Below are 72,089 nucleotides of genomic sequence, written 5' to 3'. Positions count from 1 at the left end.
TGCTGAGTTCTCCTTCTGTTCTCCAATTTGCATTGTTTGTTATTTCAACTTTTTGTTCTCTCTCTTTTTTTCTTCATAGAAGGTACACCTGGTCTGGCGTTCTGTTAGCTGTGACTTCATCCAGGGAAGACAGATCATCCACTATTACCATCTAATGTGGAACAGATTACTGGATCAATGTGCGCTTTTGTGTTTTTTTGTCTCTCAGCTCTGTCTTCTCTAACCCCCAGTGGGTTAAAGCAGATGACCGTTCACACTGAGCCTGGTTCTGGTTCTGCTGGAGGTTCTCCTCCCTGTTAAAGGGGAGTTTTCCTCTCCACTGTCGCTTCATGCATGCTCAGTATGAGGGATTGCTGCAAAGCCATGGACAAAGCAGACGACTGCCCACTGTGGCTCTACGCTCTTTCAGGAGGAGTGAATGCTGCTTGGAGAGACTTGATGCAACCTGCTGGGTTTCCTTACAGAGAAAACGTTTTGATCTGCCTGTACGTTTGATTGAATTAACTTTGTAAAGTGCCTTGAGATGACATGTTGTGAACTGGCGCTGGAAATGAATGGAACGAGGCCCCATAGAGTTCAGATGGTTTTAAGCTGAATCAATTAGAAAGTGTCAAGTTGTCAGCTTTTTTCCCCACTGTTCCCAGCACCCTGCATGAGATTAAGGGTTCATTCACACATTCCATGTTTTGTCTGCTTTAAACAGACCAGAGTTCGTTTCCCCCCCCTTGATCCGGACCTTTTGTGCATGTGTGAATACACTTAAGAGAACCCTGGTCTAGACCAAACAAGCAGAGTGAGACCCACTTTTTTGAGGTGGTCTCGGTCCGCCTTCAAACGGACGCTGGTGCGGCTCTCTTCTGGTGTGAACAGGCATTGGCCTCGTTCCGACCCAACTACAGAAAACCTAAATCCCTTTAGACTTAAGAAGCCACCGTAGCAGTGAACGCTGTACTTTATTCACACCGGTTCCTTAGCAGTGCTACTGCCAGCATGCTGTGGGACTCCTTTGGCTTTCAGAACCCATTTTCTGATGCCATTCCAAAATTAGCAAATAAAATGTCTGGGAAACCTGTGTTGAATGAGCTGCTCACAATGATTTATCAGCTGTAATAACAGCACAAAATGCAAAACAGAGGTGCTGCAAGGAGGATTTCTAACAGTTTTCCTCCATTACTGACTCTATTATGTCCTGCCGTAGTCATTTCTGTCCAATGGGAACAATGATCGTCACACATGTGGCTTGGATGCAAATTATACCATAATTAAATTATGGTTTCCTTGCAAAAAGTACGTGAAAGCAAACCACACCAATAGGAAAAATAAAGTCCGCTTATGGACCAAACCTAACAAGCAGACCAAAGGACTTTCCTGGTGTGAATACACACTAAGTAATGTGAATCTTAGGTAATTACTGCTATTTTATTTTATTTTTTTTTTAGTTGGAGGTGAAGAAATCCTGTAGCAGTATAAAACAAATGCAACTACATTATTTTGTTACAAGATGCTGCTGTAAGCAACAATGTGCCAGGTGAGTATAACCAGAGCTTGTGATAAATATGCAAATACTGCAGAAAAGTAAAAGTAAACAAATCTGATATGCAAAAAGGGATTCAGTGTCATTTTTTGTTGTTGTTTTTACTTATTCCTGAAGCCAGACAGAAACTTAAATTACCATCTGACAGGTACAAAACTTTAAGGTAGACTGAATCAGCTGCTGACTGCAACAGGTTGATCTAGCTTTTTTTTTCCTGCATAAAAACAGTCCAGTGCATAAAATTGGTTTTGTGCTATGTATGGACCCCTCTTCCACATTCAGTCAGAGTTTTTTGGACAGAAAAATAAGCCTCCGGCTACATCACTGTGGATACTTTTTTGAGTGGATATTCTTTGCTCTCTTATGGCTGCATTTCATGCACAGAAAGCAATAGCAGACATGAGAAAAGTGGGATGTATGCCACGGTTTCTTAATGATTTCAGTTGCACCACCTATAGGTACTAGAAGTCTAGCTTTGATGAAGGAAATTCATTTTGACACATCCTGCTGGAGCTTACCTGGTCTGAATTGGAGAACCTGAAGACTTTGGACTCTGCTGGGGTTCTTGTCTCGTGTTCTGGACCAGTTTCCACCGTGTCAGTGTGCCTTGCTGGGACATGGAGGTCTGCAGCCATTGGCTTTTAAATATGACAGAAGAAAGCAAATCATTGCTTTTTAATTAGATTGTAAAATCCTTTTTTTTTTTTTATTAAATGCAGATGTAGACATGCCATAGTTAAACTTATTATTGTTCCTTAGATTCAAACAGGGGACATTTTTCCACCATAATAATCCAAGGCTTTACTTTGAGTTCATATAACTAGAAAACAAGTCGGGGAAAATGGAGAGCTACAAAATGTGAAGTCTGAAATCTTTACCTAAAAGAATAAGTTTTGCTTCAAGTTTGGTAGACAGGGGTGGGGATGGAATCATCTTTACAGCTGCTGGGTTTTAAATTATGAAAAGTCGCTGCTTTGCCACTAGAGGGCGCTGTTCAACTACTGAGTTGGGAAAATTCTGTCTTTAGGGTGATTTTAAGGGTGTATGAACCAAAATGTTAAATTACTATTTTTGCTATAGCTGGAAAGAGTCAACACTACAACAGGAGACTGGTTCTCGGTCATTATGGCTGTGGTATTATTATTAACTTGTCTGTCCTCATACCAGAAGTTTGGAATGTTTTTGCTGTGTTTCTTTGGAAGCACAGCCTCTGGAGAACCATGGCCTGTTCTTTTAGAAATGAGCCACAGTCTGTTCCCTTGTTCCCAGCGCCAGGCACTAATGTGGAACCACCAGTAAACGTTGGGATTCCTCTTATCCCTGATCCGCTTCTGTTCACAAGCCGCAAGATGAAGCAGCTGGATGATCCACGCCCGGATCAGCAATTCCCACGTCCCCCGCATGTGCTAATAAATTTCCCCCAATTCGCAATGGGAGGAAAAATAAAATAAAATAAAAAAAACACCACAAGAGTCTTAAGCATGAGTCACAGCCTGGGGGGCCCCTAGGAGGACGGCGAACTCTGGAGGTAGACACATTGCACTTCCGTTGATAAGGCCAATTCATTACCGAATGAGAAAAAAAAAAAAAAAAAAAACAGAAGGTGGGGCCGGGAGTGAAGCAAGGTCCAAGAGTGGAGGCAGGAGAAATGAGCATAATGAGTCAGAGAGTAAGAGAAAAAGGATGGGATGAAAGGAAGAGGCCATGAGTGGGCGTTAGAAACACTGGAGAGGAAGGCGCAGACAAATGAAACAAGATGGATGATAATGACACCCAGTCAGAGCCCAGGATCCAAGGACGCCTGGAACCCAAATAGAAAATATACGATAAATAACAGAAGATCTTTAAAAAAAAAAAAAAAAAAAAAAAAGAGGAGGATAAATGATTGAGCTCCGACAAAAGACTTAATGAAGAGCTCAAAGCCTCAGTTTGGCTAAAGCATCAATTAGCACACATAAATAGTTGTTTAGAGCCTCAACACACACAAAGCCAGCTCCTTTTAGGCCTGACAGTTTGCATCAGAAGCCATCATCACGTTTTACATCATCAAAGCGAGACCGCTGATAACGGCTGCAGAGAAGGAGGCATATCTAACGTGCTAAATGAAGACACTAATGTACCGAACGGACCAAAAAGATGATGTTTGGGTTATCGCCAAAGGGTCGTTAAGCAGCTGCTCGTCTCCCCCAAACATTTACGATATTGCAATCAGTTTAATCATTTAGGACGTATCAAGAAGCAGATCTTTGATGTAAACTTGTTACTGGTCAACTACAAACGCTGAGGGTGGTTTCCAACAGTGAAGCAACACCTCCCTCTGCTGTCAGTGCACTTTTACTCACGTCATGCACAGAAGGTGCATGGATAGCTGGGTCCCAAAGAGAACCGGGGCCCCTGGTTTTCACCCGGTGAAGACATGTGCTTTACTTTAAAACAACCATCAACCCAGACCCAACAGCAACAGAGCACAGAAACGCCAGCAACGAGAGAAAAGGACCGGAGCCAAAGCCTAACTCCAAATAAACAACATCCAAAACAAAAAAGACAAGGGGGAAGAAAAAACTTTTAAGAAATGATACGGAGCTAAATAGGATTACAAACATCAACTGGGGTTCAGAAAATGTGAGAGCAAGAAAAAAACTATTCCAGCAGCCCAAAGTGAGAAGGTACAAATATTTCCCTAATCAGAAATAGCATCAGTCTCACTGGATGACTTTGGTTGCACCTTCACGAAGAAAATATGAGTTTGAAAAATACATATACTTAAATTAGGCAAAACATTATGACCAGGGAGAAGTGAAGTTAATTCCTCTGATTATCTCTTCCTATTTGGCGCCTGGGTTGCCTGAGATTAAACGGTTAGGAAGCAAACGTTTGGTTCTTAAAGTCCACGTGTCAGAAGCAGGAAACCTGAGAAAGCCAATTAGCCACCCTACCAACGGAGAAAACATGGAACAGTGGGGAACCTCCCCAGGAGCGGTTAGCCTCCCAAAATTACTAAAACGTCTCATAGTTTCCACTGACCTCCTTTAAATTGCTTATATAACCTTCTTATATTTGGCTTTGTTGTTTACATTCTCTTTTTTTCTTCTTGCAGTCTTTTTAAACCAAGTCCAATGCATTTTTTTTTTAAATACGCCACCGTCAGAATTACATTAGTCCACCTTTCTCTAGTTTTGAAATCAATTCAAGATTTCATATTTTACTGTCTTCTACTTGGTGAAAATATATGGCTGTAAATCTACCAGATTTCTAATGTTGGATGGAAAAGAACAAAGTCTTTGTGTATCAACATTTATCTGAATCAGTGTCAATGTCAAGTGTTTAAAGTCCCAGGCTCTGACAATACCCTACAGCAATAAAAATCATGCACACGCTGGAATAAAGACACACGTTTAGCACTACAACTTATATTTGAGAAAATATCTAAAATATAGGTTACATATTGTGAGGACTAAAATCAATAATAGCAGTCGTTGAAAAAAGGGAAAACACAAGTGCTCTATTGCAATCTCAAAAAAACAAGTCCAGTAAACTTCAGTTGAGTACAAAATGTGCATTGAAGATCATAATTAGCTTGTTGTTGCTCATTTAAAAAAATAAGATTTTTATTCTTACTAGAAAATAACACCTTCACCACCTTTTGTTTTTTATTTACACAGTCAGAGCGCAATTCCAACCAACTCCATGTGGTGGCGCTCCAAATCTGGGATTTCATCTTCTGGTAACTCTACATTAGATGTCAACACCAAGGTAGGGAAAGACATAAAGAAAATCTATCAATTTAAATTATGTTTCCAAAGGTTAAGGTCATTTACTGATTAATCAAATGTGATCCATTCCATTACTGTAATTGTTGTATGAATAATTAGAAAGTTTGCCCCAATCCCTACTTTAAGTACTATGACACATCTTTGTGTGTTTTGAGGAAATGTATTAAAACATTTTGTAATAGTGAAGGTCTGACAACTATAACAAAAAGACAATACACATTCATAATCTTCGGATCCTATAGTGAGCAACAGAGATATGTCAGCAGTCTAAATTACTGTATTAAAATCCAGTTTAATTTAAAAGTTGTGAATTAATGCATCCATGCATACTAAAAACGTCACTAGATAAGTAAAAATACATAAAACTAAACAGCGGTGCAGTTTGCCAATGGAGATTGGAGCACTTTGGACCGTTGTTAAGCAATACAGCATGATTTAAATGGCAGCAGCCCTTACTGGCCCCACTGCAAATAACAGAAATCCTAAGAAATGGGACCCTGAATTGTTGGTCATTAAGCAACTGGAGGTTTTTTTTTTTTTTTTTTTTTTAATTAAATGGTATTGCTAAAAATGATGCAATGCAGCCAAATGTATCTGGCCATTTATCCTCTGTGAAGGGATTGCTGCATAAATGTTCATCCTTAGTTTGCTCCAATGTTAAATAAGAATTACTAATGAAATCACAATGATTTAAATTTTATTATTGTTAGTTACAACTTTCCTATTTCCTGAAATAGCTACATTTGATGGTTTTTTACAGAGTTTACATTTTAAGAAACTTTATTTGGATTATGAACCCCATCTCACTGCATGTTTGTCAGTCTCATGTTTTGAATATAGCCCTGGGATGACATCATGGTGGTTTTATTGGATACCCTCGGGGCTGGATTGGGGGGCAATTATGAATTCATCAGAGTCCATTCCCAGGCCTTACAGCTCCGCCGTTGGTCACTTTTTGGCAAATAAGCCTTTAGGCTGAGATTGTGTTAATGCAGCAAACATAAGGTATCTGAAGATTAGAGTTAATTGGTTTGTGAGGACAGTGTTCAGTAGAGAGCAGATTGGAGTTTAACCTTTAGGAAACAGAACCACTGTCGGGTTAATAATATTTAAGTAACAAATTATTTGTAGTTTGTAGAATTTTTTCATTATAACTTTAATCATGCTTAAAATAGCTTAAGTTCTAAACCATCCAGTTTATATTTTGAAAAAAATCAAAAAAACAATCATCAAGTTTTTAAATTACACCGCATTCTTTTATACTAAGAAGCTGAAAGTTGTGCTACACTAATCTAGCTAGTTGACGCCCTCTCAGTTCACGTTCTTTTCAGCGATAATTATGCACTCGATGTGTGTTGGACATTGGATCTCAAGTCAGGGAACAATTTCAGACCAGCGTTTTCAGCACGTTCTGGCTGAAATTTCATAAAAACCCGAGGGACCTGTCATGTGTCGTTCCACAAGCTGCTATTAGCAAGACAAGCTAGGTCATATTTTCCTCAATTTTATACATTCAAGCACTAATGCAACATGTTCACAAATAGATTTTGGTATAGCACTATGTCTGCCTCTGGTATAATGAGGTACAAGCTGTCAGAAATGCTAATAAATAAATTATAGTTGTCTATTTTATGCATGGAGGCCATACTGGATACTAAACTTGGGGCTCCATGGTGACCTCTGACCTTATCCATCACCACACTGACATCAGGGTGCACTCCTGTTTTATTTCCAACCGGAATAATGTACCATTAAATCTACCAGCTTCCCCTAATCTTTCATGCACCATCTTAGGGGAAAAAATTATAAGTCATCTTATGACACTGTAAGATGGGGTAGTAGGGTGCAAAGTCATTAGGTTCTTTTATTGTACTGACTTGTGATCGTTATCACTAAAACTAAACTTCAAAACTTTTGTTGTGAGGTTTAACTTGGACTGATCCAAATTTAAACTAACTATATATAGTAAATAACTGTATGACCAAAACTAATTCCTAGATGAAACCAAGAAAGTGGCTTTATTCACAGCCAAGACGATAAAGGTTCTGTACTGCTAACTGGTCACGTGTCAACTTCAAAGTCAATATTCACAAATATAGACTCAACCATTTTTAGCCCATGGACTTTAATTTGCAAATATAATACAGTCATATTGTATAAATTAGCATGAATTGGGATTAAGCTTGTTTGTCATTATTTTAAGTTGTTTGGAAAGTAACTTTCAAAATACATTTTATTAAGCTCACATTTCTACATTAAAATGTTTTGTATTGGTCTATTAAGAAGTTTTATTATTAAATGTCATGTTTTTGTGAGCTGAAAGTGGGAGATTTATCATAATTAACCAAAATAAAGGCTTGAAAACAACAGTCCCTGTGTAATTAATCTATGTAATGTGTTTCCCTTATTGGAAATAAATGAACTTTTCAGTAATATTCTAATTCATTGAACGAGTCTGTATACTCTCTGGGCTCTTCACTAGGACCACCACCTTAGACCTCCTTTTTGCCTTCAGAAATGCCTTAATTCTTCATTCACAGATTCAAAATGGTGTCAGAAATATTCCTCAGAGATTTTGGTCCATATTAACATGATAGCACGATGCAGCCACAGCAGATTTGTCGACTGCACAACCGTGACACCAGCAAACTGCCATGATTTTGGATAAATACCTGATGACTGGAGTTGGAGTGAGGCAAGGTCATCGGCATGTTCAAAAAACCAGTTTGAGATCATCTGAACTCTGTGACACCCTGCATGCTTCCGCTTGAAGCAGCAACTAGAGGATGGTTGCACTGGTCAGAAAGGGAAGAACATGTTCAACAACAATAATCAGGTAGCCTGTGGTGTTGAATCAATGCCCAATTAGTACCAGAGGCTCAAACGTGTTCTGTACGTTAAATCATTTTTAAAGTCAAAGACAACACTTTAAAATAAAATAAAAATAACAAAGTTTTTTATTTCCTTATGCAGAGACTAAAGGAAATATGCAAATTAGGATTTTTTTCATTTCAGTTCTTGTGCTAAACTAAGACAAGCTAAGCTAGTTTAGCCTCTTGGCTGAAACTATATTTAGTGGATTAAGAAAAACAGACTACCGTTGTTCCACTTCCAACTAGTCTCTGTAAAACGGGGAATAAAATGAGGCTCGCTCAATGGATGAGCGTGCGTTTATTTAAAGGGAAACTAGATGATGATTCAACTGCTTTTGACATTTTTTGCAGCACGCCGAACATGTTCAGCCGTAGAGATCTGGCTGCTGAACAGACAAAAAAAAAACAAAAGACGAGGAGCTGATGGAGACGTCACTGGAGAGGCTCTGAAGAAGTGGGTAGGAAGTCGGATGAATAGGATTTGGAGGGGTGACAAATCGAACAGGGGATTAGGTGTGTGTGTGTGTGTGTGTGTGTGTGTGTGTGTGTGTGTGTGTGTGTGTGTGTGTGTGTGTGTGTGTGTGTGTGTGTGTGTGTGTGTGTGTGTGTGTGGTACACCAGCTGGCAGAGTCCTCCATCCCATTAAACTGAGGGGGCCTGTATGTGTGAGGTGTGCACTTCATCTGTTTGCGATGATTATGAATCCTCTTCAGATGATCCCGCCGCGTTAGAAACCTATGTATATTTCTACAGTTAAGTTACACTTACCGACACCGCTGCTTGTTCAGAGGTATAAAACAATGCATTAGCCACGTTCATAAGTAGCAGTTTTACATTGGAAAACTTTTCTAACTTTGCAACTCAGATGTAATCTTCAGCAGTGCGCTACGATTAACTCAAATAGCTAATCTATAATTCAGGAGCCACATCCGCACGTCACCTCATTTCATTTACTGTAGATATTTGGTTTGAATCAGATAATCAGAAAAATGCCACAGCGTCCCTGAATCCATCTGTCAGCCTACAAAGCATGAAATTGATGTTTTTTGGTCAAATCAGCTTCCGAACCACTTATTCCATCCTACTTGTGTGGCTTGGTTAGACTTTTTAATGGAACTGAGCTGTAATTAATGTTATTAGTTCCCTGTCTGTGATTGCCATCCTCCTGACAATCTGTGTTTCACTTTCAAATTAAATGTCTTGTTTGTTTCGTCTCCTCCTAAATACAGTCTTTTCAAGCCAGGAGCTGACATATTTCCAACTTCGTTGCTTAGACAACTTGTTGTTTAAGAGAAACAAATATTTCAAAATGTACAATGCAAAAGCTTACAATATCCTTTTTTTAAGTAACAAAAAAGTGAAAGGTTTGATATTCTTTGATTTCCTAATACCACAATCAGACTATTGGAGAAGTATTTTTATATACTCATTAGGATGTAAAATACTTTATTAGGCTGGCTTCTTTGCTATAGTCCAATAAAACAAAGCCCAACAGGAAAGAGAACCTGTTAGACATAATGTGTTTGTAAGAGAGTGTTTGGGTGAAGCAATTTGCAAAATCAACAAATTAAGATCTAGAAGTACTGATGCTGAACTGCAAGATTCTTCAGGCAATGCATACTATAGGTATGAATAATTGCCTCCTTGACAGTAAGGTAGACATGTCCAAGGTTCCTATGATATAACTGTCCGGATCACTTCAATAAGCGGCAGAGTTTAGCCATTTTTCTCCTGCAGAAAAAAACCTGCTAATTAAAAGTATAAAACACAGAATAGGATGGTTTAATCATGTACTGAAGCCATTATTTTCCAGTGTGGAATTAATGTTAAAATATGACTTCAAATGCATCATTTTGGATTTTGGTAATTTCTCTGATCCATACGAGGACTAAAGTATACAAAGTAAAATAAATGTAAAGTCACCTAAAAGTGGTCATGGAGGTTATTGATTGTCTTAACGTCTCAAAGGAGTCATGATTGAAGGAGCTAGTTGTCTCCTTTTGCCAGCATTAAATGGGAATTTGTTTGACCACACTTATGAAAGTCACCAGAACAATAGCCAAGAGACTAAGGAACCCAGTTAAGATCCACGGAGAAGAACATGAGGGGATTTACACAGGTTGTTCTTTTTGAGGATTTCTAAACAGCAGCAGATTCCAAGATGATCAGTTCAAACAAAAAGGAAGGAAAGAAGGAAGTTATTCCGACCAGTCGTCACTTTACCGAGGCTTGGATGAAGACCCAAACAGCTATGAGGTTAAGTCCATTCTATAGACTTAATGGTACCTCGAAATATTAACTTCACAAACCAGTGTCGCTGTGTTTTTGCAATCACTGGCCCATTTTTGGTCCACATTTTCATTGCCAGATCCTCAAAGAAAAGGAAGGCGATTAAGATGTCCAGGAACAACTCAGGGATCACAGAGGCTTAATCCTGCCACGGACTGGAAGTTACTGGAACAGTAGTGTCAATGTCCACAATGAAGCCCATTTTGAAGCACCTTGGGCAGTGGGTGCAGACCAAGACCCTACTCGACAGCAATTCACGCCAAGCTCAACTAAAAGATCCGGCTACCTAAAAAAGGAGAAGCCAAATGCCTTCTGGAGAAAAGTGTGATGGTCAGAAGCGACAAAGCTTGAGGTATTTGGCCACAGGGACAAGAATGCACAAGTACTGCGAGAATTCAGCTTGCAGGCAAGGTTATGGTAAAATATCCATGGACAATTACGCCAAAAGCTTGATAAAGAAGAAATCTTTGTCATTGAAATAGTACATTCCACAAAATTTGTCTTCTACGTTAAACCCGTCCCTTTGGGAGCAGTGGGCAGCTATTAAAGCGCCCAGGGAGCAATCTGGGGCTAAGGGTCTTCCTCAGGGATCTATAGGGGCAATCTGCAGGGATTGAACCGGATACTTGCAACCTTCTCAGAGTGCAAGCGCACTGATTTAATGACTAGGCCACCACTCCCTACCCAAAGATGGCTACTACAACTATGGTTTAGGTGCAGATGCTAAGGAAGTTAATAAATCCTAGTGGGTTTCTGGCAATATATCTGAGTCTGTATGCATAACTCCCCCAATGAGGATTAGAACAGAAATGATAATAAATCCAAATTTGTTCCCCTGGTTCTTCTTTTTACAATCATCCAACGTATGCGTTGTAATTCAAGCTTTGCAAAAATCAACATTTCTACATGTGTTATGTTGCTTTTGGTTATTGACTTTGCTTTTTTTCCATTCTGCTGTAATACGACATTGTTCAGGTTGACATTTCACAATTATTGAGATTGCCATCAGCCCCGTTACTATTTTCAGAAAACAGTTAAATCAGTACCCATCTGCTTTAACTGCTCTCACAGCTCAAATACAGCAAATCTAGTGAATCATACACCTCTGGACAGCAGTGACTTTTACTGATGCCTTCCAATCAACAAGCCAATTACACCTCAATGACTGCTTGTAAAAACACTGCTTGCCACTGAGTGATGAGGGGGATTAATCCTAGCAGAAAAACGGCTTTTCAGAAACCCCTCGTTTGTTTCCTTGCATTGATTTCTTGGAACAATAGGGCAGTCAATAACACATTTAGGTTTCACCAGTCCTGCTTTAGAGCGGGACGTGAAGTGGAGAAGCGTCTGAATCCACAAAGGAAACCTATTGAATCTCCGAAGGTCAAGTTTTGCTACAGAATTATTCAGGAGAAAATCTTCACATAGGGGGACAGAGGCTGCAAGCAGACTTACCAACAGATTTTGGGAGCTTGCATTGAAACTACGACAAAACGGCATACGTGAGACAATAGATTTCCATGTAGGATGTTTCAAATGAATACTTGGAAAAATGAAGTTAAACATTAGTCAAAGTAGGCCAGGTCATATTTGTAAATGTTACCGATAGGATAAACATGGAGGAAAAGATGTTCTTGTATGTGTCACTGAATACATGGCATTTCCAAATGTAGGAAACTGGACTTCTTTTGTCTCTTGAAGATGTTTCATCTCTCGAGAACTTCTTCACTAATGACCTTCAGGGCCTACAGATGTCATCGTCCTTGGGTGTTTGAGTTTTTTGGGTTTCAAACCTTGACACACACGTCTCAAGGTTGTAGCATCAGGTGAGATCGCACCAAGCACTGAACCAAACCAAAGGTAGGGCAAGTGACCCATCTAATCTCACCAGACCCATTAATTGCCCCATTAGTTGAATTGTTTGGACCACAACTTAAAAGCCTGATACTTCCAGCCCATGACTGGGGATGATCTGAGGAGGACCCCTCCTAACATATGCATTACCAGACATCAGTAAACTCTTGATGGAGGGAGCACCATGCAGTGCTTTGGGTCCTAAACTGTGACTCAATGGTCTGGGTTGTGCTAGTCCTTGGCTTCCTTGATCCTATACTCAGGTGCTCCGTAGGGACTACCCCCCTTGGGTATGTGGAGATCTCCGTCGCTGTGTCCTTGGGCAAGACACTTCACCCGCATTGCCTGGTGGTCAAAGGGTGGCAGTAACCCTGGTGGCGCCGGTGTATAGCAGCCCCGCCTCCATCAGCCTGCTCCAGGGCAGCTGTAGCTACTAACATAGCTCACCACCGTCAGGGTGTGAATGTATGTGTGAATGAGTGAATAACTGTAGTGTAAAGTGCTTTGGAGGTCGTCAAGACTAGTTAAGGCGCTATACAAGTACAAATCATTTACCATTCCTGGTGACCAACTAGCTCACATATGCCCACTCAACACAAACATGCCTTTTTCTACGCACACACACACACTCACTCACACACAAACAAACCAGCACATAAATAACCCAAATAGTTTAAAGTTACTATTACCTCATTGTGGCCAGCATACTCTGATGTCGGATCCAGTCTTGATTTAATAAAGTCAGTTGCGGTCTTGAGATTTCCGTTTTGTAGAGCAAATCTGCCCTGGCACACGTAGGCCACCAGCTTCCTCCGTTTCTTTTTTTTTTTATTGTGATTTCAAAACATCCTGTAGTTCCCACCAGAAAAAAAAGAAGCTTGTCTGGATTTAAAACAAAAACCTAGGATCATAGTATTTATCCTACGGAAACAACTCAGTTGCATTTATACAGAGTCCAGACTACTGACCTGCTGAACCTTTAGTTCTCAGGTGAACGACGATGTGTTTGCACTCGGAATAGAAAGACTTCTACGTCTTTTATAGTCTTCGCTGCGTCATTACTGACTCCCTCCAGTTAATTGTCCATTTCTAGAGAAGAAAGGTGCTTCTTTTTTGCTTTTTCTGGTGGGAATCTACCTTTCTGGACAGTCAAAGACTCTCTTTGTGATGTAACACACTCGCATGCACTTTCACACGCGTACACGCACAGACACCCAAACAACCGCCCCCCTTTCTTTGGATTCCCCCCCGTGCTGTGGCTTTGAGAGGCTTTCTGTTGCAGGGGAGTGAAGAGGAGGGAGGCAGCGAGGCAGGTGCTGCTGTCGCGGAACAGTGGACCACTTGTGGTTCCTGCTGAGTGTCTCTCCACACTCATCGTTTGTATTGCTCCCTCCCACCTCAAAATTCATCCCAAATAAGCGTGTGTGTGATTCCACGTCTCTAGTCAATTTCCCCTGCTTCCTGTTGGGATAGATCGTGTTTTGTTTTTGTTTTGTTTTTTTAAAAAAAGACTGCTCATCTATTTTTTGTTCACATGCGCTAAAATGTCAAATAGCCAGGTACAAAACATGCAGCCCCACTCCACCTTTGCATAAACCAATTCAATCTATCCACCCAAATCCATTTTTGTGTCCATAAAATTTTAAATTATCACAATTTTCAGCCCTTGGCACAGAAACGTTTACTGTCAGAGGATTGAGTAAAACCCTGTCAGAAAGCATCGCTTTTATGGCTTTTTATTTTATCCATCGAACAAGAGCTTTTTATTTCCCATTAACGTGGACATCAGCTGTGTTGCCGATAAGCCTGTCAAAGCCATTTTCATGCCTGTGACAGAGTTCAGTAATGGGCTCTGGACGAGGCAGTCAGCTATTGGTCAACACACTCCCATTCAGTTCCTGCTTAGACAAGAACCGTTCAACTCTCAGATCGTCACATGATCTAAAATTCTGCTTTCTTTAAATTATTCTGAAGACATGGAAACAAAATGGCAACACTGTTAATTTGGCACAAAAGATTGTCCAGTAATGGCGAGATGAGCCCTTAAGGCAGGCATGTCCAAACGCTTCCTCCTGTGGGACAAAATGATCGAGTCAAAAGTAATCGAGGGGAAAAATCATTTACAAAAAAAGCTTAGATTACTGACACATATTGTGGACATCTGTACCTGCTCCACGAAATGTGAGCAGGCAGCATTTTAATTAAACTATTTAGTCAGATTTTCTGGGGGAAAGGGTTACGCAAGTCTGTAGATCCAAAACTTGAAAAAGGGTTTTGCACATGTGCCTCATTAAAATCTGGTTGTCATCCAGTTGGCAAATTCTTTAGGATTCAATTGAAAAATATTGAATAAAAAAAAAAAAAAAAAAAAAAAAAAAAAAAAAAAAAAAAAGGTCTATTCTGAGCAATAAAGGACAAAATTCAGGTCTCTCCGTCTTTGAAAACCTTTGCTATATTAAGTCAATTTTAATAAATTATTTGAAAGTAGATTTTGGCGCACCAAAGGCTGCATTTAAGTCAGTCATTTTATAGATATGGTCCCATTTACTATGAAATTGAAGAGAATGTTAAAAAGTTTGATTATTAAAATACAAATGCTTTGTTTTGTACCTGACATTTTCAACTTAAAAAAAAAAAAGTCTCCACCTGCATAAACCAGCAGTGCCGGTAGGTCAAATCATGCTTGAGGGGGGTGTAGGGGGCTGCATAAAATCTGTACAGGGCCACTGTGGATACCCCTGCCTTAGGGAATGGGTGGACAGGTGGATGGACTGATGGAAGGATGCAATCATCTTTTTTCCTTTGTTTTTATACTCAATATTGAGTCATATTTAATCAGTTCTTATTGGTTTAAACAAAGTTTACAGAAACGAGTTTGTGTTTGTTCTAAAATCTTTCCAAAGTAGTTTGGTCTCTCAAGCTCCACTAACCTTTGCTGTTATACAAACTCATAAAATCAGATTTAAAAAAAAAAAAAAAAAACTCAAGTCACGCCACAGATATGACAGATGTTTCCTCAGCCATAGAGGCGGCAAAATTAGAGCCCGCCCATTCTCATTAACCAAACACAAAAATAAAAACTGGCTTTCATTGTATTCTCATCGAGCCCAACGCTGGAAATGACTCACGCATAATGTGAAGGTCGCATTATGAGGAGAAGAAAATTACAATTACAGCTGAGGCGAATATAAAGAGCATGTTCATGAATAGTTTTCCTGACAAGCCTTGCCTTGAGCCGGCCACACACACACACACACACACACACCTAAATCGAAGACCCCCCCCCTCCTTCTCCTCATCTGAAGGGACCAGGCGCAATCTCTTTCTCATTCTCATCTCATTGTTGACACACTGTCATTGCAGGGTCTTGCTGCCTAGCAACAGAACCCGAGCAGCCCCCCCCTACACACACACACACCAATCTTCTGTCTGGGGAAAAGCTCCGCCCACCTCTGTCCCTGAAGAGATGATTGAAAGGTCACCTCACTCCCCGTCTTGTCTGACAGAGAAAAGATTGTTTTCTGAACACCATTAAAACTCTGCGTTTGTGGGTCTGAGGGGGACGCTTCTCCGCTTTGGTCTCTGCAGCCTTTAACCGAAGCAGTTAAAGGAGGAGGTGCTGCCCCTGATCAATAAACACCTCACTGGCCCCAATTCAGGCCGACTGTGGCGACGATTGCAGCGCTTCACTCATTGTCATCTTCTGATTGGCCAGGGGAGGGTTCTTAAAAGTGCCGTTACTATTCAGCGCCTCCTGTTTTGTCTCAAACTGGGTCATGGGATTGTGTTTTTGCCCATCTTCTATATCAGAAAACATATTACTCAACCACTTCAGGCGCACTACTCCTGAAATGCTCCACAGTGGAGCCCATATGGGAATCAACTCGAGGCCATACGAGCAAATATAGAACAAACAGAAAGCGAGGGTTTTTCTGCTCTGATCAGAAATTGCTGCTTTGTAGCCCTGCGCCTCTTTGTTGAGTGAGATGTTTCCTGCATTCGTTTTCAATTTGGTGGAAGCACTTTTCCCCCCCCCATCAGGTCTTGTTTTCCACTTCACCTTCAGTGCGAAGCTCTTTGACCAAGGACGATAATGTCGTTCTCGTGCCAATGGCGAGAGTTTCGCAACTCAAAATTAAATAAAGCAAATGACATCAACGTTTCTGGGAAAAATAAATAACTAGGCAATGCTGCAACAAGTTTTCACATTAAAACCCGTGGAAGAAAGAAACGCAACCAAAAACATAATTATTCACCAGTAAGATTGCATATGTTATAAAAGGTTTTCTGCAGTTTCCTTGTGAAAAGTAGCAACAGTGGAGCTCATAGTGTTTGATCAAGGATGCCTTATAGGCAGAACTTTGTTCACTTCTTAGTGCAGAAAGAAAATGTTCTACTGTATTAGATGATTTTGACTTAAAAAGGCTAGAATCAGGCGTGGTGGTGGTGCAGGGGTAGAGCACACGACCCATGTTCGGAGGCCTCAGTCCTCGATGCGGCGACATGGGTTCACAGACCTTTGCCGCATATCTTCCCCCTCTCTCTCTCTCTCAACACCCCATTCCCTGTAAGACTGTCAAATAAATATAAATATATAAAAACACTGGCTAAAATTACACATCACATTAAGTGGACCTGATTAAAACCTAGTTTCTCAGTGTTTGAAGGAGGTCTTAAACAGTCCTGTTTAAACCGTAGAAATTTAGTTTGGTGTTGCTGACTGTTAAAGTGAAAATCATGGTTTAATCCAAAGAGATGTCTGACGGCCTCAGAAAGAAGACTGCAGTGGTTTATGGGTCTGAATGTTAAAGACATCTCAAAAGAAGCTGAAATCAGCCATTCCACCGAAGACGGTCTACAAGCAGAGGGCGTTCAGTACTACTGGAACATGGCCAAGCAAGTTCACCCCGAAAGCAGGCTGCAAGATGCTAAAGCACCTTAAAAGGTGCCATGCCATCACTGTATAAACCATTTATTGTAGCTGATATTGCTGCATATGTAAATTCTCCATAGAATTTCATAAAAAAAAAAAAAAAGTCACCTTTTTGCAGGGGGTTGTTTTGGCAGTAAAAGGGTTGGCTGCAGTAATGATTTGCGCTCTATGTAGTTAACTTCACTTTGATTGGCTACAACCATATTTCAAAAACAGGTCAAACGTGCCCCCCTTTCCTTCCACACCTCTCTTCTCACTTGCAACACAGTCACAAAGTTGTGGTATTATTGCTAGTGGACGTATCTGTGTTGTAGGATTTTGGACAGACGAGGCCAAGCTGACCAAAGGCTTTAACCTGGAAGCGCTATTCATCATCCACACAGTGGGACCTCAGCAGAGATTGTAAAATAACCTTGTAGTATTTCTGCACAGAGAAGTAAATGAGGAACTAAACTAAACCGTCCCAGCTTGTTCACCTCGGTTTAAGCTCAATTTTATGTTGAGCTCAAGAATTGGTCGAAAACCCCAAAGAAGAAAACACTCTCCATCAATCAATTAAGTTTAAATTGCAGAACAAAGTATTAACATGGACGCAGATTGAATGAGAAACATCCAATAAAAGTCTCCATACTCAACCCAATCAATGCAAAGCACACAATCAGCCCCTTAAATATAACCAGAAGCAAAAAAATATATAATTTATTTACTCGAGCAAGGCGACTGATCTGCTTAAACTACAACATAAGGAGCCCTTTTCTCTGTTTGAGCCTACCTTGTATCTGCTGTCCTCATGCAGCCGCCCCACCTGCCTGGCTTGTGTTTATTATGTCGTTGCTTCCAGGTGTGTAAGTCCAGCTGGAAAAAGGCCCCGTCCCAATACTCACACTACACCCTCATGGGTGCACCTGGTGGAAGGGCATTAAGGGTTCAAGTGTACAGATTACAAGAGTGCAGAATTGGAGAATTGGGATACTGTGTGTTACGTCATCAACTTGCGCCTCTGTGTCATAATTGTGTCACCAAAACAAGACGGACCGACACTGGTTTTGCAACCTTTACTACTAAAAATTATTAAAAATTTCAAACAATAGTTTTGAAAGAAATACAGTGCAGGATTTGAGGGGATTGGGCATAGCAAAATGGCTTTTTACCACAAATGAAAAATGATTGGGAAAATAATATTGTTAAAACATATACCCAAAATAAATCTAAAATAACAAAATAAATATATATGCTGTGTGCCTTTCATTAACAACAGCAGCTTGCTGTGGCGTTCTTTTCTTGTGATACAGAAATTTTGTTAATAATAATAATAAAGAGATTTAATATTTTTTCAGAACTATTTCTTTATTGTATTCATCAACTGCTGCGACTGTTTCCTTCCATTTTTTTTGGAAACAGCCACTTTCAGATAAAACAAATTCAAAAAACAGTCATGCAACACATAACTTGCTACTTTCAGACATTTTAGAGTGCAATTTCAACAAGCACATTAAATAAAACAGATGCAATAGAACTAAACCGGCTGATTATTATTTAGGGAACACTTTTTACTTGGTAAGGTGGTCAACAAGTCTCCCATAGAAATCTAACATTGTATATATTTATCCCAGAGAATTTAGCAGCCAGACTCTGCTCTGGTCATCGTTCTTTTTTTGCCTCCTCTTCATGTTCCCTCACCCTTCCTTAAGGTCATCTTCAGGACTCTCGTCACTGTTTTTCTTCCTTTTCCCTCCAATTCCATATTTTTTTTTTATTATTTCATTGCCAGAGAGATATGTCTGTTCAATATATACATATAAAATGTATTATTTTATGCTTCCCTAAAATATGTTTAAATAGCCATAACTCACTCATAGCCTTGATGGAGGCTGTGCCCAGTGAACAGATGGTCATTTTCAGCTGTAATATTGGGGAAAGTTAAGTAATTTCATCTGTGCCAGTAAAATAGAAAAGTTAAAAAGGTATGAGTAAAAAGAATTGCCATATTTGTTTTAAGGAACAAAAAATTGGTCATTCATCTAATTATGGGGGCAGGATGATTTTAAATGCAGAGTACAGATCTTTTTACTCTCAAAACTAAAATATATTGTTTTATGACTTGTATAATTGGCATATTTTCCCCTTTTTGCTCCAAACTCCACGTGTAGCAATGAATTGTGGGTAATACACTTTGGCAAACCAGTCTGGAGAATCGTGACACACTGCGCACTCACACCCTCAGTGGGAATGCGCATTTGAGGGCCACAAGGGTGGAAGTGCGAGTATTGGGAAAGGGTCAATGTCTCCATACATTTTACAGAATCTTCTCCAGCTGGTTCTATACCTCCAGCACCAAAAGACAAGAGCACTGATCTACACCTTACACACTATTTAAAGGTTGCATCAAAGAAAACTCTTCTAAGGTGCATCATTTGATGTCCCATCCAGAATTTAGTGCAAAGATGAAAAAAAAAAAAAAAAAAAACACGGCTCTGGCCTTTAATTGGTTTCTTACCCGTGTGAAAGTAGAAAGTAATATGCTGTTTTTAGGACCAAAAAAAAGATTTTTCAGACTAAACTAATGAGTATTTTAATTCTCGTTTTTTAACTGAGAAGGGTAAAAAAGAGAGAAAGTGATGGAAATTGAAATAAAATGAGATGCAATGTCAACTCTGCCGTGTTGGTTTAGACTGAGAGATGCTGTCAGCGGCACCGTGAGGTCCATAATAAAATAAGAATGAGGATAACAGGGGGAGAATCACATGTTTGTTTATGTAGCTGATGGAGCTGAATAAATTTACACATGTCATGGCCCTCTGAGAGAAGATGTGACGTGACTAAATTTCCAAAGAGTGGTGGCCGGTTTCCTGCTGTCAGAGAAGCCACTTGTCTCTCCAGAACAAATGAGCATCTACTGTCTATTTCCTGAAGTTAATGTTTGTTGATGTTTATTTTTGATGAAAGTCTTTGCCATCGCGAGCAAGCTCATGATGTTTATTGGGCCCGGATGGGAGATAATGCAAAATAACAAGGGCAAAAGTACATTTGCATGATTGTAATGAGGAAAAACTAAATTCAGTTCAATTAAATGTTTTCATATAGTGCCAATTCACAACATGTGCCACCCCAAGGCACAAAATCAACTCCATTGAATCAAAAAGATAGATTGGTTAAAAAGCTTTTATTTAAGGATACCCAACAGATTGCATCAACTCCTTGACTCCTGGATGAGTGTGCAGCAACAGTGGACATTCGCCAACATTACCAATGGCTTTGCAGCAATCCCTCATACCGAGCATGCATGTAGCGACAGTGGAGAGGAAAACTCCCCTTTAACAGGGAGGAAAACTTTCAGCAGAATTAGGCTCAGTCTGAATGACCATCTGACTGGGGGCTTGAGAAGACAGAGCAGAGACACAAAAAGAGCAGAGAATCATTGATCCAGGAATACTTTCTATTTGAGAGAAAATTAGTATCAGCACTAGCTCAGATGAACCTCGCAGCCTCCATAGGGGCAGGTGCTGCTAATCATAGGCACTGGATTAAAAGACCCTCTGAGGGACTGGCAGCCTCTCCAGGGTATACCCCGCCTCTCATCCAATGACTGCTAGAGATAGGCACCAGCACCACCCCCACGACTCTGCACAAACAAGCGGGAATAGACAATGGCCAAACAGATCATCACTAGTGTGAAAGACTCTATAAAAGCAGGGGTTTATGATGGTTGGCTGCCATGTTTTGTTAACGCAAAGAACAGAAGACAGCAGCAATTGAATTGATCTAGAGAAGCAACTCCTTCAACCCATCTGTCTGGGAAGGGTCAAAAGGCATTATCCAAATAATTTGAAGTCCAAGTATTCTACTATGAGAAAGATCAGTCTTTAAGGTAGTAGCCAATCTTCCCAGAGGTGGACGTCCCAGCAAATGAACCCAAGGGTTGGGCTGAAATGTTCAGTTAGCATTGTAAATGTTAAAATTAGTTAAAACAGTATAATAAGAAAAAAGGCTAAATAATCATGGTTTGTTTGGGTTTCCAATGAAAACCATCTTCTTTCTAAAAAGAATAGCAGCGATAAATACGGCAAAAGTAGAGCACATCACAACATAGACCTCCTACCAAATGTCAAACACAGTGGTGGTAGGGTGGTGGTTTGGGATTGTTTTGCAGCCAAGGGATTTGGCCATTTTGCAGACAGAGGATGAACTCCTGTGTTTAGCTGGGTATTCTACAGCCAAATGTGAGTCCATCTGTTCAACAGGTGAAAACCTCCAAGCCGCGACAAATAAAAGCACTATTAATAAGAAAAGTTGTCCGAAAGGATGTGAGAGACTGAAAATGTCCCAACTTTCTTCTTGTTATTGCCACTAAAAGGCTGGTTTAATATTTGGTGAATATTATGGCAGTACTTAGTTTTGCCCGATATTTGACTGACATCCATGGAAACTGTCCAAAGGAACTTCCTCAAATGCAGGACAAAAAAGAAAAGCACGAGTAACACTGATTCTTGGATTGAATCACGTGCAATACTGGCGCAGGAGTTAGGAAGTTTGTCCTGCAGTTGGCAGGTTGCTGGTTTGATCCCCTCCTCAAACTGTCTCAGTCGTTGTGTTCTTGGGCACCTGCATTGCCTGCTGGCAGTGGTCCGAGGGTCCGGTGGCGCCGATGTATGGCAGCCTAGCCTCTGTCAGTCTGCCCCAGGGCAGGTGTGGCTATTAACACTCACCACCATCTGCTTTTGCATTTAAAGTAAGATTTTCATTGCATGACCTATGCATGTATTGGGATATTTTTAGAGTGTTACAGCCAATCTTGTATTCTAAGGACTTCTTCTGCAGCTCTGCAGTCCAGCTATCTTAGTTTAAGAACCTTAATGGTAAAATGAGTCTATCAAGCATCCGTTAAACTCTCTTTGATGATGGTCTTGGCTCAGCCAGCAAGCCCTCACTCCACCCCACCATATTCAAGGGTGAATATCATTATGCAGATACCAAGTTTGTCCTTTTTATTATTGATAGAAGGTTATTTGATGATACTTTAATCTCTTTTATCCAGCCTCCCACCCCCTCCTATGGTCCTCCCCCTGTGAAGAACAAGACAGACACAGCTACAGGCAGACTTTAAAGCCAACACGTCCGGATGAATAATAGAGGAGAACTAACAAGTTCGCACCTCATTAGCATTCCCCAACAGTTACATTTGCTCGGCTGCGAGTGGCAGCAGTCAGCGGGGAGATGGATTTCCTCTGTTCCCATGTCAGAATATTTTTTTTTGGATGTGTAATCCAAGTGGCAGCTCATTTCTGGCTCAGAGAAACACTAAACCCGAGCAAACACAGGAACCAGAAGTCTGTCTGAGGGAAATTAGCATATACTACCTCTGTGGGTTGATACATAAACCCATTCAGGCTGCCTGGCTGGCACAGTGACGATGCAGCTACTGGCATTAAACAGAGACGACATCACAGCCTGTGTGTGTTTGAGTGGAGCAAAGAGCTGGGTTAGCTTAATTCATGCTAGCTTATCAGGCTTATATTCTTGGAAATAGATGAGAAACGAGCGTTTGTACATTATGACATGTTTGTGGAAAATTTCAGCACATCAGCAAAACCACTTCTGTACTCCACAAGAGAAAGGAAGGAACTGAAAGAAGGTTTTGGAGTGGCCTAGTCAAAGTCTGGATTAAAACCCGACCTTAAACACGCTGTTCATGCTTTAAGACCCTCCTATGTTACCGAATTGAAACAATTCTGTAAAGAAGAGTGGGCCAAAATTATTCTTTAGCGATGTAGAAGAGTCGTTGCCAGCTTTTTCAAATGCTTGATGTCAGTTGTTACTGCCAAAGGTGTATTTTGAATTGAGAAAGCTTCCTGGATGGGAAGCAAAACATCTTCAGCTTCAGAAAAGAAGTGCAGTTGTTTTATTTTTTTTTAACCTTTTTTTGTAGGTGGAAAAAAACAAAAATGTCCCTACTTTATTGACATTGCTTGTCTGCTTCAATTGGCTGTTTTCATACTTTATAATCTTGCAGGCAAATTGCAAATTTTCAGTTGGTGCGGTTTGCTTTGGCACTGCACTTTGTCAATGACCAACTTGTTCAACCCTTCACCTGTGGCAGCGCTGCACCAAGACACAAAGAAGAAAAGAAGTTGGTCAGCAACACAGCACAGCTTCCATGGAAATGTTAACAAGATGAAATGGCAACAGATTTTACATGTTATTGCATTTCTGTCTTTTAGTAAGCGTGCCAGACAAGCACAATTCAGCAGGACGAGGCAGAGGACCACGGAGATTATTTTATGTTACACAAGGTGGGTGAGATGGCTCCATGTGAGGCGGCAGCGTCCAAGTAGGGGCGCATACAGCTTGATTGAACTGATGTCACGCTTACACAGATGGTATTTACACAAAGTATTTACAATATATGAGTTACTTTATTGCTCAATTACAACTGTATTTACCCAGATTGCCCAGCGCTGTAGTCCTCTTCCTGCTTTTGGAGTGGCCTCTGGTCCGCTTGGCGTTCACATATGCATTTGAACCACTCCAGAGTTCAATTTAACCGAGAAACACCACACGGCCAGCTCCCTCCTCCCGCAAACAGAAATAAGATGGAAATAAACACCAATTATTAAACATGGGCGGGACAGAGAAAATGACTGACATTTACCAATACATCAGGCATTCCTATTTCTAATTTCTGCAAGACCTAAAAACAAAGGCAGCATTTTTATCAGTTCATGTCAAACCCCTAAAACAAAAGTACCAACAATGTAGGACTTGACGATGGTAAACGTTGATCAGAGGAAACATTTGCCTTAGTCAGGTTTGTTAAAAGGAGCATTTCTCTTCATGCAGGTTTTTTTTTTTGCCAAAGTTCTCTTATCTTCGTTTGACAAAAAACCCACAGTCTCAAATAAGTTTTATTTTTATCTACAATGTTTCTGCTGTATCCCGGTTTTGTGATTCCCACTGAACTTGAAAATAATTAGGCAGAATATGGTCTATATCCTAAAATATAACATAAACCGGAACTCAAAACAGAATGGCCAAGGATAATAAATTAGGATGATGCAACTGTCTCATGTCAAAAGCCACATCTGTTGTCAGAACTAGAAATACAGCGTCATCGCTCTGGGTAAAAGCCTCGACATGCACCTTTTTGTAAAGCCGCTGTAAGAATGACTGCACTTGCTCACTGGTTCTCCTCCTCGTCCAGACGGGGTGAGTCACTTCCTCCGTGAAGGTCTGAGGCCTTCAGACACAGAGAAAGGAGAGGCCACAACAACGTCAAAGCTCTGGCAGCAGTATTTTCTACCGCCACAAAACACAGGAAATGCATTCTGTGGATTTGACTCAAGTGGCTTTCTTAGCAGACAATTCACTTTCTTGGCCATAGAGAAAATAGACAAATGAAGGAGTTAGTTTGAATGGATGTTCAAGGTTTCCTCTGCTTTTGCTTTATTTATTTATTTTTGGTCACAATTCAATTAATCTGTGTATCAAAGATAACCTGAGTAAACACAAAATGAAGTTCAAATTAGGGTTTCATTCATTACCAAACCAATTTGAAGGTGAAAATGTCCTGTTTATCTATCCAAACAAGAAGCTTACCGAAATCGACATAAACCAGCATAAAAGGCCGGTTTACAATTTGCTAATACAGTCAGGGACAACAAGTTTAAGTTTTGGAGTCGTGTCCTGTGGACTGCTGAAAATAAATCCTTATAAGCCGAAAAGCATCATTCCCACTGTGGAGTACCAGGTGATGTTATGCAGGAGGGACTGCTACACGTCAGCATAGTTAAAGCTGAGACAAAAACAGCTCTTCTGATTAGACAATGACCCAAAGCACATCACCAAATTGGCCACTAAACCGGCTTGAGCACATCTAAAGCCCTTTGCTTCTGCGATCTACATGTGTTCTTCAAACCTCACAAACAACTTTAAAGGTGACCTGTTGATAAAAATCCTTTTTGTCTCTACTGCTTCTAGACACAGTCCAAGTCCAAGAAAGAAGAAAAGAAAAAAAAAAAAGAAAAAAAAACACCTAGCTGTTTTTTCGCTATGAACGGAATACAGAGAACCCAGAATTATGCCAGGCAAGCAGAGGTTCGGTATAAGGTAATTTATAAAAGCGGTGATGAACAGGCAAAACAAAAATGGACATCAAGCAAAAAACAGGACGACAGCGTCCAACACCCAAAATTAGTCCAGAGCCGACAAATGGCAAATTTAAATAATCTAACGAGGAAACGCTAGTTTGAATACCAAAGTCAGGACCGGTCAGGCACCAGGCAGGCAGTCAGATCAGGCAGGAAAAACAGGTAATTCAGGGGTCAGTCTGGCAAATCGGGTCAGATCAACAGGCATGTACAGAACAGCGAAACGGTGGACTAGACTCACCAATAGGCTCGTAATAATCTGGCCCTGATCAGAGGGTGGAAGCAGGTATAAATAGAAAGCTAACCAGGTGACCGGAGTGAAACACTAATTGCAGGTAACAGGTGAGGCTGATCTGAGGAAGGGTGGTGACGAGAGGTAGAGCTGAACTGATTGGTGGTGACTGGTGACAGGGGAGTGAACTGAGCTGATTGAATACTGACTGATTAACTGGTTAAATAAAGAGAAATACAAAACGAAAACAAAATCCAAATTGTGACATTTTTGGCAATAAGTAAATGTTTTGTTTGTGTCTGGAAAACGAGCCGTTTAAAAAAACTCCCGATTATTACGATGGCCATTGGCTCCACCTAGCTACCCATGCAGTGCTGTCAACTTAGTGACTTAGTAGCTATATTTAGCGACTTTTCAGACCCCAGCGACTTTTCCTTTTCAAAAAAGCAACTAGCGACAACTCTAGCGTTGTTTTTTCTGTGTTATTGCCCACTTTGGGGACTTGGCATTAAAGCACCAGTCATGAAATCATGAAAGCTGGCATGAGTCCCTCCCTGCTTCCCCAATTGTTGCCACAGACACCCTGATGCTGACTCATCCTGAAAGCCCTGCTGGCTGTCAGAGCAAAGAGAGCAGAGAGGAGCTCCACTCCGTTTTCATATTGCAATTATAACGCGTGTGCAGAGCTGCGGTGAATCCACAAAGCGGAACATAAATACACACTGTGAACTGTAAAATATCTATTTTACGTTTTTATTCACAGAATCAAATAAAAGCTGTCCCTGGAATCCTTTCCAGGGACAGCTTTTGGAGGGAACCGGTGGTTTAAATCGGGGACTATCTAGACATCTGGTCACCCTACTTTCAGCGAAGGTCTGGAACTGTCTAAGGCAGCCCAGTGGGAATAGGCTGCTTCCTTACAATTCAGAAAATGTTGCTGTGTCTTTGTGCAGGAGGCTCCACTTCCTCGGCTTCTAGGTCTGACTCAGGGTCAAAGACGTACTATTGTACCATTTATAACCTGTTTGCAATCATTTTCATGTGTAAACATTGAGTCTGCGGGGGGAGTCTGCATAAAAGTGAAAGAGCCCTAAAAACAGCTCATTCAGAAAGGATAGGTGAAACTGGGGAGTTGATCTCATTATCTAAGAATGATTTTGTGCAAAAAAATGCAACGAACATGTTTTATACAGCCCACAGACCTGTGCTAAATGTTTCAAAGGAAGCATAACACGTCCCCTTCAGGGCCCGACAGGGAGTGAGAAGGCCAAAGTAACTCCATCAATACTATGGTGCACATCCCCCTCTGAAGTTGGTCACGACCCTGTAAGCACTGGGGGGGGGGGGGTGCAGGGCTGTAATGGTATGACACAAAGTGAAGACGGCTGCAGGAGCAGCGGGGGTCGGTGGTGGGAGCAGATAAACCATCTGCAGATAAGATGTTCCTTTGCTGGTATTTACAGCACTGAATGCAGCTGAAAGGCCTACAGGATGATCCCAGGGAAAGCAACACGTGCTAGGCATTGCTCAGGTGAGTGCTGCAAGTTGTAAGCCCCGCCCCCTTTTGGTCTCCACAGGTTGTCTCCACGGATTGATTGACTGATGCGAGGGAACAGAAGGATTTGTGCGCGAGGGTTTGCGGTTGCACGTGGAATCGATGTTTTTGAGCGGCCTTCTCCGGGTGCTCAGCTCGATCCCAAACACCTGGTGGGTGTAAGAGGAATGTCAAACCACAACTGACCTCCAAGACTTACTGAATAAGGAAACGGTGAATTTGAGAAACAGAGCTGTGATTATATAGATGGAGGTAATCGCACCCCGCGGTCCAGCTGCAGCCGTCTGCCGATATGCACTGCAAAAAGAGAACTAAAAATAGGTAAAATATTCTTGAAATGAATATATTTGCCCTTGATTTGAGGAGCTAAATAAGACTATTTGCCAATGGAAGGAGTATTTTTACCCCTAAAATAAGATAATTAGATATACTGCACTTGAAATAAGACGATGGAGATGAATTTTTCCTATTTTAAGTGCAAAAATCTTATTCCATTGGCAAATACCTACTCAAATCAAGGAAAGATACTTTAAATTCAAGAAAAAAAAGTTTTAATTTTAGGTCTATTTTTGCAGTGTGACAAAGTCAGTCACACCCCGCACAGCAAATACGCCAACATTGACCTTGGCAATCAGCGGACAGTGGAGCTGAAATGCAGCTCTCGTGTCTCCAGTGCTCCCATAATGTCTGAGTGGCGTCAGGTCATAGTGACTTTAGGATAATATTCCAACAAAAGTGGGTGGAGCAGAAAAGGTGCGAGTGTGAGAAAGGGGCTTAGAGACCGGACTCAGTCCAACATCGTTTGGTTTCAGCTGTGTCTAAGACTGGAGAAGGGAGCTGTGTTGTTATGAGTGGGGAACGTTTTAAAGGACAAAGTGAACTGGAGTTTTCAATGTCAGCGCTCAGGCTGAATTTCAAAAAGTAACTCATTAAAATGAATGTAAGATTGGGTCAAACATGTTCAGTTCCTCCATAGAGGTTCTGGTGCCAGGCTGAAGGGCCGACGAGGGGGAAAGCGAGCAGGGAAACCCGCTCTGTGATGAGGATGCCCGGGCCTGGGTTCACGTCCACCCTGCAGACTGCGAGGTGGGCCGGCTGTCTCTCCTCTGCAGCATACGGAACACGGGACAGAAACAAGCCGGGAGCGCTCCAGAGGTTGTTGATGCAATTACTGTGGAGAAAACGATGAGAGCCGAGCTTCAGCGGGGGAGCTTGGTCTGCTCCAAGCATCCTTAAAGACTCCCACAGAAAGAACTGGAAAGTCAGGCTTAAAAAGTGGACTTTTATCGAACACCGAAACCGCCGAGGGCAACATAAATACAGAAATGCGCTCTGATAAATAAATTATGTCCCAGATACTTTCATTGATTCTGTGTAACAGTGTTATAAGAGTAGAAGAACTCTGGGTATTTCACTTATGACGGTGTTGCTGTAGTTTTGCTGCTGTTTGGGGTACATTTTCTACCGTATAACCCAGCCTGCTCCACGTTTCAGCTGTTTGACATGAAGTTTGACCAGCGGATGAATTCCAGATAGACTTCAAGAAGCTCAGCTACTTAGACCCAAACCATCAACCCTCCTCCCAGGGTTCCTACAGCATAAGGCAAGTTAAATTCAAGACTTTTTAAGACTTTGTAATGCCACTTGAAATAAAAAGTTAAGACCAACTTCACGATAAACAAGATAAATCTGGTTGCGACAACTTCACCCAAATGTTTATTTTAACATAAACCATTACTTTCTGGCTCAGTAGACATGTTAAAGATTTTGAAAAACATTCCATATAGGAAGAAAGCTAAAAAACACACAAATTACAGATATATTTTTAACAACTACTGAACTGAATTCACAAACTTTGTTTTGTTCCCTACTAAAATAAACTATAAATCAGTGCCAACTCTTTTTCGCAGCTATGGTCCGGCCGCAACAGTTTATATTGGTTCCGCTATCAGGACGGAACCAATAATGGTTACATTGAGCCGTTCGGTAAATTAAAAAAATATATAATTGTATCAATTATTTTACTGTTTGGTAAGGATTGCAAAAATAAAATCCTATTTATGACCTGGTAACAATTTTAAGACCTAAGAAAGACTGATTTAAGACATTTTAATGCCAATTAAGGCCTTGGTTTTTTTATTACAGAATTCAATGCCTTTTAAGACTTTTTAAGGATCCGCAGGAACCCAGTCCTCCACCGTGCTCGACACTTGGTGGAGGATGAAGGTCTCGCCTCTTTAAGATATCTTTCCAGAAGTCTTTTTGTTCAACCAGTCTTATCCCCTCTGGCAAACTTTCCAAAGAACCCACACTCACTCAGTCTCTTTCTGTCTCATGGTAACGCCTGGAGTTTTAGTCTTGCAATTTCTCCAAATATTGACCCTAGGATGAATTTTGCTGGGACGTCCACACCCTGACTGGCTTGTGTCTTAAATATTTCCCACTAGAGAATCTTTTTTCTCAGCAATTGCATCAAACTGTCAAACTGCGATGGGATGAAGTCACAGCTGGCCACCATTCTCTTTCAGGAGATGCACTCGTCTGATTTCCTTTGCTTTAAATGCCGCAGCGCTCCACACCACAGCAGTGCAGGAATGAATGACACCCACCTGCTGGGATTTCTCAGTCTGTACAGTCATAGATTTGAAATAATTTGCATCTACTAACCATTTCCAGATTTAACTTTTTCTTTTTAGCTTTGTAGCCAAGCTGACTGTCCCGAACTCAAGAGGTGCATTCCTTTAAATCCAACTAAAATCCAAGAAATGGATTTATTCTCAGTAATCTTGTTATTCTTCTGCCATGGATAAATTTTAATATTTGGTTAAAAAAATACCCCCCCCCTCCCCCAAATTATTAGAGTTGTCAAATATAAAATCTCTATAAATGACTAATATTTCGACCAGTTTTTGAGGTTTTAAACTTGAATACCGTCAACAAAACCTTGAGAGCTGAAGGTATCAGTACATCTTTTTGATTCCTCATCATCTACAAGTCTGTTATGCAATTACAGGGACTTCAAATTATTCATACAATTGGCTTTTTAACTATTTCGTTATAGTCAACACTGTAGTTTAAAAAAAAAAAATATCTTATTTTACCGCCATGGACAAAATTGTTGGTATCCTGTTAATAAAAAAATCCCACAATGGTCACTGAAATAACTTGAAACTGACAAAAGCAATAATAGAAATTGCCTGGAAATGAACTGAATGAAAATCAGACGCTGCTTTTGAACTGTGGTCCAGTTGAATCATTCTGTGACCTTAAGCTAAAGCAAAACTGGTGTTATAAGGACAAAGAACCAGCACACAGAACTACTAATAAACTTCTAGAAAATTATATAAAACTGAATGTAACTAAAGTTTGTCTTTAATATTAATGGCTTATTTTTGCCATGTAAGGTTTAGTTAAAAGTTGACAGCAGGCTTGAGTCGGGCTAAAAGCCGTTTACATTATACAGTTAAAAAAAAAAAAGCGTGAGAATGTTTAAACATTACAGTTAGAAACCATTGTTATATTTCATCAATGAACCCATATGTTAGATATTTTAAAAGGGATTCTGGGTAACAGAAAATGTTAAGTTACATTTTTGTTGGGATGGGGGGGGGTCTGAACCACTGGTTCACAGGCTTTCCTTTACATACCATCTCAAAACTGCCTTTTGTATTTACTCAGGTTATCTTTGATATGTATAGTTTTTGATTTGAAACGAGTTGCTCTGGAACCTCTGGAGTTGAGTCAAAGGAGGATGGAGACCACCGTGAGCATCCTCTTCATCAGGCTTCTGATGCGCTGCTCTTCAGTCGGCTCCAGCAGATACTTCCTGCCAGCAGCATCCCCAGCCCTGAAGATCCCCGGTTAATCATTTAACTTCTGACAAATCATCTTCCACAAGCAGAGAAACAGGCACATAAAACAGGAGTCTGAGCAGGTTCACATTTAATGCCCTGGGCTTTATTTTCTTATTTTAGTGAGAGTTCTGTCACATTTTTTTTTTTTTTTAAGTCTTTTCAGCCTCCAGGTGGGACAAGTAAACCTCAAAGATATATTTTGCCATTGGACTGGGCATTCAGGTTCTGACAAAGACCAGAAGCACTACTAAGTAATGCTGCCTTTGTGCCTCTTAACTCTTCACAGAAGAGACGACATACATTTTCCCCAAAAGGAAGGCACCAAATACTTGTGGTTTTTGGCTTCGCAGCCATCTGGAGATTCTTTTTACCAAGAAAAAAAACAAAAAAACAAAACAGAAAAAAAAAACAGAAAAAGAGGAAGTGAGAAAAGAAATTCTCACGACGCCCCTCATTGGGATATTTTTTTTCTTTCCGATATTAAAAACTGGAATGATGACACAGCGATCACTGCCCGTTCACCTCCCTTATCACCTATGCATGAGCAAGTCGACGAACAAAAGAATGAAGTCTTTAAAAAAAATGGCTTACAATCAATTCAACCACAAGGAGAAACACAAAATACAAAAATAGCTTTTTTTTGTTTGTTTTGTAAAAAAAAAAAAAAAAAAAAAAGAAAGAAAAGAAAATAGCCAGATAAAACGAGTAAAGGAGACTCCACTTGCATGAAAATGACAGATGACTCCTTTAAAAACCAAAAAAAGTACAAAAGCAGCATTGATATTTATAGAAAACAAAAAGTCACAAAACAATAGTGCTTGAATGTGAAGCAGCAGAGGCTTCTGGGAAGAGACTCCATCCCTGTTTTAATTGTGTTTGGGACATTATGTGAAGAGGAGGCGCTGCTCTCCATCTCCTGATCTGCATCCATATCACAGCTCATTTCAACGTGATCCACAGAGGAAAATAAATGATATGAGGAGAGGGGGGGGGAGGGGGGGTTAGGCCTGCTTTGTGTTCACAAAATACAAAAATACCCAGGAGTCCGTAGCTATCGAACGTATACTACAGCACAGGAACCAACAAAGGTACAGCGTACAAAGAAAAAAACAAAACCGAAAGCTACAAACAGAAGAAACAAAACAAACTGTAAACACGGCACAATAAATAGATAAAAACAGCAGGCTCCGCACCATGCACATGATAAAACTCTTCTCTGTACATCGCTCACACTCGCCACAACTTAACTTGGCTTATTCTTTTTTTTTTTTATTCTTTTTTTTTTTTCTTCCTTTAAAGTTTGACTCCCAAGTGCAAAACATCACAAATGGACAGTTCTGTATTCAAGTAATATATATACACAGGGGGGGGATATTACAAAGATGTAGTTGCTGTACAGATACTAATTTATGTCATATTTATAGTTTACATGAGTCAATATTTTCTTAACAGTAACAAAAAAAAGAAAAAGGGTGTAAAAAGAGATGAAAATCGCCGATCGGCCCGTTTGAGTCCTGCCGTCCCTTTTTTTTTTTGTTTGCGTCCCCCAAAGCTACGATGCACAGCACCTACAGAGCGGCCCCGCCGGCGCCGCTACTACGTCACCTCCATGGCGACCGTGTTGTCTGCTATACTGTTCAGCGCCGGCTTGTCCTCGTCGTGATTGTCCCTGCGAGACAGGAGGGAGAGAGGACGGTTAACGCGGCTCTGCTTTCAGACACCTTCCTATTCTGTCGCACCGTCAGCTCAAGTACGTCTGAGGGGAAATAATGCAGTCGGCTCGCTTGAAGGCTGCTCCATTCATTCAATGCTGTTTCGTTAAAGCAGAAACAGGAACAGAAATCTGGCTTATTTATAGCTTTTCTTTTTTTTTTTAAAGCAAAGTTATTCAATTCTTCCCATTTTGTTGGATTACAGCCACAAAGCTCAACGTGATTTATGAGGATTTTGTGATTTTAAATGGCAACACAGAATTCAATGCAATTAAATCTATATAGTGCCAATTCATGAAACATGTCATCTGAAGGCACTTTACAAAGTCAGATTCAATCAGATTATACAGGTTGGTCAGAAAGTTTCCTCTCTAAGGAAACCCAGCAGGTTGCATCAAGTCTCTCCAAGCAGCATTCACTCCTCCAGAAAGAGCGTAGAGCCTCAGTGGACAGTCGTCTGCATTGTTGATGGCTTTGCAGCAATCCCTCATACTGAGCAAGCATGAAGCGACAGTGGAGAGGAAAACACCCCTTTAACAGAAAGGAAAACCTCCAGCAGAACCAGAACCAGGCTCAGTGTGAACGCTTATCTGCCTCGACCCACTGGGGGTCAGAATCAGTTCTTCCTGCAAACCTCAACACATCTCATCAGGGTTTGTTATGATAGACGGAGGCGAGTCATGATAAAGGTGTGAAAAAGTGGCGTGTAGTTTGCATTTAGCCCAAGGAGTCGTCAAGCTTTAGGCTCCCTGTGGTGGAAAGCATCCCCCATCATGACGCTGGCCCCACTAGGTGAGTGGGGTTGTTCACGGTGGGGTGAAGTGGTAGTTCTCCACTGTGTTTTCCATGTTGGCTCTTCTGACCAGAGCGCCCTCATTCACGTGTCGTCTGGACTTCTTATGGCCTTTTTTCTTTTTGCCGTTGTTCCATAAAGGCCCGTTTTCTAAGAAAACAACAGATTTTTGCCCCACAAGCGTAACTGTGGAGGAACCACAGTTACGCTCATCCAGCTCTGTCAGTTTAGATGGACGGTCTTCCTCTGGCCTGTCTGCTGGGGTCTGTTTGTTCTCACGTTCTCTAACCAACCTCTAAGGCCACAAACACAACAGCTGCATTGACGCAGAGATTAAATCACACAGCTGGACTAATTTGCTGCTTTTGGAGGCAGCTGGTTGCTCTGGACTTTAGTATCAGAGTCAAGGAAGATGAATATGAATCAAACTCCAACCTTACGACGTGCATGGAAAACCAAACTAAACCCTGACAGCCGGTGGTGGCAGCATGATGCTGCGTTCCACCAGTAGGAACAATAAAGCTGCCCTGGAGCTTCATACAGGCCAACTACTGCTGCCTCCTGTTAGAGGGCTGCTAACAGCAGATCACAAACTTACTGACCTAGGGGATTTTCTACACCAATAAACTGCATCCTGCTCCTTCCGGTTCACAGCTATGACTAACGGTGTGTTGGTCTATCAAAGGGCTGGTCCAGATCCAGTCCTGGAGAACCCGCCTTGCTCCAGCAGAGCTAATTAGCCCCTCAGTAGAGGGTGATGCTGGCACGTTAAACCAGGGGATCGTCTACAACATGAAGGAAAGAGCGGCTCTGTAGTGTGACCCTCCTGGCCCATTGCTTAAATTGAACTAAAACATTCAAGCTTGGGTCTGAATTCTGCATCTTCAGCTCAGTATGAGAGCCGAGTGTGGGCTGCGGTTCCCTGGCTCCGTGGGGGAGGGGACACATTTGTGCTGATCAGACTGATCTCACTTGTTCATTAAATAGGACTTCTGTAAGACCTGACCAGAAAATACCCTACTTTCTCTTTTTGTTTCTAAAGTAAAGTTTGTAAAAAAAAAAAAAAGCCTTCAGGTTAATAAAGACAGAACAAAGAGACGGCGCCTGGTGTTTTGGAACATGTCAGGAAAACAAAGGTGTGAACTTGCCAGCTGCTGGAGGACAGATGCTCAGCCTCACCTGGAGCTTATGTCCATGGACGACGCTCCGGAGACTTTGGGCATCTGCAGATTGGTGGAGGTGGACAGCTTTAAGGCAGAGGCTGGCACGTTGCCGAGGGTCCGAGGGATGTGGCGTCCCGCGAGGCTGGCGGCCGACTGCACGCTCAGACAGATGTTGTTCCCGATGAGGACCTGAGTGGTTGTGGGGGCGGCCCCGGCGGCGCCGCATCCCAGCAGCCCCAGCGCCGCCGCGGTGGCGGCCGTGTGGGTGCCGGGGGTGGCGTTGATGGTGGCGGGGACGACGCTGGCGGGCGTATGGAGGGTGGCGTTGATAGAGGGCTGCAGGAAGGTCGCGGCGGCGGCGACCGTGGTAGTGTGTGTCGACTGGTTGGTCGTGTGTAGCGTGGAGGCGGTGCTGGTGAGGTGCAGGTTTTTGTAAACGCCTAATGAACGAAAACAGAAGGGTTTAATGCAACAAGATGAGCACAGATTTCTTTCTGCTTCCTCCAATCAGGACGGAGCGATCAACAATTGCACTAAGAGGCATCCCTAAATAATCTGATGCAGTCCACTCAGCGTTTATCAGGCTCTTTATCCAGTCTGCTTGAAAGCATAAATACTGATGCTATGAATGACGACAGACTAGCAGCACTTCCTGCTTCTTTAGGCTACAGGGTGAAAGTTAGATTTCTGTGGATTTCACCTTAGTTCTTACCAGCTCTGTCTCCCTAAACATTTCTCACGCCTACATTTATGCTACCGGCTAAACATGTTTTAGTTTATATCGTGGGAAAAATCCGTGCTTCTATTCCCAGAGGTCTCCGTTCTTTAAGCCAACTTTTAAAACGTAAAGCTCATTTGGATGCAGCGCTCAGACGAATGATGAAAGGATGACAGATAAATGGATGTAGTTATGGGTGTGGCTGGGTCATTGGTTAAATGGACGGATTGGTGGATGTATAGGTGGATGGGCCATTAGCTGGATGGTTGCTCAATTAGGTCGATGGTTGGACATTAATGCGACTCGTGGTCCACATGTTGCATGATTAGTTGTGGCTAGCATGCTAATGCTGCGCTAGCCGCATTTAGCTTGCTGCTCTATTAATGTTAGTAGCCAGTAGCCGCAGCAAGCATTCTTCAGCTGGCATCCTTCAGCTGGCATCCTACAGCTGGCATCCTTCAGCTGGCATCCTACAGCTGGCACCCTACAGCTGGCACCCTTCAGCTGGCACCCTACAGCTGGCACCCTACAGCTGGCACCCTACAGCTGGCACCCTTCAGCTGGCATCCTTCAGCTGGCACCCTTCAGCTGGCATCCTTCAGCTGGCATCCTACAGCTGGCATCCTACAGCTGGCATCCTACAGCTGGCACCCTACAGCTGGCACCCTACAGCTGGCACCCTACAGCTGGCACCCTACAGCTGGCACCCTACAGCTGGCACCCTACAGCTGGCATCCTTCAGCTGGCATCCTACAGCTAGCATCCTACAGCTAGCATCCCACAGCTAGCATCCTTTAGCTAGCATCCTACAGCTAGCATCCTTTAGCTAGCATCCTACAGCTAGCATCCTACAGCTAGCATCCTACAGCTAGCATCCTACAGCTAGCATCCTACAGCTAGCATCCTACAGCTAGCATCCTACAGCTAGCATCCTTCAGCTAGCATCCTTCAGCTAGCTGTGTAAATGGATGGATTAGATAAAGAGAATGACTTTGACAAACCAGAACAAAACCTGGAAATACTGATATTTTTTCCAGTCTGTTTCACGTCGTTCCGTCTGAAGTTACCCTGAAAGGCATATTAACCAACAGGAAACTCACCAGCCGCCCCTGTCAGGACCCCGTTGACTCCAGTGGCGAGCACCAACTCCTCTTTGGATTTGAAGCCGAGCAGTTGATCTGTGGTGATGAGGGCCGAGGCAGCAAACTGGGCGCTTGCCTGGTCCAGCGTTTTGGAAACAAGCGTCTGAGTAGAAAGCAGCGACATGCAGAGAGGAAACATGAGGATGATCTGTTGGACTGGATTAAACAGCTAAGCCCAGCTCCTCTGCTACCAAACAGGAAGAGAGGCTGGGGGAACAGGGAAGCTTTGCCACGCTGAGCCCACAGCTACACGTACCGACCCCTGTATGAGTCCGGGTGTGTCGAACAGCCTCATACTGACCTGTGTGTTTGTGGTGGTGGTTGTAGGATTGTTGACCTGCTGCTGCTGCTGTTGTTTCTGCTGCTGGCTCTGCTCCAGCTGCTGTTTCTGCATCAGAGCCAGCTGCTCCCGGTGCTTCTGGTACTGCTCGGCTGTGAACGCTGCAGACACACAGAGACGGTGGTTAGGACCAGAGGTTGTGGGGACCCTTATCCTGAACACAGGGACACCACAGGGGTGTGTGCTTGGCCCCATGCTCTACCCAATATGCACTCCACCAACACCATATAGTCAGGTGTGCTGATTTAATAACCTGGACCTCGTCTCAAAGACCAAAGTAGTAATTATGGACTTCAGGAGATCTAAGCGCACCACACACACACTCCCCTCTAGATACACAGTGAGGAGGCTGAGAGTGCTGATAAGTTCCTAGGTGTCCACGTCTCTTAGTTAGTTTTAGTGTTAGTAGAACCAGCCAGTGTTAGTAGAATAAAAAAAAAGGCAAAAGCCTAATTTGGAAATGGTTTTCAGAAGAGGTAAGGGACGAAGGGAAACCCAAGAGTTTAACAAGCCTGTGTGCAAACAGTGCTTTAAAGTGGTGGAAACAAAGTCGAGCAGCACAACAAACTCGGTTGAACATCTCAAGGACCGACACTCTGGCCTTCATGAGGATTTCAGGTTAGTAACTTAAAGTTTCTGTTTGTAATTTAACTTAATATATTAAATGTATTACTGATGTTACTGTTAATGTGTGATTAGCTGTGGCTAGCATGCTAATGCTGTGCTAGCTGCGTTTATCTTGCTGCTCCATTAATGTTTGTTTTGTTATTTGCCATTAGCCGCGGCTAGCATGCTTTAGCTGGCTGACATTAGTCAGGCGTGTTTTCCCTCACAGTTCCAGAGGGAAGCAGAGAAAACTTGTCCTTCTGCTGCAACTATTTATTAAGAAGAAGCATGCCACTTGTTTGATGAGCAGAGAAAATATGAATCCAAGTCACCAGAAGCTGTGAAGCTAAACGGGGCTGTGGCAGAAGACATCTGTGAGGGTCAGCTTCCCATTTACATGGTGGAAAAACCTGAGTTCTCATGTAGTTAAATCCACAGCATGTTCTTCCTTCACAAACCCCTTCATGTAGGCTGAAATCCCGGGGTTGTACAATACCACAAAACAAACACTAATGCAGCAGCTTGTACAAGTGACCTATGGAGGCGCAGAGCTGCATCCTCTGCAGCTTAGAAATGAATCCTGGGACATGCAGAGCTGCTGTTTGAGCTGCGTTCAAGAAGTCCAGCTTCTTTTGCACTACCTCGGACAAACGTGTGCTGCTGTTAATTTTAGATTTCTGGATTATTCGAAAAATATATCAAAAATATAAAACTTCAAACAACCTTAAAATATTTTCAAATCATGTTACATTTGGGTTTTACTTATTTGCACACTTATTTAACTAGCATCTGTGAATCTGTTGAGAAAGCATGTTCAATGTTGAGATTGAAAAGGTGATTTTTTTTTTTTTTTAAACAAACTTTTTATGCCTTTAACTACTTGTATGCTGGTGAAGGTTCTCAGTCATCCAGGTCATGGTCATTCCGCAAAAGTAAAAAAAATAAAAAATTTTAATATAAAGCTTGGAGCTTCACATTACTCCAGACATTTTGAATTGAGAAAGCTTTCTGGATGGGAAGCGAAGCGTCTTCAAACTTCGGGAAAATCTCCAGTTGTTTTGTTTTTTAACTTTTTTGGAATTTAACTATCATTTTTATCCTGGTGGTATGGAAAATGTATTGAATATTTTCCAGGGTATCGATAGTGTTTGAAATTTTAGTGACGACCCTAGGTGAGTGCATATCAAGCTCCTGGTGTATTGCTGGTTCTCCAGCTGCTCTCAGGGGAACAGGAGGAACCTGCAGCAGGTGGTGAGGTCAGGGGAACATATTAGTGGATCATAGCTGCCCTCTGACGGACATTTAAGCTGGCAGACTACAAGAAAGCCAGCAGCAATGCTCCTCACCCCGCACATGTTCCTTCTTCTCTACTTCAATCTAGAAAAGGGATCTGGACTTTAATCCCAAAACGGTCAAATCAATCACCTGAAAACACCAATATAACCTTTGTTTTGTTTATTACTTTGAGTATTATTTTTATCTATACATATGCGCTGGAACCCCACTGCCACACCAAAGATACTAAACTGTTTACTGTGTGAAACAATGACAATAAATTAGGGCTGGGGGATATGGCTCAAAAATAAAACCTCTGATATTATAACAAATCCAATGAATCAATGTTTTTTCCCTCCTTTTCGTTTCACAAAAAGAACTTAAAGAAATGAGTTAAAAAACTTGCTTTTATGTCAAGCATTTCGTCTGGGAGTAACCTGAATTCAAATGTAACTAAATCCAATGTGTGAAACATGTTTGTAAAACAAGATGGCGGCCCTGCCGTTGTAAACAGTGAGGATATAAGTGTTTGTTGCTAGTGGTTTTACACAATGAGCTAAGAACAGGCTTCACTGCACTTGCATAACTAAAAAAAAAATATTGAAAAATTGTAAATTCGAATTAATCAATTAAACTGATTTATCACCAGCCGTATAACATGTTTTGTCTTTTTCTTCAAACTGCTGGGATTTAACTTTCACAGGCTGCCACTCAAAGCTGTGTGAAAATGTGGAGCTTTTTAAAATGAACTGCGCTGATTTTTCCTCAATCTGTCGCTGCTCTGTCCAGACGGTGAACGATTAACAGTCCTGGGGGATTGTGATCCCTTTCATCTCTACTTCAGAACATAAACGCTGAAAAATATGCTAACTTTACAGGTTCAAGTCTCCTAAAAAGTCAGAAGAACGCTACTGTTGCCGCATCAGTGGTGAAGCTTAAGTGGACGTCCAAGCTTCCTTTGATTAAACATTTACTCCAAAGATTTGTGGATTTGAATCAATGCATTTGAATACTAACGCCATTACACAGCGGCATTCACCAAAGGTTGCTGGGTGTAGATGTGTTTGGAAACTAAATGAAAGAATCACTGAAGAAAGTTTAGCATCCTTCCACCACAAAACTCCTTTAGTTCAGGGTTCATCCCAAACAACAAAAAAACTCTACCTTCCTACCAGGAGTCCATTTCTACCCACTTTGTGTGGAAATGTAGCTTTAGAGAATATGAAACACGTTTGGCTGTTAGAGAGTCTGTTGTTCTGTGGTTGCCACTGATTTCCAAACAAAATCCAACGATTCTGTGTTTGTCAGCAGTTTCGTTGAATAAAAGAGGAAGTTTAGGCAATTACTGCCATTATTCAACAAGAAAAAGCAACTTCCAAACTGGCTGATTTGACCTAAGCCCCCCCCCCCCCAAACTCAAAATGACCCCAGATAGAAAGCCCCAGCCTTCTCCAGTCGTACACGAAAGCAAAACCTCGGATCTGAAGCCACAACAAACAGCAACGGTAACATATTTTGTGTTTTTGTATAAAGTAGTATAGGTATTTGACTCTTTTTAGTTAAAGTGGAAAATAAACGATAAAACCACCTTCCAAGCAAGAATCAATTAAATTTAAAGGTAGATTAAACAACTTTAACACAGATGTTAAACTCTATAGTCAAAGCTAACTCAACTGGACAGAGCTTGACTAAAGAAACGTACAGAGAAGCAACTTTTAGACAACAAGGAAAGGAAACTAATGAGTATTTGTATATATTGCATTTTACAATACCAAGTTAGAATGACCAGTCATCAACAAGTACTTAACCTTGCAAACATTTCCATGTAAAGAGCACAATACGTGTTGAGCATGTGTTGCTGTGCAGGTTTGGTGTAGGTAACAAGCTATTCAGCCATTTTATCATGTTTAAGCTACATCTGAAGAAAGACATCTGTCCGAAACCTGAACTGCTTTGAAGGCGGCCATTTCTCTACAGACGGTGGCGAGACGCCGCCGGTCTGTGTCACAGAGCAGAATCAGAGTGAGCTTTGTTGCTAAGTACTGTTTTACGTGTACGAGGAATTTGCTTTGGCAATACAGCAGGTAAACGTAGAAGTAGTGTGGAGAAAACAAAACAAATAAAAGCTGTATAAGAATAAGAATAATAGAATAGACAAGAACAACTCCCTGTTAAAGGGGAGTTTTCCTCTCCACTATCACTTCATGCATGCTCAGTATGAGAGATTGCTGCAAAGCTATCAACAATGCAGACGACTGTCAACTGTGGCTCTACGCTCTTTCAGGAGGAGTGAATGCTGCTTGGAGAGACTTGATGCAACCTGCTGGGTTTCCTTAGAGAGGAAACTTTTTGACTAACCTGGAGGATTTGATTGAATTTGATTTTGGAAAGTGCCTTGAGATGACATGTTTCATGAATTGGCGTTATATAAATATAATTGAATTCAACCATTTAATGGTGAAAAGGAGATTATTTGGTAAAAAAAATTTAGCAGGTTTCACAAAAAAAAAAAAAAAAAAAAAACTGCAGACATAGAGCGATATATTTAGAGGAAAGTTTGGTTCTGTTCTGTGGATGTCTTTACAGTTTTGTTCATTTGTGCAACAAAATACATTTGACTAAATTACATTATTCTGCAAATTAACTTGTTTTTTCTTAGTCCTTTGTCAATCTCCCCACTGTGGGACAGTAAAGGTATTTCTATTCCATTAAAACTTGGTCAGAATAATATGAAAAAAGGCAGTATTTATCATGCCTGAATTAAACCTGTATGTTTACCTTATTTGATGAATGTGTCATTATTTTTACTGCCCATTTGTGGACCAAAAACAAAAGTTTAACTTAGCCCTGCAATACACTAGAATTTTTTTTTATATAAATAGAATAAAATCAAAAAATCAAATTTAATATAAAAAGAAACATCCAGAATGTGATATACAAGTGAAATTTTTTTGCGACCATTTTCACTACAGAGGCAGCTGATGTGTGTTGATGTTAAAACCAGAAAGGGCTGAACTTTAAACATTTTGATCCTAGAACTTTTTTTGCACATTTATCCTTGTTATTCAAAAAAAGATGCGATTTATTTATAAAATTATCTTTATGTGAAGAATCTGCAGAATGTGTCAATTTTTATCGATTACTCGATTGTCAGAATAATCAATAGAAGAAAATAAGTTTATGAGAGGCCCAGTTAGGACAGGACTTGTGTTACAGGCAACGTCCGCGGTCGTCAATGAGTCGTAAACCTTTTAAAAGGCTAAAAAGTTAACCGTCTCCACAGCTAAGTTTAGCCTTGTTTATGCTTGTTTTTATTTTGGCTCATACGCCCCTCTGTGGGGCTACGCGCTACTTCTGCCTGAGGTTCGTAAATTTAGACATAAAGATCACCGTGATCAACAAGTTGTTCATTTCTGGAGATAAATCTCCGTCACGCTTGGAAGAAAGGAAGAGGCTTTAAGATGTTGGAAACAACTGTTTTCTACTACGTGTAGTGGAGATTCGTACGCCTGGTGTAGGAGCACAACGCCGCCCTCTAGAGTCTGGGAGAATATCACTACTTTGGAGGAAAAGCCACACGGAGCATAAATGCTGCAGACGCCGTGCCTGCACATCTCACTTTCATGCAGAACGTAGGTGCGCCAAGCATAAGTCGCCCTTTAGGTTTTTGTATTTTCACATCACTAGTGTTTTTGCAGCTTAATTTAAACACTACCTGTAAAAACTAGGGAAGCTCCATGCATTAACTGCATTTCCATTTGGCCGAGATCAAACAGGTAATTGTTATGTCAGTTTCCTCTACTCCAAACCTTATTACCTTATAAAGAGTGCAGCTCTGTAATTCAGACATGAGCAAACATGGTCCGCTTCAGTATACTGAGAAACACAACACTGCAGTTACAATCCACAGATAAGTATGAGGTTTTGACTGATACAACTGTTTTAGGCAGCCATTATATTAGTCGTCGTTTAGAACAGACACTGGGAAAACAAACTTTAAAGTCCCGCTAGTGATTTAGAAAAGGTAAAAGTCGGCAAAGTCCTATTAATTGATGGCATCAGATGACAACAGATAGATAAAATAATCCTTCTGAAGACACGCGATGAAACAAGCACACCTGCTGCTGCATTACACCTGCAGTTCAAAGCTGTGCACTCCTTTGAAAATACTTTGTCTGTAAGGGCTGAATGCAGTCACCCAGAAATTCAAATCAATTAAACTGACTTTGACTTGGAAAGTCAAAAGAGGCTGTTGCTCTAAGGCGAGACAAGTTTATTTATATTTACTTTTCATGAACAAGACGATTCAAAGGCAGGTCAAACACATTCAGGCAATCCCCAAATTCAGCTCGACTTGTTGGCATCAGTCAGAGATATCGCTGTGTTGTTATAACGCAGATACAAAAAACACAAGATCTAAACCTTTTACCAGCATAACGACCACAAGCAGCTAATGTTCTAGACGAAGGTGAAAGAAAACCTAAAAACTTGGACAAAAACGGTTGTGACTCTGAAATGCCATAAATCAGTCATTTTAACGGTTCTGCTTTCTTCCAAAACGGATCATGTACAAGGGCCGTTTGTGTTGAATATCACATGGAAAGAGAAATAAACAAAATAAGACGGCATAATCAGGATGAGTGAAATTAAAAGGAAATCTTTAGAGAAACATGAAAGTACAGGAACTTTGTAACGCGTTCTGACCCGGAGGTGGAAGTAGAGCAACCTGGTAAACAGGAAGCCCATCAATGCAGGAAATGCTAATTATCAATTTATTTCCAACAATGCTACAATTTCTGACCGGTTAGCCATTTATTTCAATTATTAAGATAAAAGAATAAACAAGATGACAGTAATTCTGCACCAGATATTAGCAGCTTGGGACTTCAGTGTTTTTTAGGGATCTTGACTCACATCTAGTTCAACATCTAAAAAAAGACTGAGCAAATCTAAAATAACGCTACACAGAAAGCAATAGAGAAAACCTGTTTATGATCTGAGAACCTGGACTGAATTATTCTACAGATACCAGATAAACAGATCCTGGCCTTATAGAAACAACTTTGTTCAAATCTGTCGTATTCATGAGGAGCTGAATGCATCGTTTGACCCACCATGCATTTAAGTCACATTGGACTAATTGAGGATTTTGAATCCCAGCCAATAACGGCTAGCGCGTTAGCTTAGTTGACTGGGAGGAGTGGGAGCTTATTTTTGGATTTAAACCAAAATGACGCCACCCAGTTAATTTGTCTGAGCCGGTAGGTCGAAAGGATATGCTCGCGCTATTATGCCGTCATCATATTAGTTGAAAAAGGTCTCCAAATGACAATAATATGATTTATTGCATCAATTTTTAGATAAATTCCTGCAACACTTGCTACCGTGACAGGCGTGTTCACAACAATCACATTAGAGCTAAAGATGCTGAAGGAAAATCTTCATTGTATCATCAGTGTGGGCAACATGCGGTTCAACTAGTCGGGCCTGGGTATGTATAAACAAGTCAGACCTGAACAGGTTTGGCAAATATTGGTTAAATCAGGATTTATCAATGGTGGTTACAGACTTTCTCACATAGGGGTAGATTTACCTGGATGAGGTAAATCTTTATTAAATGAAATCATGTGAAAACTGCATCTTGTCTTTAATGTGAAAATGGTGTTAATAAGATAAAGGGCCCGGGCAGCGAGGCCTTCAAACTGAGGCACATTTAGTTTATTTCCTTCAGTGACAGACCGCTGCATCCTGAAGCCACAAAGCAGCTTCATCATAGATCCTTCCTCCCAGCTGCTGTTGGACTTCAGAACCACCTCTGATCCCGATCTGCACGGTAGTTTTCATTTCTTGTTACCAGTCTGTTGTTTTATGCATAGACAAACATTTTTTCACCCTACTCGTTAACCTGGGCACGCTACTTTTATGCCTGCAGTGTTTCTCCTAATGGTGTAAGTTTGCCCTCACTGTATTGTCTCATGCTTAGTTTCTATTTTCATATTTTCTCCCTTCTTGTTACCCTTCACCTTGGTGCTGGTATGCCTGAATTTCCCCATTTCTATTTTATTTGCTATATTTAAGTGGTGAAAGTTTTGATATAAAACAGTCTGGACAGATTACTTAATGTTGAACACTAGGCTTGTGTGTGTGACTCCAATCTTCAGTTTTCTGAAGCTGCGGCCATGTTTGCCAGGACACTCTTGGCATCATTGCTTATTTGTTCATGCATGTGTGACCAAGGCTTTAGAACAGCCTTTGCCAAGACAAAAAAGTTATTAAAAAAGGTGATTAAATGCGTTTGGAACTAAAACGACCTTTATAAAATGATTTATGAATTTTTATACACTGCCTGAATCCACACTACACAAAACAAACTGCACCAAAGAGTTATCAGAGGCGCACAAAGTGAACGAGGTGAATGAGTGATTGAAGCTGTGAGAATCAAATTCAGGGAATTAATTTAGTGCAACAGTTTCTGAGACAAAAAGCAGATTTCCTTGACAAAACAGCAGCAACCGTGGTGGGCCTGTGAGACAGTGCTGAGGGAAGAAGGAAGCCCCTTAGCAGCTCCTGCTGCTGCCTCTGACTCCAGAACGACTGGTGCTTTCAGTAAAGTCGCCATTAAAACAAAAAAGTCTTGAAACTTGTTGTTAGACGCTTTTTGAAAGGAAATTGCTATTGGGGTCTGAAAAGTCACCAAATATAGCAACAAAGATGCTAAACGGGCAACACTGGACTTTTCTCTCTAGTCTTCCCTCCGTCCTGAGAGCAGCTTTGTAGCCAGACAGGAAGGAGCAGGCAGTGTTAGTTCAAAATAAAGTCCATTTTAACATTTCATGATATTTAAATAAATCAATCAATCAATTAAATAAATCAATCAATCTCTCCCCCCCCTTCATTCTGAAGGTGTGGCAGCTTTTATTTTGCTGTGCGCCGCCATCACTGACATGTAGCAGAAACCCTGCATTAGATCAGGACCCCACTTGCCTCAGTTAAGGTCTTTGTTATTGATTTGACAAAAAACAGAGACTGGGCAAAGGGGTTTGTGGACAAGTTCCAGGACCAAAACCACAGCTGACCCTAAAGACGACCAAGTCCTGTCTCACATTTCCCCCAAAACTCAGAAAACACCATCGTACACGGTGGACTGTAAGCCTGCAGTCTGGGGCTGCTTGCAGTAATCGGCAGAATCGTTAAGTCGAGCCGTAACTTCGTGACCTTTAGTTCACGCAGCATGACAATCAGCCTAGAGGACACCTTAAATAAATTAAAACTAAGGGTTTTGTGTGGTCCTCCAGTGACGACGAACTAAGGCAAACTCTGCAAAGAAGTGCACATTTTTCTCTATGCAGCACAAATCCAGATTCTTAATTAAAAGTTTCTGACCAAATTCACGGTCAATGTGACACGGATGTTTGAGTAAAACTCTTGAACGAGCATCGACGCAGCTATAAGCTCAGGAACCACATTAGCTATGCTAGCTTTTATTAGCTTGATGAACAGCCCTACGCAACGCTCCGTCCACCGTTACGCTGAGAAGAAAAATGCTGGTGAGGACCCTGAGATGATCTACGCAATGAAGCACATGAACTGCAACATAAAAGAATTATAAACAGACTTAAAGAAGCAGGAGACCTGATTGTGTCGAGGTGCTTCCAGCAGCAGCAGCTCGTCTCAAAGGCCAGGAGACGGCCCGCAGTAACAGGACGTCTGTGAAGCTGAACACCACAACACTAACTCTCCTGTTTGGCTTATAGTCTTAATAAAAACTGTTAAAAGAAAAAAAAAAGGCTAGAAAATTATTAAACTGTATCTATGGCAGCAGATTCAGGATCCGGAGGAGCAGCGGTGGACGTCCAAATAAAGCTGCTTCCAAACGAACCGAGCGTAAACGATTCTTAATGATCCTCCGATTAAAGCCTGTCCTTCATTATGCCAGGAGGCAGAAAGCGTTGCCACGCAATCAGCCGCTTTTCAGGAACGACGCCGTTCACTAAACGAGATTAAACGAGCTCCTAGTGAGAACGCCGCAGACTGAAGAACAATGAAAGCAGCGCAGAGACAACAACCACTCACCGTTGACAGGAGCGCCGCCAGGTCCAGGGCGGTTCTGCGAGACCGAACCTCCAGACAGGGTCCGAGTTAATCCTGACACAGTTCGGCCAAAATCCCTAAATCCACTGCGGGAAATATCCGCCCCCCTGGCAGGGTGCTGGGAGAGCGTCCGAGGTCTGAAATGCCTCCAGCGGCACGCCTTAATGTTCAACAGAATCCGGCCGAGGTTGGGAGGCGGCGGCGCCGAGGGGGGCGACGACGACGGCGGCGGCCGGGGAAGGCTGGAGGAGCCGGCGGGGTCCGAGGTATTGGTTTCTGAGGTACTGGTGTTGGAGCTGCGAAGCGGAGAGCTTAGAAGTGGCGAGGCGAGCGGTTCTGGCTCTGGGTCGGAGTCCACGCTCTGGAAGAATCCCAGATCCGTGTGCGCTCGGTCCATCAGAACCCTGAAACACAACCAAGAACAAACGGGGGGTCAAATCCAAAACACTGCAACCTGGGCCATCGTTCAGTCGCCTGATTAAACACCGTCTGGAAAGTATTCACACCAGGGGTGGAAATTTATCACATTGGGAAAAATTTGTTATAAGAATTTGGCTTTATCTCAATGATTATTCAAAATCAGTGTCTTAAAAAAAAGTCTATCGTAATTTTTACTATTTTTTTGCACTTTTGGTTCCTTGAGAGCAGGATTAAAAAAAAACAATCAATTCAAAACCCAAATTAATTGTAGTTACTGTAAGGGGTTTAGTGATAAAATCACTACTTTATGTGATGACGCCTAGTTTGAATTTTGTTTTAATGTTATTAGATATTTTTAAGCCCAGCATTTGTGTCTATGGGGCTAGAATCAATGTGACAGTCACAGGCACACGGTGATTTAAAGCCTACAACCAGCTGTAAATAGTCCTCAGACTCAGGGGCACTGAGTACAAAAGCCTGAAGAACTGTTCAGATTTTAACCAGAGAGACGAAAAAAGTGCACAATTTTCCTTCTGCACATTTAGGCTTTCCTTTCTCTTTAGTCCCACATGAAATTCAAAGGAGAGACGTTAAAGTGTCAGACTGGACTGCACCACATTGGTCAACCCTGATCGAGGCACACAGAGCAATAAATGTACGTTTCTGGACGCTAATGTCAAACACGGCAGGCTGATTGGTTTGCAAATAAATCGTGAGCAAACACCTCGTTCTACCCGACGGAAGGTTTTCATGTAGAGACTGCGGGGTCGCTCGCTGTTCAACGGAAAGGGCGCCGTAAATAACGCCGACGCTCTCATTCCCGCCACCGTGTTTATGAGGTGGACGAGACAGGAGAGCTGTCAGACGGAGCTGCAGGACGAACGACGGGCCGGTCCCACGTCGGGGTCGTCACCTCCATCATCTAAAAAGGAGCCAGCTGGGTATTTATAGTCAAACGTGGCTGCCAACGAGCTGGCAGCCGGGCCCAGAACAGAACCGGGCCGCGTTTGTCAGGGTCCACGTTTGACCGGAATGCGTTCAGAGCCTTAAAGCTTCGACGCCGTCTGACCCTCTTCACGTCGTGCTGCTTTACAACCAACCCTGGGTGGGCTTTATGGGGTCTGTATGCGATGCAGCAACACATCATAAAGTGGGAGGAAATGTATCCCTTTGTGAAAAGAAAATCTGAAAAGTGCGGTGTGTGCCTGCGTTTGTCATGCCTATACCATCGTGGCCCATCGGCGGGCTGAAACTTAACTTAATTGGCACAGACTGCACAGATTTGGGGCATTTCACATGTCGATATGCTCTGGTTGGCTCTTATTCCAGCTACTCCACCTCTGATTGGCTGCCTCTGGGCATGCTGCGTTGCGGGTAATGCTAGTTTTAAACCCCATGGAGCGTTTTTGTCTCCTCTGTCCAGAACAACTTCTTCTCCGACCAGAACCTCCTAAGGTTCTGGTCATTTTACCCGTATTCAGTATTTACCAGACATCAGCGGACTAGAGCGCTAAAAATCAGCTAAACCAACAAACTCAAAGGTCTGAGAAAGGTAAGCCTGAACTCACCGGCCCCCTCTGCCCACGCGGCGCCGTGCCAGTCCGATGCAGCGCCATGGCGTGTTGAGCGAGGTCAGACAGTAGCGGTAGCGCGGGTCGCCGAGCCCGCCCTCTGACGGGCTCACCCAGGGCCAGTTGCCGGTCGCGTCTGGACGACACTGTAAGAGGAAGGGTCAAAGGTTAGTGCTGGGAGAGAGAGAGACAACGTTCAGGGACTCAACGAGAAGTCGGTGCCGGTAGGCGAGAGGTCGTTTGGAGGCCGAATGTCTGATGTTTTTGTCTGTTATGTTGAGGGGAAAAAAAAAACACTTAAAATGGCCAAAATAACATTTGTTTCACAGCAAAACTAGCATTTTTTTGGGAAAGCAGGAAAACTTTTAACTCCAAATGTAAAATTTTTGATACAAATATTTGAGACCTCTTCAACAAAGGCTGTTTTTTTTCTAAAAATTCAATTTACTAAACACAAATGAATATATTTTCCACATCCTACATAGATAGATATCTATATATCTATATCTAATAGAGATAGATATCTATATCTAATAGAGATAGATATCTATATCTAATAGAGATAGATATCTATATCTAATAGAGATAGATATCTATATCTAATAGAGATAGATATCTATATCTAATAGAGATAGATAGATAGATAGATAGATAGATAGATATGCAGAAAACACGAGGAAAACATGTATTTTTTTAAGCGACACAAAGAATTTTTAAAAGACTGACGTTTTATTATTTATCTAAAGCAACCAAAAAAAATTGCTTTTTTTTAACTATGAAGTCTCTTCACCATTACCTGTACGAGGCTTTAAAGGGTTAAAGAGATATGTGTGTGTGTAGCGGCCCGTTGTTGTCGTTGGTGCTATAAATAGAAGCGGCCCAGGAGTCAGAGCGGGGCACTTACAGCGTAATACTGACAGCCGGCCTTTCTCCTGAACGCGTAGCAGCCATCTGGGTCATTCTCCTCCTCTGCCTCCGAGGAACCTGAATGGATCTATAAAAAGACAGCGGCGGTGAGGTGAGGGCGGGGCCAGAGACCGAAAACGAGCGTGGCTGATATCTGCCGGCCATTAAAAGAAAGTGAAGCAAAGTACCTGGGAGAAGGGCTCTTCGTCAGAGCTGGGGAAATCATACTGGTTGAGGTCCTTAGGATTGAACACAGAGGGCCCTGAATGCTGCGGCGCCGACATGGGCGCAAGTTTGGGTTTCTTCTCGTATTTCCTTTTGGTTCGCACTGCCTCCGCCTTCTCGGGCTGTAAAAGCACGGAAAGCAACGGCGTTAAAACTCCGGCCTGCGGGAAAACTCATCGTTCAAATCCAAATCGATCCCATCTGAGAGCTGAGCAGCGTCTCTGCGCAGCCTATTAATAGTCAGAGGGAAGAGCAGCGAGCCAAGCAGCCATTGATATGCAGAGGGAGGCACGTGGCAGATGCCTCCGCCGCCGGGCCAGATGGCAGCCCTTCGCCCCCGTGCCACCTTTCACCCAGACGTCCCCGTCTGAACAGACTACCAGGATTAGCCCGATTCCCCCCACAAAGCAAAGCGAGGGAGAAAAAGAACCGACGGAGGAGAAACAAAAAGGTTTGTAGAGCTGGAAATGAGACGGCGGCAAGAAGCAACGAGCTCATCAGTTCACGTAAAAACATCTAGAACGTCAGCGTAAATTAGATTCAGGGACTTTACTGGCTGCCGTTCAGAAATCAGCTGAAGAAACACCTGCTTGTTGAAAGTTATGCGATCAACTTTAATTGATTAAAACCTGAGCGCCACGACCACAACACTCCAGCTCGACTCAGACGTACGTCTTGTTGTTGAGCCCGGTGCCAGAGGAAGTGCTGAAAGTCGGAAATTAATCTGCTCTCATTGGTTTAGCTGCTTCCAGGTAAGCAATAATAATTAACCAACAGCTAAACGTGTCCCAGAGATTTTTACTGGAAAGCTTTTAGAAAAGCCTCAAGAGTTCAAAGTTAGAACCAAATCAACGTCTTCAGGAAGAAAAAAACACAGAAAGGAGGTTGCTAACAACGTTTCCCATTAAATATTGCAGCTTTTCTCCAGCAGAACACGTGTCAAACAAGCCAAAGGCGTCAGGTTAAAAACACTTTTTCACCCTAAACTTCCCAGAAAGGAGTGAAAGCATAAAACGGGCTGAACACGTCGGCCCCAGCGACCCTAAAGCTGCCCGTTCCAACGCCTCCAAAGCATTTAGGTGTAGAGCCGCCTCCACCCAATCACAAATGTGTACACGGGTACGCGGATCTGTAGCACACTGGGGTTAAGCGCCTTGCCCAGGGGCACGGTAACATGTGGCAGGGGGGAGCTGGGATCAAACTCTCACCGGGAGGCCAGCAGCTGCTCGGTACCAGACAATAATCTGCTCCTCATTACTAAACACAGGCGGTCCTGCTGCTGCGTCGGAGAGATTTGGGCGAAAATACAAAAAAACTAAGATGTGAAATAAAGCGTTAAGTGATGCTGGTGCTTGGCTGCCATTTAGAGACGGCAAAGCGTGGGATGAGTCAGAGCAAACAACACCGACCGGCCGTGGCTGCTGCAGCGCCGCAAACAGGGAACTAAAATAAAACGGTCTTGACTTGAGCAGGTAAATAAGATCTAGATTATCTAGACCCGCCAATGAAATCAGCATTTGGACCCCTAACATAAGATAAATAGATATGCGCCACTTTAACTCTCCAACTAGACCATCTGACTGAGGGAGAACTGGACCGGAGCGCCTCTAGAGTCGGTCAGAATGGGGCTGGACGATAATTCAATAACACTAAATCGATCGCTAGACGTATATGGATGATAGAGAAAAAGAAAGGCTTGATAAAAAGATCTAACCCATAGAATAACAGTCTTCCTTTAGCATTCTAGCCTATAATGTGAGATAGATAGAGATAGATAGATAGATAGAGATAGATAGAGATATATATATATATACACATATATATATATATATATATATACACACACACATATATATATATATATATATATATATATATATATATATATATATATATATATATATATATATATATATATATATATATATATATATATATACATACATACACACACACATATTATAGGCTAGAATGCAACATATAATGTAAGTTATTAGTCATTACATCCTGCCAACCAATCACAAACTCAAACTCAGGGCGTCAAACTAAAGTTAGTTGAATAAAGGGTTGAGTTTAAATTCAGTATTTGTTCTGCATCTAAAAATTTGTCACTAAGCAACAGCATACAACAGCCAGGGCTGCACTTAAAATATATGTTTTGAATTTGTTAATAATTATCGATAAACATGATTTCTATTTTATCATCATGTTTTTTTCCTATATCATCCAGCCCTAGGTCAGAACGTCACATTTCTGTACTTTTTACTGCTCTTATGTAATGTTCTCTGAAATTAGCTATGAGGACTAGAGATATAGTTTTGCTTTTAGAATTCCATTATTGACATGAATGTATTCTGAGCTGAGGTTTCTAGACGAATCTTCAGCCCCGGAGTAGCTGGAGGCGCGGGGCCGTACCTTCTTGTAGTCCTTCATGTCCATGTGGTGGTCCTGGTGTCGGTACTGGTTGCTGTTGGACAGCGGCAGGATGGGGATGGCGTAGACGGGCTTCACCAGAGCCCGCTGCTGAGCTTCGGCCATCACCTCGCTGCCAAAATCAGGCATCACGTTCCTGGAGTGAAAACACCAACGCATAAAAATCAGACGACCTGCTTAAAGCCGAGACGCAAATAAGCAAATAAGCCAATAAAACGAGAAGAAAAGAACTTTGTCACCGTTTAACAGGAGCAGAGAGTCGGCCGTGACTTCTCTAAACTAAAGGCATAAATTACAACAGCAGAGACTTCAGGTCCCGATTTAAGTTCACAAGAACCGCTAACGAACCAATTAAAGGACATTATGGTAAAACCTGCATTCACCACCGTTCTTCCGTCTAGGACTAGGAATCTGAACGCCTGTCACATGTCTCTGACGTAAAATAGACGGTCAGGCACCAACTTCCTGCTTCACAGTCAGAGACGGCGTCCTCACACTTTTAAATCCCGTTCTAACATTTTCAGCCTTCAAACTTTGAGAATTTATGGCAGAAAAACCCTGCAGTCGTCGGGCTTTAAATATGGAAATGCTAAAACAAAGATGGTGGAGCAGACGGAGAGGCAGATGGAAGAACATGAAAAGGGAGGGTCAGACGGACAAACAGGGAAACCTTTCGATTAAAAAAGGTTGGATCCAAACAGATGGATGGAGAAATGGACTTGATGCATGAAGAGAGAAACAGACGAAGAGAAGAAAGAAAAGGATGGATGGATGGAGAACCAGGCAAAAAGACAGAAACAGACGGGATGAAAGGATGGATCTGTTAGAGCGGAGAGAATAAAGGTGGATATTACAAATGTTCACTCTTGGTTCTTTTTTCCACGTTCCTGCAGATCTGGACCCTTTTTCCAGAAGCCTGCAGGTCTAACCAGAACCACTGCTGCATAGCGGGGGATTTTAGAAGAACTGAGGCCCAAAACAAACCTGTTGGCCTTCAGGCAGCCCGTTAGAGCACGGCTTCCCCGTGTGTCTCAGGAAAAAGAGGCGTGTAATTTCACACACACACCCCCTGCAGCCCGCCTCCTCTCACCGTTTCTCCACCACCTCCAGCGTGAGGTGCAGCAGCTCCCTCTTGACCTTCTCCCTCTTCTTGATCATCTCCAAGATGGTGACGGCGCGGCTCAGGTCCCTGCGCAGCTTCAGCATCTTCTCGTACGACGCCTCGTCGTTCTTTCGGTTCTGAACAGAGGAAAGCGACGAGCGTTAGCCGAGCCAGCCAGCCGCCGCCCCGTTTGTGGCGCCCAGGTTGCACACCCCGGCGGCGGTCCTACCTTCCTGGTCTGCATCTTTTCCGTCCGCCGGCGGAAGGCCACGTAGGGGTCGCTGGTGCTGGAGCCGTCCCTCTTCTCCTGCTTGACGGTGGGGATGAGCGAGCCGCTCTTGCAGGTTTTCCTCTTGCGGCTCCAGTAGTCGAACACCTCCTTGATCAGGTCGTCGTCCTCCTTCAGCAGCAGCTTGGCCTCCTGCAGACTGACCAGCTGCAGGGGAGGGGGGGGGAGGGGGGGGAACAGGTGATGAGGCTCAGATTGGAGTCATTAAACAGCCTTCAGGCTTTCAGTCACAGCAGCCAATCAACGGCCTTAAACTACTTCTGTAAACTGTCCTGCATACAGACTTTATACATCTAAAAATATGTTTATTTATCAAGAAAACACTCTATATGCTTTTAGGATCGTTTTAATGTTATATTGCAGCCAAAATAGTACGATAAATGAGTGCAGGTAATGGTAGAAAAGGTGAAATAAGCTCATTATTTGAGACCCTGGGTGGACGAGGCCGTCCCTACATCACGTTTAATTGGCCGTTAGTGAGCGGCGACCAGCAGAGCCGCCTGGTTGTCAGCACAGCTGCAGAGCCAGATGTGCCGTGAACGCGGCTGCTCCTCCAGGAGACGGTTACCTGCTGTCCGCTGCCCTTCTCCAGTCGGTCTATCATTTCTTCAAACTGCAGCGGCGTGATTTCCATTTTCTTCTTCAGCTTATTCACAAAGGTCTCGTCCTCCGTGTCCAGGTCGTAGTCTGGCAGCTCCGTGTCCAGACTGAAAGCTGGAGGACGGAGAGAAACACAGGGCCCGACGTTACGAGGCGATAGAAATTATCAGATTTGAAATGAAAACAGACGAATTAATGCCCTGAAATAAAACTACATAATTGGTCAAATTCCCAACTTTTCTAGCCCTTCTGGTTTGTTTGTATTATTAAGCACAAAAACTAATTTAAGAAGATTTATAGTAGATATTTCTGGAGTTTCTTCAGGGTTCAAATATAGAATCTGAGAGAAAGATGGAAGCAGTTTGAGGGACAGACGGAGGAGTGAAAAGGACGGACAGAAAGGGAAAAGATGCACAAACAGAGAACAGGTACATAGATGGATGGATGGATGGAGAGGAAAACGGACGGTGGACGTGGAATATTTAAGCAGAAAGTAGAGATGAACTGATGAGGGACAGACTGATGGACAGAGGGCCAGGCAGGGGAGGGACACATGGGGGAAGGACCAGTGGACAACATCTGGACGGACGAGGAACAAATAGATGGACAGACGGATGAAGAACAGGATCCAGAATAAAGCCCCCCAATAATAACTCTATATAGCTCCTCATGCAGCAGGAGAAGCTATGAACAAACGAGCGGTGTGGACAGAGGGGTGTGGACAGAGGGAAGGGGACAGAGGGGCGGGGCCCGCCCGCTACTCACGCTGTATGTGAATAAGCTGCTTTGGCATTTTGAAGTCCCCGGGGTAGAGCAGCTCGTAGTGCGGGATGTTGCGCTCCGCCTCGGGGACCGGGATGACCATGCTGTCCCGCTTCTCCCCGTAGACCTGCTGCGCCGAGATGGCTCGCTGGAGGTGGTGCTCCTGGAAGAGACGGAGGAGGAGGAGGAGGCGTTAGAAACATGGAGGTTTTACAGACCAGCACAGCGACCAGCGTTTGGTTTTACTTCCATGTGTGGATCATCTAAGCATCTGATTAAAGTCAGAAGCACACGCAGCCTATAGTGAGCTCCGTGCAGCAAACGGCCGACGCTTTAAGCCCGTCCTGCACCGACGCGTCATCGCACGGAGCTCCTACTCCCTTTACCCGCCGTTCACAGCTCTGGTTCTTAAATGTAGCTCGGCAGTAAGCTAAGGTACCACTTTAAAGCCGCAGCGGTTTCCCATCGCCTGCGAAGCGGCTCCAACGGTTGGTTTGGGCGTCATCAAGAAAATCAGGTTTAAGGAGAATCAGTAAATACTGAGAGTTTTGATCTGAGATAATAATTTACGGCCCGTTTCATGACGACGGTTCACGTCAGCTTCTGGAGTAAAATAAGGGAAACATGCTAACCATGTGTGGCTCTGAGTTAGAAAACTGACATTATTGCTGAAGGTTTTAATAAAGATATCAGTTAAGATGAATTTTCTGGCATCAACACACCCTCGCTGACCCCTCTAAGGTCACAGAGAAATCAGCCAATCACACGGCAGGACCTTCATGCACCTGGTTGAGGTGGAGACGGTTTCCTGAAGAGCGTCAGGACGGGGCTTTAAACATGGCGTGAGGCATTTTACGGCAGTTTTCAGAGAAAACGGTCTGAAAACCCATCGACTGAGCAGCGGCTGGTTCATGACGGAGGGGAACGGACAGACGGGTTTACTGTCACGCATCAGGCAGCAGCGGCGTTGACAACAGCGATTCCAGGAGCGTAGGGGCCAGGAAGAGGAAACTCTGACCTTACAGACTGGAGTAATGCTGCCTGGTCTGATGAGCCTGGATGGTTTTCACACCACACTCTGTCCAGCGAGCTTTTTATCAGCACAGGTGATTCATTTTACTGCTTACTGGACTAAAATAACCATCGTGACTAGGCTCTGGATCAGTAAAATCACTAGAAACAAACATCTGGCAGGCTCACGCAGGCGAAGCAGTGACATATTCTCCCAGCGGTTTGAGAAACATGCCGACGTGTGTTTACCAAACAGGGTCAGAAAACCTGAAGGACAACAGACTTTCTAAACGATGTTTCCGCTGACCTCACAGTTCAACGTGGACCTGAACGCTGCGGGTTGAGGCTTGAACGGCTCATTTAAAGAGAAACCGGCCCGTTGTTTTAGGTTTCTGCAGAGAGAACTGCTCGGCCCAACCTTCCTCTGACCTCACACACATCCTGCTCTTTCCCCAGCTTTGATCCTCGCCGCCACGCTTCCCAGCCCGGGGATTTCCTCTGCCAGCTGTAGATTAGGGCCTTTTGTGAACGCTGTGTGTGTGTGTGTGTGTGTGTGTGTATATGTGTGTGGACCGAGGCGGGTTGTTTTAGAAGCTCCTGCTGCAAAGCTTCAAGGTTTACATTTACATCCACGGGTCACGGCTCCTACCTGCACGACTTTTAAAAGAACCACCAACAGACGATTAAACGGATTGTTCTCCATTATTATGCAACCATCCATCTTATAAGCAAATGAAAACACGCCACCCAACTCTGCAACAGCATCGCCCAGCTCTACATGTTACTGTTAAACGTGAAGCTACAGTCCAGAACCGACTGGGACACATTGTTAGTTTCCAGCCTTAGAGGAAATGTTTGCAGCTCTGCAGCCTGCAGGTTAGAGCCGCGCCGAATGTTTTCACAACACAGGCCTGAAAAACAAGCAGCCCAGTTAGAAGAACTAAAAACAACTAGGATCATTTTTCTTCTTTCTACGAAGGAGATGGAAAAAGTCCAATGGATGCTTTCGTTCCTCCAGAACAAATAAATACTGACGCGTATCAATAGTCTCTTCTCAGATGTCCATATTAACCACTATGGCTCAGATTTTACTATACCAAATTCGATTAATCAATTTTTTCCCCTCCTTTTAGTTACACAAAAAGAAATTATTTTAAAAACTGGTTTTTCTGTCAAGCATTTCGTCTGGGAGTTTACCTGAATTCAAACGCAACTAAATCCAAGCTGTGAAACATGATTGAAAAACAAGATGGCGGCCCTACCGTGGTAAACAATGAAAATATATTTGGTATTACACAACGAGCGAAGAACAGGCTTCACTTCACATGTGGAACTTCTAACTAAAATAAAAAGTAAATAGTATCTCGTCTTATAGTAAAAAAAAAAAGTTTCATGTTTCCCGTATATTTCCCTTAAAATATACTCACCACTGCACGCTGCTGGGTGCATTGGCAAAATAAAATCCTGATTTTCCAAAAGTTAAATCTTTAAAAATTGTAAATTCAAATCAATCGATTAAACCGATTTACCCCTCAGCCCCAAACTTACCGAACATTTAAAGAACTGCTGATCGTTGTAATCTTTCTAATCAAAGTTTTTCCCAGTAGGAGGTGAAACAGCCTGTTACTTTAGTTTTCTCTGCATATAGACACAGAGGCTGGAAAAATGATCAATTTCCCCACATGAAACGTTGCTGGTAGTAACTACATCCAAGGAAGATAGACGAGTTAAAGGGTACAGAAGAAGAAGAAGCAGCAGCAGAAATGTTTCAAGATCACGCCAACCAGAGGAGGGCGAGAAGTCGTCAGTGAATCAATGCAGAAACCTGGAATATTAATCCATCAGCAATTCCCCCTGTTGATGGTTTAGAAGAAGGTATCTTTCTTCCTGCAGCACGGTACCGATTCAACACAAGCCCAAACCCGACTGGTACCAGATGCCAGAACCCAGCAGGCGGTAGCTGAACTTCTCTCTGGTCTATCACAGAAACGTAGAACCACTGAAGCACGGCTGGTCTGCTGCTCTAGAACCACTGAGACAAACATTTGTGGGGCTTCGCACAACAAGTATTTACGGTGGTGCCTGACCGCATCGAGGAATTACTGACGGCACCGATGACCCGGCCTGGAAGTCGATCAGATCCCAGGATGACGAACGGGGTTCCCACGTGTTTCCAGACTCAGGGTTCTCTCGTTTTAAACCCACTTTTAAGTGTAAATGGATAAAAGTCTAAAACTATAAAAGATAGAAGGACGAGATGATGATGTTGGAATGATGCCGGAACAGATGAGGGATAAACTAATGGACGGGTGCTGGGACAGAGGAATAAATGGACATGTGTTAAATAATGTACAGATAGACCAATGATGGATGGATGGATGGCAGGAAGGAGCAGAGGGTTGGACGGAGGGATGAAGAGCTGGACGTAAGGCTGAATAGACGGACATAAAGACATTAATAAGAAGCGATGCTGAAGAACTAGTCCATGCATTTGTTACTTCAAGGCTGGACTATTGTAATTCTTTACTATCAGGAAATCCACAAAATGCAGTTCAAAATCTGATCCAAAATGCTGCAGCAAGAGTTCTGATGAAAATCAACAAGAGGGATCATATGTCTCCCATTTTAGCTTCCCTTCATTGGCTTCCTGTTAAATCAAGAATAGAATTTAAAATTCTCCTAACGTATAAAGCCCTTAATAATCAAGCTCCATCATATATCAGAGCTCTGATTACCCCGTATGTTCCTAACAGAGCACTTCGCTCTCAGACTGCAGGTCTGCTGGTGGTTCCTAGAGTCTCTAAAAGTAGAATGGGAGGCAGATCCTTTAGCTATCAGGCTCCTCTCCTGTGGAACCAACTCCCAGTTTTGGTCCGGGAGGCAGACACCCCGTCTACTTTTAAAACTAGGCTTAAAACTTACTTTAGTGAACTAAATCAACCACTATAATAAATAAAATGCAGATAAAGCACAACAGAAGCAAAGAAAAACAAAAACCAGGACGGGACATTTAAATATTTCATGAAGTCGGACCTACAACCCTGATCCAACCAGTCCTAAGTGCAGCATAGTCTTCCCTTAATGGCTTTCCCTTTTAGTCAGTTAATATAGTTCCTAAATGGTCTAAATAGAGGCTCACATGTGGTCATTTATCTGTCTGAGAATAGAAGCGGCGCTGCTGCTGGGGAGGATGTGGGTCAGGGAGCCGAGCCATGCCTTGTAGTAAAACTGTCCTCTTTATCTCCTCTGTCACACCGTTACGTAACCACACCGCGTGGATGTGTACAGTAGGTGGGAGAGGGCCAGCGCGGGGGTGAGACGGGGTTCCTGCTGACTCGGCACTGTGTCAGTGTTTTCCTGGTGTTTCCGTCTGCTGCGGCATCCCAGAGGAGAGGCCACCGAGCGCCGAGTGTAAACAGCAGGAAACCTTTGCCAGCCGCTCAGAGCGTAATGACTGGGTTCCTACAGATGCACGACGTCTACGTTCCAGGCCCTCCAGGCTAAGCTTTACAGTTTTTCCCCCAAACATTCAGGACACGTGAGTATATATAAAAAAACATTCATCTTAGTAAGTTTTATCTGTTTTTACACAACACATGGAACAACGCTGCCCAAACCGGTTTATGACTGCGTGGAGGTGTTGGCAAAGGGTCCTTTAATCATTTGGACTGATTCAGAGCAGCTTAACGTAAAACTGTGGTTAAGATGATGTAATAAATATAGATTATTTTGTGGCTAAAAAACTAAAAACTAATTCTGCTTATTATTTTTTTGGGGTCTGGTCAAACAATCCAACATCAAGTTTAGAACTTAGATCTTAAGCTGCCTTGAGGTAAAAAAAAAAAAAGAAACACTGATGCCAATTTAGATTTTTGAAAATACGCAGACTTATCTTTTGGTCCGTAAACAAAATGTTGGAGAAAAACAAAAAAGCCCTTGTATGCATCTGACTTGAAAATAAGGATATAATTAGGTTCAATACTTGGAAAGACCAAGTAACAGAACGAGATTAGACGATACACTTCAATAAGCGTATTTAAAAACCTCATCAGTGTGACGGCATCAACACAAACACTGAAAAATAATGAGCCTTTTCTTTAAAAAGCAAAAAACCCAAACGTTTATATTGCAGCAGAGATAATCCCTGTTAGTGATTCTGATACCGAGACATCAGACACAATATGCAATAAAATAATAAACCACGTCTTTCTGTGTCGTAAAGAAAGGCTTTTTACCCAGCAGAGCAGCAGTGTGCAGCAAATGTGGAGGGCAGGGACAACATTAACGTATTAATAAAATAAAGAACTGAAAAGCTATTTGAATGCAAATTTCTGATGCCAACAACATGTTCGGCTTGTCTAGTCTCACTACAGTAGATGGCCCTACCGGACACAAACGATGCACAGATGGTTATATTGCTTCCAAGTACGTTCACATCAATCATGCCAGCGATACATTTGGCCAGTTGGATGAACTCCAAGCGCTCAATTTCCATGTATATTTAGTGGCTGACATGCGAGAAGTCATAAAAAAAAATACATAAAAAAAAACAACAACCCACTAACGATTGAAACAAACAAAACTAAAAAAAAAGTCAGGAAAATATCGGTTAATCAAAACAGTCATGGCAATATTCTGCAACATCACTGCAATATACCATTACGCTGGTTAAGATTCTCAGTCATCCAGGTCATGATCATTCCCAAAAAAAGTCCAGTTTTGTTTTTTTTTACTTTTAAATTTGAATATACTGAGACAACCCTAGAAGCAATAATTAATTTATTTTTTTAACTTCTGTATCACAGCTGGGACGATATTGTTTGGCTGCACTTTCCACTGCTACAGCAACTCTTAAATCATACTTAGAGCTTGTTATCAGTAAGTTTTTTTTTTGGAAAATATGTTCAGCCAAATGATCTGACCCGCAAAAGTTAAAATATAAAAACATAATGTGTTTAAAACGTAAATCCAGGTGTTTAAGCTTTATCAAAACTATTACAGGTATACGGGCTTAGTAAACTAAACTATTACAGGCATACAAGCTTAGTAAAATCTCCAGAAATACTTTACTTGCAGCTGACAATAGGTAGCAAGTAACATCCAGTTGAAACAGCTATTCAACCATCACAATAATCTGGCTATTTAATAAACAGATCACCATTTTTACGCATAGTGATGAATCAACACATGGCATCTTCAAATAAAACCGATTTAGCTCTGAGTGAAACGTGCAAAAAAAAAGAAAAAAAGAAAAAATACAAGTCGCAATCGCCATCATCATAAGAATCTTATTCTGCATACAAGCTTTTATAAAAATCAACAAATACACTTTGAAGCCACCCTACCGAAGCGCCATGCACCCGGTGAACAAGATGCCCCGCATAAAAGCAGCAGAAATGATAAATACCAGCCCACCGTGGTTGCCACGGAGATAGCACGTTAGCTCTACGTCAACCGTAACTTTAAAGATGAGATTTCTGCGAGTGCTATCCGCCCAGCACAGCACACATGGCGCAGGCTGCGAGTGTCAACACACCAATTCCTGGCTGTCAAACCGAGCCGGGGGCTCGCTGTCTCCCCCTGCCGTTCGCGCGGCGGAACCGCACGCCGAGTCGAGGCCTCTGCCCGCCTTTAGCAAAGAGAAAGTCAACAAAATGGTGGCGCCGACACGAGTCACGTGACTTCTTTGTGCATTCGCGCGCCGCTCGCAGCGCGGAGGACGGTTAAAACACGGTTTTTCGGTAAAACGCCACAACACGGCGACGTTACGATCCCACCGGTGTAAGCAGGGTTTGGCTAAATAAAACGCCCGTCGAGATCTGTCGTGCGCACGAAACGGCAGCAATGGCGGCCATTTTGCACCAGCTTGCGCAGGTAACATTGTGCCGCCGAAAAAAAAAAAACACCGTCAAAGAAATCCAGCAGCGGCCGAGCGCTTATTAAAATAACATACCGATTCCTCCTCCTTTTCCATCCCCGTTGGCATCTGCGGCACCGCCCGGTTGATGGAGGCATATTCGTGCAGGTCGGGCAAATCCTCGCAGCGGAAGACGGGCAGGGGCTTACCAGCATCCAACGCCCGCGCCCGAAACGACAGTTTACTCATTTCTTATAATAAAAGACGCAGCATAAATCTCTGGGAACTGCCTGGAGTAACAGCACGTCTGCTTCGAGTTCTCATTGAGGAATCCGTCGCGGTCTCTTTTAGGGTCGCTCTGAGGGGCAGGCTTCGGCTCCGGTTAGCAGCGCGAACAGAGCCGGGCAGGCCCGGGTCTCAGTCGCCGTCTGTCGGTCTCTCTCGCTCCTGCGCTCCGCTGTTCCTGCCCGGTTCAATACGCCATGGCCAACATGGCGGACATTACAAACTCATGCAGCTCAGCGCTCGCTCCAAGCGGCCCAGCCCCCTTTGGTCACACAAACAGCCATTCCCACGCAGCTTCGCACGCGTGCGCGCTCGCGAAACGCTTTGGGGTGCGAGGGAACAAGGAAGGGGGGGAGGAGGAGGAGGAATGATGCTAGGACGCTAGGCTAGATGCCGAGAATGGGTTCGGAACTTCCAGCTTCCGGGCTCGGGACGTTATGCAGTTTTGTACCAGGTTGCTGCTAGAGTTTAATTTAAAAATATATTCAAATAAATAAATAAATTAACGAATAACAAAATCCCCGCCGTATTATTGCACAAAACTGAATATAATAATTTAAAACCCTACATACTATAGGTTGAAATACACGTAAACCTTAATAAATCTGGCATTATAAAGTATTAATTCGGTTATAGTATTTTTACATTATGAAAATAGACGACACCTATCAGTTCAAGTGACTCACATGATTAGCAAATGTCGCCACCATGTGGCGATAAACATGTTCACAACAACAAGATTCAACTGCTCCAATAGCAATGGACGCACTGACTTAATTCAAATGAAACAGAACACAAAAATAACTGTGGAAAATTTATACTCAGTAATTTATCATATTCTATATTTAGTAGGAGGAATGTAAAGTGAAGATTTGAAAAGGTTTAGGAATCCCTTAAATCATCCGTCCATACTCTTCCAAGATGAAAATTAGCTTTAATATTCAGTCGCTTTTTAAAATGTATAAACAGATCACTTCACTATTAATGCATGGCCAATACTTGTGAAATGATTATGCTTTATATATAGAACTACATGGAAATAATGACTAAAAAAAATGCTTTTAAAGGGAAAAGTGGGAAACAAGTTCATGTGAATTCCTGTTATAAAATGACCCAACAATGTACCTGGAGATCAGTGTGTCACACTGATTAAACCAAGGTTACCACCTAAATCACAAGGATTTAAAAAAAAAAAGTTATTCAGAAAAATGAGGAAAAATCTTGGGGAAGACAAGTGACCGGATGAAATTTTTGCCAAACCTCAAGGGAATCACAACTTGTTTTTCCAGGGTAAAATACCAAAATCCTTATGGCATATCATGCTGCATGTGAATGGGAAGCAGCCTGGGGTCCGTTCTTCGTACGTCGCTAACTCAGTTAGCAGGATTTCATTGTTGACGATTTGGCATGATCTTGGATCGTTTGGTTCTTCGAAAGACTTCCTGCACTTGTTGTCATAGCAACAAGTGCGCCAGCTTGAGCCTGCTCCAGAGCAGGCTTATTTCATGTAAACAAGATTAGATCACGGCTGTATAAGCGGAGGAGATGGAGAAGTCTGCCGTAGCTATGTCCATTTTTACGACAGCAACCTGTTGCGGAAGGTGCAAGAATAATTTGCAGAGTTTTTCGAATTAATCGCGTATTGCGCAATAGACAGGATCCTTTAGAGCAGACAGTGTAGAGATTTTTCTTGGTGGCTGTTATAAACAGACAAACACATCATTTAACAGTGGCTTTTAAAGAGGAAAAAGTGGTGTTGGAGCCATAAATCTAAAATTTTAAGTTATTTGTATGGTGGTTTGCTTTTTATTTTTATCCTATTCAGTAAGAAGATTTGTTCAGGCTATTTTATTGTGAAGTTTAGTTTACTTTGAAAGGCTTGCTTCCTGTCGAGCCGTATATTGTATTAGAAAAAACTATGGTTGGATTATCTAGACACGGAGCAATACAGTTTTACCATGTAAACTGTGGATGACTTGGAAAAGGAAGATTTTCATTTTTTATGGATAAAGATTGTTTTTTTTTTTTGTTAAAATTCCCAGTTTGCACGTGTCCTTTACTTCCCGTATCTAAGGAATGACACTGAAATGTGGATCTCTTGACATAACAAGTGCCTTTTTAAAATACAGTATAATAATTAAAGGCTACCATTTTGTAGAATATTCTTGTATTTCACTTTTACTTGTCCCCATGTTCTAGTGGGTCCCGTGGAGGCTCTGATATAAAAGAACAAATAATATCAAATTATTAAAATGCAAAAATTCATACTGTAGAAAGTGATAGAAACATCTACCATGGACAGTATTTACACATTAATTTGTCTGCTGCTTTTTGCCAGCCCTCTCTCCTGGCTTTAACAGATTTTTAGGTGTTTTAATTAATGACTCAAATTTGGCATAACCTTCCATTAAAAGCTCTTGTTCTGCTTGGGAGAAAAACTGTGGGCGTTCTTTGGCCATGCTGAACAGCCAATAGCAGCGCTGCTGATCATTGTTTCTACTATCGATACATTTCCCCTTTTAAACAAACGCATGAACGCGCAGTTGTCTCAGATAACTCAATCCAGTGATACTAATCATAAACAACAGGTGTGTTCGAAGAACCCAATTAGCCGGATCATGATTAGCCAGATGAAATCATCTTGGATGTCTCATTTGATCTTGGATGTTTTAAGCAACGTACGAAGAACGGACCCCTGATCTCTACAGAGGGACAACATTGATGTACACAGACAAACGTGTGGCTCGGCATCAGAGAAGTTTCTTTTTTGTCGCAGCACCGGTACGAATGAAAGCGCTATTAACCTGGAACCAGAAAAAAAAGTCACTCAGTAACCTGTTTTCTGTTGCAAGTCTTCAGACACTTCTGGTACTGGCCAGCAGCTAAAGGTTATTTTGGTATTCGACTTCTCCGACAACAGTTTTCCAGTTAGAAAAATTAGTACTGGAGTCTGAAGATCTGTAAATTCCCACTGTCATACTTTCCTACAGTAGACAAATATTTTCTTAGATCTGATTTCAAATATAACGCCAAAGAAGCCTGAACTGAATTATTATACAGATTCTTTAAAACCTGTATGGATTTGTCAAAAAAAACGTATGTTTTCAAGCTTTATTTGGCATGAAGACTACCTTCGATCTATTTAAGCATGAAAGAGACCATCCTTGGAAGTTTACCTTTAATTCTTCTTCACCTGTCTCTCTTGGGCACAAACAAAAATGCTTTATTAGGCTGCGCTCACACCAGCCCTGTTAGATTGAAGGGTAGCTCGTTTGCTCAGCAAGTCTGGTTCAAATGTTTTGTTTAGCTCAGGATTAGCATTGTGAATGGGTTGAAATACATACATTCCATGCTCATTCCATGTTCTTTAAAATGAACTTTGGTTCTTAACTCAGATAAAATGTTACTTCATCAAATATTGTATTATTTAACGTGCCCTCGGACTCCAGTGCAGGTTAAAGAAGCGACCCGGTCCGCTAAAAAAACACGGTGCAAATGCAGGAGGACTTCAGGGCAGAGCGCTGTGGGAACAACCAGGGGAAACAAATCCTGATTATAATCTGAGAGCAGACGCGTTAAAAACTCTGACTGAAACATGGTTTGAAGGCATATGAAAAGGTACTAAGTTCTCACAAGAGCAATTACATTTTCAAGCTAATCAGCAGGAAAATTGAGGTGGTGAAGAATGCGGCAACTCCAAACAATGGGCTTCATAAGTAGAGATCTAAAGTTGATGTGAACGATCGCAGTTTGGAAAACTTGGAGAATTTGTCTGTGTAAGAAGGGACCGGCCTCCTGGGATTGAATTAGGAGCTGGCTGTAGGCCAGGGCGATCCGCTTGGCCCCAGTAATAATAACCATGATCAAACATGGAGTTTTATTTCTATTGCATATAAAAAAAAGTGCAATTTCTACTTAATTTAATCCTACTTGGAACGCTTTTGGTCAAAAAAAAAAAAAAAAAAAAGCTGATTTGTCACAGCTAAACTCGATTTAATATATTGGAAGAATGATTTAAATCCTTTTGGTAATTTAATGTAACCTAAAACAAATGAGTCCATAAGTTATTTAAACTACTTAATAAGTTTGGTTTGTTACTAGTTCTATGTTAAAACTGTCCTAGTGTCACAGCGTTCGACGTGTGTTGCTGTTTGGATTTACACGCTTAATTTGCACATTTTGCTTTGTACGATTTTCATTCAAGTTTTGTATAATACATAAAAGCCATTTGTGTCCAAACCTCTCCTTCACTGGCCGTTGGAAGAAGGAGTTTGCAGCTGGGTCGGTGATCAGTTCCCACTCCCCGACGCTGCTGGGGTTCTTGCTACGGTGCTCACAGACCATAGAGACAATAATGTCCACACAACCTTCTGTCGAACGTTGCAGTAATTAAAAAAAGAAACGTTTTGTACAACAAGTCAATACCAAAAGTTTTGAAACAGCAGTTTCTGTATTCGACTTCATTAATCGTAACTAAATGTTGCAGCCCTGGTTTGCGTTCTTTGTATTATATCTGAAAGAAGACTCCACTGGTGCATTTCTCTTCTTTGATCACCGTGGAGGAGACTGGTCACCTTGTTAAAATGTGCAAACTTTTCAGCACGTCACAGCGGACAAAATAAAACTGAAATAGTGCCCAGACCCAACACTGGATCGTGTATCGAGGTGGTCTTACTTAGTTGCTTCACATTTTAAAAAGGGCAACTTGTGGCAAACTACCTCATTGTAATACCCATGTAATTACCGTTGTATATTAGTTGACTTTTCCTGGCAGTGGAGCATTTCATGGATTTTCAGAGATGGAAAAGTATTCTCTTAAATCTCCTAATTACGGCTAGTCGAGTCTTGTGGCCTGTTATGATCCGGATTAAACCAATAAAAAAAAAAAAACTATGAATAGCCTCCCCTATTTCAAACCCCTTACATAACCCCCATTTCTATTACAGTTAATTAGCTTAAATCTTTAGCTAATATAGCTGGTTAGAAGAGACCCAAATGTGTAAACAGCATAAAAAGAGAAAAGAAAAACATGCTGTGTGCAAGAAACAGCGCTCTTGAGTGCAACATAAATAAAAAAAACAGCGTACAGACTGAGAATAAAGTCACCAGTAACTGACTTTTGCTCACTTTTGGTCATATTACACAACACTGGTCTGATTCAAAATGCAAATAACCTGCAGGAGAGGCTCGGGATTCCCATGGGGGACGTGCAGGTCCAGGTGTATAAGGCAGACCTAGTAATCATCATCTGTTTGGAAGCAGCATCCTTCCTTCTAAAGTCAATAACGGAGGCCTGTTAAGAAAAAAAAGAGACACATCACATAAAAGATAACATATTTAAATGTAACATGTTGTCAAATTCAATTATAAATATATTTTATAGGTCAGAGAATGCAATTCATTTTCTAAAATCTTATTCAGGCCCTGTGCATAGCTTTATACCGGCACGATCACAAGCATTTGAACAGCTTTAACAACAGTGCAACAAGTTTTGCTGTAATAAAAATGAGAATTAAACGGAGAAGTGACATTAAATTAGAGGACAACAGCAAAAAAAAAAAAAAAAAAAGAAAAAAAAGTGAACCAACGTTAGTTTTACTAAACGCGAATGTCGGATGTACATCACCAGGAGGTCGATTGTGAGACACTCGCGTTGGAATTAGCGACAGTTTAGACCCACAACGATTGGCAACAGCTGTGTTTGCACAACGGACAGCGACACCGCAGTTAGCTGACACACTGCTGCTAGCTGCCTTAGCTCACTTACCCTGACCCTGAACTCCAAAACTACTGTGTCCGCAGTTAAAACGCACCCGAAAACACACGACGCTCGGACCGAACCGCCGCAAAGCAGAGTTTCAACTCACCCACAGCGACGGAGACCGAAAGGAGGCATGCTGACGATGGCACTTCCACTGGTTGTCATGCTAGCCCGAATGCTAACGCTGGTTAGCTCCCCCTGGGACGCCTGAATAGAAGACACTTTCAGCTGTTTTATCTTTGAAAGTGCCGTTTCCTTAGCCCGGCAGGTCCCTGACCAAGACATATTGTGGCAAACAAAACTATATCGGGTCTCTGGAGGAAAATGAAGATAGTTATTGATATTTTTTTCGAGGAGGTGGGGGGGAAAAAAAAGATCCAAACTGACCAAGAAGCCACTTTGGAGACGAATTGTGATTGGACGAGAGCTTCCACCAATCACCTGTGGAGAACTGTAGTGGAACGTGAGCTGATTGGTTCCTCTCTCCTTGCCAGTTTCAATAATAATAATAATAATAATAATAATAATAATAATAATAATAATAATAATAATAATATTGATGATGATAATAATAATAATAACAACAATAATAATAATAATTATTATTATTATTAATATTACATGGTTATTTATTATATAATGACATTATCAACACTAGAATAACTACACAATTGTCTGGTTATTGGCAATAGTAATAACAATAAATATTATAACAATAGTTATAATATTTAATAGACTCATGAAAATTTATAGCCAAAATAACTAATATTAAAAAGAAACTTCCAGCTGTATAATATTAATTTTAGCAGCATGGGGTACAACAAGCTGCATAGCTTTTTTTGCAAGAGGCTTTTAGTTATGTAACCCTCGCTGCCCTTCATGCTTCATCCCTGCCCCTTCAGATGAGTCCTGTTGCAGGGCAGGGTTGCCCCTGCTGCTTCCTCTGATGCTGTTCTGACTGCACCACACGTTTTCCTTTTTTTTTTTCTTTTTTTTTGTTGTTTGGTTTTTCACGCTCAGACACAGCTGAAAGAGAATGCTGCATTGTGTTGGCATTCAGCGTCTGCAAAGCTTTACTTCCTCCTCCCATCAGCCCCCTTGACGATAAAGCTGCATGCACGCCTCGCCAAAGAAAGACTCCGAGATAAGAAATATTATGGAGGGAGGTTTGCTCAGCCCTCACAGCGAGGTCATCAGCAGCTATCTCTCTTTTGAAGAAAGCGTTTATGTTGACACGGTTAAGCCCACTGCAATGGGAACGTGCTTTCCGTGCACTCCCTGGCTGGCTATGTATGGATTTTGCAGTGCATTCGTTTTAGAATATGCCAATCTGCGTTACAGATTTGTTTTTCTTTGTGTCAGAGTCAAAATATAGCAGCTCCCATGGCTGCAGTGAACTGTAAAAGGACTAGCCAGCTTCTGCATCTTTCGAGGTAGGACACTTCCCTCTCTAATCATCCAGAGGGCAGTGGAGACCCATGGAAAAAAAAAACAACAAAAAGAAAAAAACCTTGTGCTTCCACCTGAATTACAATGCATCAAGCACACTGTTCACCTCACTATCTCTCGCCTTCTGAGACCGAAGTTACACAGCTGAGCCAGCCGCCAGCGTTCATGCGAGGGGTATTTCGTAAAACATATCAAACAATATTTAATTAGCCTTTGTGGATCTTTTCTTAATGTCACGACATTAACATTGAACGTGTCCCGCAGATAAGTAGCCTTTTATCAGGAGCCGGCTTATGAAGGGTTTTGGGTCTGCGCGCGTGAGGCGAATGCGTTGAGGGGACAAGCCCAAGACTGACAGTCTGGGCTGAGATCAAAGGAGAGTAAGACAGACATCGATGTACGTTTGCCCCCTTGCCAAACAATTTGGATCCATCTGCTGACAGCGGTTCGGATGAGGGATGCTGCTTCAATGTTCTTCACAACAGGGGTCCGGATAAAAAAAAAAAAAAGAAACAGGCCTAGTTTCAAGGCTTCTATCGTCCTTCTTTACATCAGGTTGACTGCTATCAAGATCGCGCTATTGTAGAAGGAATTGTCGCCCTGTAAGACAGAAAAAGAGGTCCTTTAATGTGTTTAGCGTCCAGCCCTACTTCAGTACACTCTGTATTCTTTAAGAAAAAGAAGTCCTACTTTAGTAATATATCATGTCTTTCTTTGCTTACAGTTTGCCTTTATATTGCCTCTGCGCTTTAACGTCTTAGTTGTCAGTCTGTCCATGCGGAAGTGTCACCGAGACAAATACCTACATTTATTGCACAGGCTCCTGCGAAAGACAGCCCCTGACAGATGGATTTGTTTGGGCTCACCCTGTTCTCGCGTCTCTGCTCCAGCTCTTACTGGAATCAGACAGACTCCCTCCGGTCACGTTCGCTGCCGAGCAGTTTCCATAGCAGCAAACGTAAGCCAAGACGCGGCATCACAACAGAGCCCGAGTCCCGCGCAGGATAATCAGGATCACATCTGGACCCGTGAGCATTCGCAGACGACAGAAGTTACAGCTCTTTATCGGGGCGCCGCTCGTCTTTTCCAGGCAGGGGTAATGTTCTTGTTCAGACGAGTGGCACCGCGAGAAACTTTCGAACGCAGATAGGACGCAGGAAGCAGGCGAGGGAATACACAGACACCTCGAAGCGATCGAAAAACGAGTGTACTCTACTGTTGTCTTGAAGGGGTTTAGCTCTTAAGCTGTTTCCAGTTTGGGTTGGAGTCCACCGGGGTTTTGTGTTGGTAGTGTTCCTGGACAGGATCTCTGGGGCCCAGTCAGGACCCACAGGATCCAACTCATCTAATCTTTTTGTAGAGGGTGTGGCTCTGGTGAACGAACGGACTGGCAAAGAGGTGGAGCCCGCCTCTTTGACCGGAGAGGGGCACCAGCCCCCCCGGTGTCCCTACAAGGATGAAGCGGGTATAGAAACTAGTGTTGCACCGATGCCATTTTTTGGCCCCGATACCGATACCCGATACCTGGCTATGCAGTATTGGCCGATACCGATACCGTACCGATACCACAAATTGATGTGTGTGTGTGTATATATGAAGAACTGCATACTACTTAGGGCAGTAGAACATTTTATTGCCTACCACGAATGGGTCACAATTTTGGCTCTCAAAGGCCAAAATACTGCAACATTTGTGAAATTATAACATATATGACTTAGACTTAGACAACTTTATTTGTCATTTTGTTTGCACAGAGTGCGTACAGAACGAAATTACGTTTGCATACAGCTTGAAAAATCACAGTAAATTGCAGTAAGTTACAGTAAATTACAGCATAAGGTGCAGCGGTGATTTTTGTAATCAAGTGAAATGTAAACAATCTCAACAATGTAAACATTGCAGGGGAAATAGACAGAGAGCGATTTCACAGTGTCCCGGTGAGTATTATTAAAAACTGTGTAGTTTACGAATGTGGTACAGAGTCCATTTGAGCCTTCAGCAGTTCAGCAGTCTGAAGCATATGTGCAAAAGTGTAAATGTACAGATATACAAATGTTATACGGAGTCCATTCTGTGGCTTCAGCAGTTCAACAGTCACTATGTATAATAGTAGTGAAACAATAAGACAGTAAAATTACATTAATAATTGAATAATCTCATTTAAAACCTGAGTTTTGGCTCTCAAATGCCAAAATAGTGCAACTTTTATGAACTTATATAACATGTATAATACTAGTCGGGAGTGAGAAGGCTGCGTTTAACTAACATACAAACATCAAAATCGTATCGGTGCCCTATTTGTTTGTACTCGCCGATACCGATACCACCATTTTAGGGCTGGATCGAGGCCCCGTCCGATACTGGTATCGGTGCAACACTAGTAGAAACTCACCGCCAGAAAGTTTGATTCAGAGCGTAACATCCTCGCCGAATTGTACTGGAGCGGAAAAGGGTCCAGTGCTTTAAAAAAAGCTGACATGCTGAGACAGGAAGGATGTACGTTTAAAGAAGAGCCCATAAAGCACATGCCGTTACAG

General features: G+C 42.2%; 1 protein-coding gene across 3 annotated transcripts; it reads right to left on the bottom strand.

Moving 5' to 3' along the window:
• Positions 1-31,697: 31,697 nt before the first annotated feature.
• LOC105931188 (enhancer of polycomb homolog 1) lies at positions 31,698-68,502 on the bottom strand. Of its 3 annotated transcripts, XM_012869765.3 has the most exons (15): positions 68,210-68,502; positions 67,517-67,635; positions 55,193-55,352; positions 54,396-54,541; positions 53,768-53,974; positions 53,527-53,675; positions 52,419-52,572; positions 49,967-50,125; positions 49,777-49,866; positions 48,870-49,018; positions 46,864-47,285; positions 36,871-37,010; positions 36,528-36,672; positions 34,726-35,149; positions 31,698-32,710 (listed from the first exon to the last, which is right to left on the bottom strand). In XM_012869765.3, the coding sequence occupies exons 3-15, from the start codon at positions 55,290-55,292 to the stop codon at positions 32,638-32,640; spliced, it is 2,358 nt and encodes a 785-aa protein (XP_012725219.2). In that variant the 5' UTR covers positions 55,293-55,352; positions 67,517-67,635; positions 68,210-68,502; the 3' UTR covers positions 31,698-32,637. The 3 variants fall into 3 exon arrangements, with proteins under 3 accessions (XP_012725219.2, XP_021175815.2, XP_012725218.2); XM_021320140.2 differs by lacking the exons at positions 67,517-67,635; positions 68,210-68,502 and adding an exon at positions 62,154-62,655 and having other exon boundaries at positions 34,695-35,149; XM_012869764.3 differs by lacking the exons at positions 67,517-67,635; positions 68,210-68,502 and adding an exon at positions 62,154-62,655.
• Positions 68,503-72,089: the final 3,587 nt, after the last annotated feature.

This window comes from Fundulus heteroclitus, chromosome 21, assembly GCF_011125445.2.
Source record: "Fundulus heteroclitus isolate FHET01 chromosome 21, MU-UCD_Fhet_4.1, whole genome shotgun sequence".
In the NCBI taxonomy this organism is placed as follows: Eukaryota; Metazoa; Chordata; class Actinopteri; order Cyprinodontiformes; family Fundulidae; genus Fundulus; species Fundulus heteroclitus.
The sequence above is the reverse complement of the archived record's forward strand: the minus strand, read 5'-3'. Positions and strand labels throughout refer to the sequence as shown.

What these genes read in the sequence shown, in the direction of transcription:
- LOC105931188 (XM_012869764.3), bottom strand. Translation starts at nt 62,306, where the DNA reads ATGAGTAAACTGTCGTTTCGGGCGCGGGCGTTGGATGCTGGTAAGCCC. An exon ending in ACGAAGAGCCCTTCTCCCAG is followed by an intron (nt 49,867 to 49,966) that starts GTACTTTGCTTC and finishes GTCTTTTTATAG; the next exon opens with ATCCATTCAGGTTCCTCGGA. An exon ending in CGCGTGGGCAGAGGGGGCCG is followed by an intron (nt 47,286 to 48,869) that starts GTGAGTTCAGGC and finishes GTTGTGTTTCAG; the next exon opens with GGTTCTGATGGACCGAGCGC.